Genomic DNA, 69,207 nt, shown 5'->3' on the forward strand with positions numbered 1-69,207 from the left:
CACTCAGGATGACATTTTTTAGATCCATCCATTTGCCTGCAAATTTCATGAAGTCATTGTTTTTAATAGCTGAGTAGTATTCCATTGGGTAAATGTACCACATTTTCTGTATCCATTCCTCTGTTGAGGGACATCTGGGTTCTTTCCAGCTTCTGGCTATTATAAATAAGGCTGCTATGAACATAGTGGAGCATGTGTCCTTATTACNAGTTGGANCATCTTCTGGGTATATGCCCAGGAGATGTATTTCTGGATCTTCCTGTAGTATTTACTATGTCCAATTTTCTGAGGAACTGTCAAACTGATCTCCAGAGTGGTTGTACCAGCTTGTGATTCCACCAGCAATGGAGAAGTGTTCCTCTTTCTCCACATCCATGCCAGCTCATGCTGTCACCTGAGATTTTGATCTTAACCATGCTAACTGGTATAAGGTGGAGTCTCAGGGTTGTTTTGATTTGCATTTCCCTGATGACTAAGGATGTTAAACATTTCTTTAGGTGCTTCTCAGCCATTCGAGTTTGCACAGTTGAGAGTTCTTTGTTTAGCTCTGTTCCCCATTTTTTTTTTTTGTTCTCTGGAGTCTAACTTCTTGAGTTTTGTATATATTGGATATTAGCCCTCTATTGGATGTAGGATTGGTAAAGATCTTTCCCCAATCTGTTGATTGCTGTTTTGTCCTATTGACAGTGTCTTTTGCCTTATAGAAGCTTTGCAATTTTGTGAGGTCCCATTGTGGGTGGGTGGGGGAACACCCTCATAGAAGCAGGGTAAGGGGGGTGGGATAGGGGATTTGCAGAGGGGAAACAAGAAAAGGGGATAACATTTGATATGCAAACAAATAAAATATCCAATTGAAAAATAAAATAAAATAAAATAAACATATTCAAGAAAGTGCACAACAACAACAACAAAAAGTTGGAAGGCTTCAATCATGAGGTGCAGGCTGAGAGTTAATGTGTCCACAAGGGACCTTTTCCTAGCAGGGAGGGAGGAGCCCTTTGACTTGCAAAACATCATACAAGGTCTTTTCTCTGGAGGAACCATTTGTTTACCTAGAGATCCTCCCCCAGCAGGGAAGGAGGAATCCTTTGACAGGAGATACTATTTGTTTTTGTGACTGAGGACTTCCCAGAGAAGGTGTAGTGTTTGGGTACCCAGGAGGTGGCTCAAGAATGAGAAGGTGTGATGTTAGGGTTACTAGAACTTTCCAAGCCAGTTCACATGTAGATGTGGTTTCCCTTTTCCCCCATTGCAGTGGGATATTTATATACATCAAAATGCATTCACCCACCCTCATTGATAATTTTGGCAGTTGTTTCTCGAATTAATTACAAGCCATGTTGCTAAGAAAACATGATTTGACATATACATAAATATTTTTCTAGAATATATAAACTGGCATTCTCCATAATACATTATAATCCTGTACTGTTTTATACACAGCAAATTAGTTAAGAAAATGGTTTAAACAAGATAATAATTATGATGAGTAATAAAATAATAATTTTTCATGGGGCAACATGTAGGGGAACTCTTATTATGGATGTAGTATATTTACAGTCTATAATCAAAGCAGTCAGAAGACAGAAGCAACTGCAGCATTGTGAATTTCAAGTCAGTTTGGGCTGTTTAATGACAAGATATATGGAATAATGGTGGATAGAACATAGGATTGGATCAGACTAAACTTATTCACATGAGCCCATTAAGCGCTGAATGTATATTTAGTGCTGCTGCTCAGGAGGACAGAGAAAATGCTATCAGTTTTCTTGGTTTTGTCTGAATCCCGAGTAGAAAAATAACTCAACACTAATTATACAAAAGCTATACACACACCTTGGAAAGGTCCAGAAGGCACACCCTTCTCTGTAGCCCAGACTTTAAGGTAGCAAACAGAATCACTTGATTGGTGCACTCAACCTACAACTATCTCCAATCATAACTACTGTAACAGATGTGATTTCACTGCTCAAGTAAATCAGCATACCTTCCGACACCTGTCTTAAACTATTTATCTTACAAATGTCACTTTTTCTATATATCTGCACATAAGGGCCTAGAGGCAGTTTGTTTATTCTAGCAAGCCCAACAGAACTTTCTCTGTTGGATACTGAACACCTTTACTTTCTACCAGCTCTGAAACTATGAAACTAGTTCATTATAATAATGGTGGTCCCTGTTGGATAGGGAGCATGACATAGCAACTAATCTGTAACTGTTAGTGAGACATCAGCTTGTCGGGGGTTGCAAAATTAATATAACTAAGTTTTAGAGCCTCCTACCTTATCTAAGGCTTTAGAGGCCCAGTAATGTGGATCATGTCAAGGTATCCCTTAATGTCTCTGGCCTCCTCTTACAGTCAATAAATGGGTACAATACATTTGGAAACTATTTAGATAGTGATGACAAAAATATTCCTCATTTGATGTCTTGCTTTGATTCGTTTACCATATGACCTCAACAGCTGTTAGTTTTGAGTAAGGTCCAGAGCAAGAGAAGTCTGTAGAACAGGTGCAGGTGGCTTCTCTTTCTACCTTTATCTATGACATTTATAAACTGTTTAATGCCCAGAAGGACAAAAGGCAGTTCAAACTGAATGGATCATTTTATTTTGTTTTATTTCTCTTAGTGATTTTTGATCTACTAAAGCCTGCTTCAGTTGATAGAGCCCTAATTTTTGCTTTCTTGGGTCTATTTAACTACTTATATCTGTTGTTTTTCTACCTCCTTAAGAATAATATTCCAAGTGGTATGTAATCACAATGTAGTTTTAATCAATATATATATATATATATAAATATATATATATATATATATATGCAGAGAAGCAGGCAGATTCAGATTCCATCTTAGAGGCTAACATGGGTTTCTTGGAACAGTGAGGGGGTCCAACCTCTCAGTGAGTTTCTTGGAACAGTGAGGGGGGTTAAGTTTGAAGGCATTTAGAGGGGTTGGGGGCATGCATACATACATAGGATGCTGCCAGAAATGTACAGGCGTTTTGTGGTTTGACTGGAAGCATGGTGGGCATTTGGGGGTACATAGTTTTCATACCTGGACATATTGTTTCTTCCAATGTAGCTGACTGTTTAGGTTGGGAGTCAAATAATACTTTATGGCTATGGGCTATTGCCCAATCCAGCCTTTCTCAATTACTCATGACCTGAGGCTAGTATGCAACAATAGAGAAGAGCAAACTGAAGTTATTTGTGGGAAAATAGATGGAAATAAAGATTACTGTTTTATGGGAAATATTTCTGACTCAGAAAGTCAAACACTAAGAATTCTCATAAGTAGAAATCTAGATTTAAACATGACTGTGAACATCTACACATCTTCAAAATATAATGCAGGCCATTTGGGAGAAGGAAAGCAGTACATGGGAGACAGAAAAAGAAAAGTAGGGGTGATGGGACTGAGTATGATATAGATGTGTGACAATGCCATAGATAAATCAAGTTTTAAAATATGTTGTATTATTGTTATTATTATTATTATTATTATTATTATTATTATTATTATTATTATTATTATATGTGTGTGTGGGTGTTTTGCTGGCATGTATGTCTGCATTATTTGTGTGCTGTGCCCAAAGAAGCCAGATCTTGGATTGGGTATTGGATCTTGTAGGACAGGAGTTATAAATTGTGAACCACCATGTGAATTCTGGGAATTCTGGGAATCAAATCTTGATCCGCTGAAACAGTTTTTGCTTTTAACCTCTGAGCCACATCTCCAGCTCCTAAACAATTTTGAAAGATATTTAGCTAAAAGTCAAAATAATGACTACTTCATTGCTCTTAAGAACACTTTCCACATTTCACCAGCAACTTTGCTCCCATCGCTTATAAGTTGACAACTGTGGAAAGGCACCAAGTGCCATAGGAGGCTGGACTGGCTTAAACTGTTTGTTTCTCTCTTTATGATCTTGGGCTTCACAGGTCTTAGCTTCTGCGGCAGTTCCACAGTACTTTCAAATACATTGCTTCTTAATATATCTTGCATTTCTGAATTTTCCATAGAAAATTTGGTGAGAGAAAAATGCCACTCAGATGTGACTAGAATTCAGCATACCTCGTGATATAAAATTTCTGTTATAACTAGTTTGCCACTAAGCTATATTTAAACTTTTAAATTAAAGCTTGGAGATCTAACTTTTGTCAATTTTATGCTTGTGTTTACTTGAAAGTTTTCTCTAGCAAAGTCCAAAATAAATATATTTAATTATTTTACAACCCCAAATTTGATCAAATTTCTTAAATTTTTATATGTGCTTATGAGGAATGTAAACTTACTTTGCCTTTCTGGTATTTAGTGCAACATTTCATTCATATCCATTAAGTCTAGTTTGTTAATTATTTAAGTAAAGCTTGTATTATTTACTTCTTTGGGTCCTTTTTGCATTCTTGATCTGTGAATTACAGAAAAAGGGATGTCAAAATGTCACAACATACATATATATTTCAAATTCTCACTGTAGTTCTACCAATTGTTTCTTTAGTTATTTATACATATTCTATTGAATGAAAATATCAAAGTTTTATTTTTCCAGTACATGAAATATTTTATTATAATACAACAACCTGCTTTTCCTTGAGAATACTTTATTCTCTCAAGGCTATTGTTGTCTAGCTAGAAACATGGTATGTTTTGTGAGTTGCCACGTATCAATTTCCACATATTTACTTTCAGTATTTTTATTTCTACATATCCCAGATGTATATTTTATACATAGAAATCTTTTTACAAACAATGTTAAAAAACCTAGGACTTTTAACAAGACATTTTAGTCCATACAATTTGTGATTGTTTACACTTGTCTTCAGTCCTGTTATTTTCTCTTTATAGTGTGACTAGTTCAATAATTTTTAAAAATTATACATATATTTATTCATAGGCTACAAATTAGTTTGATGCTTATTTACTCTTTCTACTTTAATGGTTATCTTGATTTGCTGACTTTCGTTGAATCTGTACTTTTTATTATATTTTTCTTTGCAAATTTGGGATATATATGTGTTATGCTAGTGAGTCCTGGAGAGGATTGGGCATTATCATCATCATTGTCATCATCATTAGCTTTAAATTCGTTTCATTGATCTATACTTTTTTCTTTTTCTTTTTTAGACTATAATACAATTACATCATTTTCCCTTCCCTTCCCTTCCCTTTGCCTTTCAAATCCACCCATCCTTATTCCTTTTCAAATTCATAGACTCTATTTTAAATAATTGTTATTATTGAATTTCTGTTTCTTTCCTGCAGCAACGTTGCATATTATTGTCCATAGGTCTTTCAATATATGTCCGTTCACACACACACATATTGTTTGTTCATTCAGATTTTTTTGTTTGATTTTTTTTGCAACAGGATGTTATTGTGTAAATATGGAAGTCTTAAGATTAAAGGTGTGTGCTACCATGCACAGTATATTTTCCAATAATTACCACATTTATTAAATACCAATGTCATTCAGTGATCATTAATCAGCAAAATCAAAACCACAGTCATAATAAGAAGCAGAAAAGAATGCACTGCACAAAGTCAATAAACATTTCAACAGAAACCATCTCTGAAAATGTCCTCATAGATAAATTGATTAGGCATAGATAAAGACATTTTTCTTTTTGAGTATATAATAGAATTATATCATTTCTGTTCTTTTTCTTTCCTTCTGCTAAACTCTTCCATATACTGCTCCTTTCTCCTCTTCAAATCTATGGCTTCTTATTTCATTAATCGTTATTACATGAATAATTGTGCATGTACACATACATTTCTACATATATCCTTCTAGGTCTGTATAATGTGAGTCATCTGTATATTTACAGGGCTGACTGTTTGCCACTAGATAACTAATTTGTATGCTTATTTGGGGAAAACCATCTCTCTCACTTCCAGCTTTTCTTAGTTTCTATAGGTCTTTGTGCAGGATTAAGGCCTCGAGGTTCCATCCATTGTGTCACTTCTGTTGGTGCAATCCTTGGTCATCTCATGTTGGCGAGTCATTATGGGTATAGCTTCTGACATTACTGGGAGACATAATCCCAGAACAAACTTCCCAATCCTCTGGTTCTTACATTCCTTCTGATATTATCTTTTCAGCAATGTTTTCTCAGCCTTAGCTGCCAGAGTCATTTTGTACATGTATCCATAGGGTCAGAGGATAAGGCTGCATTTTGATTGGTTGTGGTTTTCTATAATGGCCTCAGTCTGTTACAAACAGTATGTCCCTTGATAAGGAGTAAAGACTACATTTATCTGTGGGTATTAGGACAAATGTATATAGACCTGTTGTTTGGAATTCTGCTGGTTTAATACAGTGGTGGTTGTAGGTTCTCCTCCAAGATTCAAAAATTCAGTATCGCTGAGTGGTTGCCTGGGTTTTCAGTACCAGATATGGTTCCTCTCTTTTGAGTAGCTCTTAAGTCCATTTAGAACTATTGGTTACTGCCAAGGCATACATAGCACTGTTGGGGTCTCCCACCTCCACTAATCACTCTCCCTCAAAACACCAGCCCCTCACAGGCGCATAGAGTTGCTACCGAGAGGACCTCCACAGATCTCCCAGAATGCAGCGTCCTCGGACCGCCTACTATCTCTTGGACCCTCCTACGGACCCACCTATGACCGGACCGCCTCTGCCAACTTCAAAGAGACTCAAGGGAGGGCTGGGTATCTTTTCATGTACTTAAGCAGAGTCCGGTTATTAAAAATCGAGCCTTGATCAGTGTGAAATTGTCAGGGCATCCATTTTCCTTTCGCAGTCTATTCTCTTTTAGGATATTCCCGCACTTCAGTACGGACCCAGACAGGAGTGTTTCTGCGGGCGGGAACACTCATAGCACTACTGCACCCTTAGGGTTATTGTGCCATGTTGATCATTTTTGTGGTTCATAGACATTATAGCTGGGTAGGACAATTGGTTGATTCCCTCCTTTAGAGACTTGTATGGTGCTTTCTGGTACCATATAAGCTAGCCCCCAAAGAGGAACTTTAGGGTCAATTCCAGATCAGTGGCCTCTGGGCCCTGTGCCTAAAGTACATGGTGCCTTCAGCAATAGGCAATTTTTATCTTTTTTAAGCAGATAGTTTTCAGCTTTTGTGTAGTATGGTAATTCCCAAGTGGTTTGTTATTCTTATTTCAATAGGAACTTTTTCTGTCTGAGAGTAGAAAGAATTACAAAACCTGTAACTTCACATAAAAGACCATGATATTGGTTCATTCAAAAGAAAACACTAGACTATGGGTACTTGCTGTTCCATATTCCATTATATTTTTGAGTAAATGTTAACAGTCTACACAATTCAATGGCCACTTTCCGAGACAAATTATAAGGTTAGAACTTAAAAAAGATCTTTTGTAGATTGCCTCAAACAAACTCCCTCTTTTGGTGAGGGTGGATAAATTAATAACAGCCACGATGGGTATCTTAAAAGATGACTGAGTAGTTAAGAGTAGTGACTGCTCTTCCAGAGGACCCAGGTTCCCAGCACTTACATGGCATCCCACAACTGTCTATAACTCTGGTTTCAGGGCTTCTGACACCCTCACACGGATGTACGTGCAAGCAAAACACTAATGAACATAAAGTAAAATTAAATTATAAAAAATAACAGACACTATAATGATTGAATATGACCAAAATACAGGGAGGAACAAATATAAACCAGATGAGCAAAGAAGCTGAGGAAAACCCAGTATCGAGTCAGGTTAATCTTTCTTAAAACATATTAGAATATGGTGGGTGATAAATGATGGAATAATTCCTGTTAAGGCTAGACATAAGAGTCTAATCACTACTTCAAATAAATTTCTGAGACAGAGGAAATAACTATTCAGTTATTATGAGGTTTAATGAAGTATACATGTAAATGTTCAGCCAAAGTAGTTCTTTCTCAGCTTTGGAGAGGAAGCACAGCATACATAGTAACGATAACTGTCATAAGATATTAGAGCTTGTAGGAAATTTAGAAATTCATTTGTTTGCCTTCTAGTTTTCCAGAAAACATTGTAGATGCTCTCAGAATAGCAGAAATGCCCCAGCATCAAAATCTCATTTGGCACCAGAGTAGGGATTCCTAGTTTCTTATTCACTTTCTTATCATAGAGTCATCTTCAGAGGCAAGGACTTGAATGGACAATGTCAATTCTAACTCCTCTTTTCTCTCCCTTTATTTAGCAAATATCTGTTGTAGATTTAACATTGTCATATGGAAATAGAAGTGACTAAATGTCTTTCCACATAAGATGATTTTGGGGAGCCTTAACAAAAATGTCATATTTATTAGTCTTTAATAATAGTTTATTCTTACAAAAGAATATTTTAGAGACATGTTCAGAATAAACAAGCATCCTTTAAATATTCCAGTCTCAATAACCATTACTGAGAGAAATGAACAGAATTAAATGCCTTCAACCTCCAGAAAAGACATGCCCCAGTTCCAAATTTATGCAGGCATTGAATGGTGCTGTTAAGATGCAAATTTGTTATCTGAGAATAATAATGAAATAAATCACCACCAACTAACAGGAGCTTGGCAAAAAATTGCTAGAATCTTGGAAGATCAATATTCCAGCATGGTCAGGGGAGGGGTTCCTGAGACCCCACTTCTAGCTGAGGAGCTATCAATAAATAGTTAATGACTACTTCATGGAGGTGGTCAAGTTTCTTCAGATGCTGCCCTGAGAGGTCACTTGTGCTCCAGGCGATGGTTTTACACACATGCACATACAGGCATCACTAAATAGAGCCAGTAGATTTTTTAAAAAAAGAGCTTATAAAATTGGGAAGAAAAGGTAACATTTGAGGGCCTGATAGAGATGGAACTGAGGTGAAGTTGATTAAAATACATTACATGCACGTTTAAATTATTTTAGCAATAAAAGCAAATAATGCAAAAAACATCTTTCAACTTTAATTTATGAGAGCTAATTTTAGCTAAAACTTGAAAGCAGGAAAGGGGGTTGTTATGGAGCAGAAAGGGAGCTACAGGAGGAAATGGGGTTAAAGAAACTGATTGGAAGAGGATAAGAAAGAACAAAGTACGCATGAACATGCCACAATAAAACTCATTAGACTGAATGTTAATAAAAGAAACTAATTTTAAAAAGATAGACATTCCCTATAAACCTAATCAGCAACTGGATTATTGGTTGGTGCCACCATGGGTGGCACTCTAGGTCTAATGTACAAACTTACACATGTTTTAAAGAGTACTCTGTATCTATCTGAGTCAGCTGCTGGGTGGAGAATCCAAGTGGACAATTAGGCTAGACTCCCGTCTGCAAGCATGACTGAGCATCATTAATAGTGTCAGGGGTTGGTGAGTGGGCTTAGGATGGGTCTCAGGTTACTGGTTGGCCATTCCCTCAGACTCTGCTCCCTCCCCTATGCCTGCATTTCTTGTAGAGAGGATAAATTTGGGGTGGAAAGTTTTGTGGGTGGGATAGTGTCTCTATCACACAGGTTCTATTAGCTGGGCTGCCTTGTCTGGCCACAGTGGGAGAGAAAGCATCCATCCTCACAGATACTTGAAGTGCCATGGTCAGAGGGGGAAACCCAAGGGGCCCCCACCCGCTCAAAGGAGAAGGTAGTGGTAGGGGAATGATTGCCAAGTGTGGTAACTGGGAAGGGGGGCAATGAACCAGATGGAAGTGAATACTATGTCCAATTTTCTGAGGAACTGCCAGACTGATTTCCAGAGTGGTTGTACAAGCTTACAATCCCACCAGCAATGTAGGAGTGTTCCTTTTTCTCCACATCCTTGCCAGCATCTGCTGTCAGCTGAATGTTCAATCTTAGCCATTCTGACTGATGTGAGGTGGAGTCTCAGGGTCAGTTTGATTTGCATTTCCCTGATGACTAAAGATGTTCAGCATTTCTTTAGGTGCTTCTCATCCATTAAAGATTCCAGAGTTGAGAATTCTTTGTTTAGCTCTGTTCCCCATTTTTTGATAGGGTTATTTGATTGTCTGGAGTCTGATTTCTTAAGTTCTTTGTATATAGTGGATATTAGCACTCTATAGGATGTAGGATTGGTAAAGATCTTTTACCAATACATTGGTGGCCTTTTTGTCTTCTTGACAGTGTCCTTTGCCTTACAGAAGCTTTGCAATTTTATGAAGTCCCATTTGTCAATTCTTGATCTTAGAACATAAACCATTGGTGTTCTGTTCAGGAACTTTCTCCCTTTGCCCATGTATTCATGGCTCTTTCCCACTTTCTCTTCTATTAGTTTCAGTGTCTCTGTTTTTGTGTGAAGGTCCTTGATCCACTTGGACTTGAACTTTGTACAAGCAGATAAGAATGGATTAATTTGAATTCTTCTACATGCTGACCTCCAGTTGAACCAGCACCATTAGTTGAAAATGTTGTCTTTTTTCCACTGGATGGTTTTAGCTCCTTTTTCCAAAATCAAGTGACCATAGGTGTATGGGTTCTTAAAGTGCATTCCTATTTGTTTCTGTCTTCTATAGTTTAAAATAATACAGAAAAAGTCTGCACATTGGCCTCTATATGAAATAGGCTTTGTATCTTTATATCTCTAGCTGATTATTCTTTTCTCCTTAATATTTTATTTCTGAAATTTGAGTACTGTGTGTGCAAATTGATAGTCTATACATTATTCCAGTTAACTCCTTACGTTAATTTCTACATCTCATTTTCTGTGTGGCTGCCTTATTTTTTTAACATTCGGTCATCTCTAAATCTAGCTATTCTGGCTACTCAAGATTTCTGTGTCACTTTATTTAACTCAGGAAGTGCTCCAGGCTTTATTTGAATTTTTTTCTGTTAAGTGTAGCCCAGAAATTCCCTTCAAAGAGATCAGGGAAATTGCAAGAATTAGATAAATTGTTTTCCCTTTCTCAAACATCATAATTTTGTGTATTCTATTACTATATTTCTTAAAAGCAGATCTTCCTTATGCCCAGTCTAGATTTATATGAGAAAAAAATTATTCTAAACTGTGTCTGGTGGCACATACCTTTAATTCCAGCTTCTTGAGAGATAGAAGCAGGAGGAGGGGAAGTTTAAGTCCTGTCTGGGCTAAGAAGTAAGTTTAATGTTAACCTGGGATACTTAGCAGGATATGAAAAGAAATAAAAAATGAAAGTAAGTGGGTATATAATTGAGTGGTAGATCATCTGACTACCATGCTTGACACTCTAGCATAAATCTTCAGTACCCAAAATGACAATTCTATATATTTTACTCTGTAAGGCAGAAAACAGACACTGAAACCATTTTATTGTGGAAAAATAAGCATTCCAATATGGAATGTATAGATTTTTAAACAACTTTGTGGGTAATTTTGAAGTAGATTCTCCACTATTCTAAATCTTCATAAAAGTAAGCAATGGTTGCTGGAAACCTGCTAGAATAAAGTTTTTTTGTTGTTTAAAAAACAAACAAACAAACAAGCAAGCAAGCAAACAAAAAACTCTTGCATTTAGTTTTCTTCAGGGATACAACCCATGACCTAGTGGAAATATATGGACTCAGTGTTTTGTTTTGTTTTTGTTTTTGTTTTTAGTTTGTTTTAAGACTACCTTAACTTAGGAGGGGACAGTGATTGAAGGTTACATGGGGGAAATTGGAAGGGAAAAAAAAACACACTTAAAATGAGCGTTGATTGTTTCACTACAGAAGAAAAATATTTTTGAAATGAAATAAAATGATAAAATAAAATGAAAAGAGTAAGCAGTATATCCATAATTACAGGATAATTATAGAAGATGCAACATATGTAATATGGATAAAAGGATGAAAAGAACCTGCAAATATTTGAAACCACCATCATGGATAATTATGAATATCTGCAGATTCAAGGAAACTCAGATAACACCAAGCATGCAAAGCTATGCAGAAATAGACATGTATATCATATTCACATTTTAGAATAGTAAATGAGAAAATCTTGAGTAAAGAAAGTTAAATGAACATGTTATAGATAATTGACAATAATCACATCACATTTTTCTTCCTGCATTAAGAGTGCAAAAACATAGACATACCTAGTGTTGAACAACAATAATAATACTCATTACTCCTTTTAATATATGGGAGAAATAGTGTTTTTAGACAAACAAAAAGCAAAGACAGATTTTGCTAATAGACCTGCCTTGGAAGAGATGTTAAAAGAAATTGATCAGAGTACAGATAATTATATAGGTCAGAAACTTGACTCCATGTTCAAAAATGAACATCCTAACAGGGTAAATTAAGGCATTCAGGCATTCTAACACTCTTTATGTTCTTTATTCTGTAAAAAGTCTGGAGACAAGTCTCCCTTCACACATGTTAAACAAGTGGCCTAGTGTACACCTTTATCCTTAACCTTCAGATCACTCCCTATCTAGCTTAGATTGGCTTTGGACTTGGCCTTGAACCTGTAATACTTTGCCTCAGCCTCCCAATTTATTGATATTAACTACCTCTGCTGCCAGGCTTAGCTTGTTTTGGGTACTTCATCTAACAGAGGACAATATGTTTAAATGAATGTTGCTTATCCAATGTGTCTAAGTCCTCGGGTTTCTACTCTAGTACTCCTAGAAAATATAACTGAAGTCCCAGACATGGCAACAAATTTTGTAATCACAGACCTTGGATTGCTAGTCAGGAAAATTGAGAGTCTAAGACCATCCTGAGTTTCATAGTGAGACTTTATCCCCAGATATGTAAATAAAAATAAAATAATGATGACAGGAATAAGTCAAATGTTTATAGCCATAGCATAAATATGACAGCCATGTTTTAATGAATGGAAGAGAATAAATGAAGATACTATGTGCTTATTTCACTAGTAAAATAAAACAGGTAATTTAAAAGGAGATGGTGATAGCCTGGTCTACAAAGTGGGTGCTAAGAGAGTCAGGGCTCCACAGAGAAATCATGACTTAAAAAACAAGCAAAAAAAAGGAGATTTGGCTTAGCTATAAATATGTATTGAAGATTCAAGTACAAATAAAATCACAACTCTACACACACACACACACACACGGAGGTTACTAAAGAGAGAAAATAGAAAAAATGTTGAAGAAACAAAGAGAAACTGGACATAAATCTAGTTAATCCAATAACCATTTAAAATGTCAAATATATATATATATATATATATATATATATATATATATATATATCAGTTAAAGAAATTTACTCAACTGTAAGTTTCCTGTTAGATGGCTACTCTAAATATAAAATTGAAATCATAGAGAAAAGTATATACTATCATTAACAAAATTTTCCAACAAAGCTGATATTCAACGAAGGAAATTATATAAGATAAAGAGTAGCATTATATAAGAACAGAGGTTAATACATTAAGGACATAAAACAAGTTAATATCTATGTGCAAAAGTAGCTGATAGGGTGACAAGAAAAAATAGATTTTTCTATTATTACAGTTGGAGACCTTTACAAATTTCTAGCAATAATTGGCCAATTTATAAGAAGAAAATCATAACCAAATCAATTGAATCTAACCTTTATAAAAACTGTTTTTATTATACATCTACAGAAGTTTAGTGAAGTTCAAAATGATCTTTTTGCAGTAGATGGTAACTGACACAGAGCATTCTAAACAGTACAAAAGAAGGGAATAATAGAAAGTGGAGTCTTGAGCTCCAAATAGGAAATCTATATCACACCTTTATACCCAAAGGCTCCTGAATCACTGCACAAGGAGTAGAATGATTGCTAAAGCCAGAGATAGTGGATATCTACAAGAAAGCATTGTCTGTACAGCCAGCCTTTACACACTTGAACTCACAGAAACTATGACTGCACTCAAAAGACCTGCCCACAATCAAGGCAGCCAAAATTCCAGTATGGATGGTGGGTAGGCTTACAACCTCTCACCCCTAGTTGAAGAGCTATTGACAATTGATGTCTGCTTGAAGGACCTATACTCCAGTAAATGGTTCTATACCAATGTACATACAGGAAGCACTAAATGGTAAAGAAAATATATGAAGTACTTGTCTTTCAGCATTAATTTGAAAGGAGGAACTTCTCAGAGGTCCCACGCTTTGACAAAGAACTACAGACAACTAATGAATTCTAGGCGAAGGAGTGTACACACACACACACACACACACACACACACACACATACACACACACAAACACACACACACACTATATATATATATATATTCTTGATAGTAGGTAAAGTCATAGGAGATGTGTATATGGGGGGATGGGATGGGGGAAACCAGGAAAGGGTGTAACATTTGAAATGTAAATAAAGAAAATATCCAATAAAAATAAAGAGCATGAGGGAGGATAGCTGGGAGGATAAAGTAATGTGATTCTACTTCAGTTTAAATTAATAATATTTTTTAAAGAGCATAAAAATTAGGAGGAAAATGTGGTAGCAGGGGATAGAGAATTGGAGGGAAGATAGCTAGTTTGTGTGTGTGTGTGTGTGTGATATAATTAAAACACACTATACACACATGTGGAGCTATCAATTTTTTTTTAAGTTCAAAAAATAGTTCACCTATCAACTTCAGTATCTATATTTTAATAATACATGCATGCAATAGTCTCTAAGACAAAACATTCTCCAGCTCATAAAACATACCTTGAATCTTTCAGAAAATATGAAACACAGAAAATATGACCTTAAACCATGATGCGGTTACAACCAATAGTGCAACAATAACCACAACTGCAGTTATCTGTAGAATAAATACTACATGTCTAAACATTACATGGGACAAAGAACTATGAAGAAAAAAATTCTAAAATGTTTAAATTAAGTGCAAAGGAAAAATAAAACATCTCCAAATTTGTGAAGTAGAGTATATGTAGTGTTTAGAATGAAATTTTTAACACTGTGCTCATACATTAATATAAAATGTAGGCATAAAATAATAATCAGCCTAAACTAAACTTCCACCTTTAAAAAGCCAAAAGGGACCACATTAAGTCTCAAGTAAATGGAGGATGGAAAAATAAAAAATGAAGAAGAAATCAATGAAATTTAGCATGAGAAATCAATTTTTTTAAAAAAAAAATAGCTGGCTCTTTGAAAATATCAATGTAAATGACTAATGTCTGACTAGACTAAAAAAAGACAGAACACTGAAAATCTAGGTATGGATGGATTTAAGTGACATTCCTGTATGTATCCAATTGTTATTTTGAACTTCATTAACATGTACAGTATTAATAAAAATAAAGTTTAAAGCTTAAAGGGGTTATTTCTGCTGATTCCATGAACATTCAAAAGACGTTGAAGGAATATTATAAACTATTTTGTCCAGTCTTAAAAATCAACATCAAATGGACCAATTTTTTAAAATGAAGAATCAATAAAAACTCGTACAAGGATCAATAATAGGTAATCTGAACAAGCATGTATACATATGTTTGTGAATCAATAATTAATCTTTTCCCATGTAGAATCTGTCAGGTAGAAAATTTTCTCTGTTAAATTACACCAATTTTCTACTCTGCGCTGGAAACAAGTAAAATCTCACACTATATACAAAGAATTCTAATGGTTGATCAGGTAGAACATGTTTGATTCATGTGTGGCTGCTCCAACATTTCAAAATAACTAATGTGATTCACATTAAAAATCATATAATCATAATAATAAATGCAGAGAAAATATTTGACAAGATGATATAAGTTCCTCTCTAGGTTAAACATAGAAGTACCATGTTAGACATCCAATTTACTTCTTTCTATATAACCAAAAGGATGCAAAATAGGTATTTACAGAAATGCTTCTGCATAAATGTTCAAATCAGCATTATTTAAAATGACCAAACACTGGAAACAGTTTAGCATCCACCAAGAAATGGATGAATGCTTAAACAAAATGTACAATACTTGTAAAATGAAATATTATTCAGCTCTAAACTTTGATGAATTAGTGATGCACGTTACAAAGTGAATAAGCCTTCCATCATGGAATTTAAAGAGGTTGAACACAAAATATCATCAAGTATCTTGGTCATTTTGTGAAGTAACTTTGTTTGGAAAACAGAAATTGAATTAGTAGTGGTCAGGAGCAGAGAGGAGAAGTAGGGAGTCACTTTTTGATAACTATAGGATTTCCTTTTATGGTCATAAATTTAGTTATGTATATGACAATATTTATACAATATTACTGATATAATAAGTGAACCCATTTTGTACTTCAACTACATAGACAAAGCATGATGTAAAAGCAAAAAGAATCCATGTAATATTTTTAAGTAGTACAGTATACTTCCTAACATATTAATTAATGAGATATGTCACAAATCAACCTTCAATATCTGACAATCAACTGAGAGAACTAAGACAAACACCAAGCACCCATGAACCATACATTTTTTTCATTAAATATAGAGAGAGATTCTAGGGCTTGTAGAGTGAGAGAAGAAATATTTATACATACTTTAAAATGCTGACCAAGACATTGCTTAGTGCTGCTTACTGAAACAAATTTAAATATTTATTAAACTCCTAACATAGGTAATGTATGTATCTACATACATATATGTGGGTGTATACACACAGAGGATAACTCTTCCCTTACACAGAACTTTTTCTGTGTTTTCTATTTCTGTTACATGATATCAACAGAGTCCAAAAATATTAGTCAGAAAATTCCAGAAATAATTTCTAAGTTTCAAATTTCATTTCATCCTGAGTACCATGGTAAAATTCTCTGTCATGGTACACTATGTGGTCTGGAACATGAATTCTCCGTGTACTAATGTATTCAGACTGCATGTACTCCAACTTGTGAGTTACCTAGTTTAATTTTCTATTGCTGTGAAGAAACATTATGACAAAAACATCATATAGAACAGTTTATTAAGTTTATTATATTAACACTTTCAGAGTGTTCGTTTAGTCCACAACCGTCATGGTGAGAGTCAAGCAAGCACGGCTCTGGAGCAGTAGCTGAGAAAAAAATCATGAGTTAGAGAGAGATGAACTGTTGATGGCAAGAGTTTTTTACCTCCTCCCACAAGGCCACACCTCTTAATCCTTTCCAAACATTTCCAACAATGGGGCGCTGGATCTTTCAAGTATATGAACCTATAGGGGTCATTCTCATTCAAACCATCACACCTAGTAGCTGCCTTCCCTATGAGAACTATTATGGTATTGTAGTACTTATGGTCAAGTAATCCTTATTATATTTAACAAAAGTTCCGAAGCAGGAGTTGTGATGGTGACATTTTTATTGCTTACTCTTATTTTTATATTTATTAGTCATTGTTGATACATTTCTATGTTTAATTTAGAAATTCAACTCTGCTATAATATGTGTGTAGGCATACAGATAATTATGTATGTTTAATCTTGGCTGCTCAGTATAGTTTCAAGCATTTTTATAGATAAAGGGGCATTACTTTTTGTACATTAATGTGTTTGTTATTCATATGTGAATGTCTCACTTAAGTTCAATATCTCACTTATATTCAACAAAGTTTTCTCTCAACTATAAAATGTGAGAGTCCAGTGTGGTGGCTGACTTAGGATAATCTTAGCACTCAGGAGGCTGAGTAAAACGAATTGTGTCAAGTTTGAGGTCAGCCTGGATAACTAATGAATACTAGATAACCCAGGGCTACATAGCAAGACCCTGGGTCAAAAGCAAAATGAAAATCCAAAAGAATAAAGCACAGGATTTGGAAAGCTGAGTTACTCATCTTCGGTCTTAATGTTTCATAGATATTGAAAATAAGGAGCTGAAGGGGTTTGCAGCCACATAGGAGGAATAACAGTATGAACCAACCAGTACCCCTCTGTTATAGAAAATCTCCTCCCAAATTTGCCCCGGCCATGAAAACACAACACAGTTAATATGATTACTGTGTGCCTAGATTGGGCAGATCTACTGCTTTACTACCATCTTCCACAGCTTAAGAGACCCCTTAGAACCTGTGGTTTCTCCAGGCCATGTGCTTCTTCTTCCTCTGCATCCTATCCCTCTTCCATTTTCTCCTTCTTCTCCCGCTCACCTTCTGCTCCACTTTACCTTTTATCTGCCCAATCATCAGCTCTCCTTTATTTTACATATTAAAGTGGGAAGCATATTTACAGGAAATCACCTGAGTGCTGACTCATTCCATGTTTGCAGCCACTCACAGGTGAATGGAATTATCATCAAATATAATTAGCCCCAGGGCTATCCACCCCCCCAAACCCCACCCCACCCGCCTCAGAGCTCCCAGGGACTAAACCACCACCCAAAGAAAACACCTGGTGGGACTCATGGCTCCAGCCACATATGTAGTAGAGGATGGCCTAGTTGGTCATCAATGGGAGGAGAGGCCCTTCCTTCTGTGAAGACATGATGCCCCAGTGTAGGGGAATGCCAGGATGGGTAGGTAGGAGTGGGTGGGTGGGGAAGCACCCTCAGAAGCAGGGGGAGGAAGGTTGGGATAGGGGGCTTCCAGAAGGGAAGCTGGGAAAGGGGATAACATTTGAAATGTAATTACAGAAAATATCTAATAAAAAAAAAGAAAGAAAAAGAGTAGTAAAAAGAACTCCAATGCCTCTAAAGTTTGATATATTTCAATATAATATATTCATACAAATATATATGTATTATAAGATAGTAAGCATATATATTACTCTACACCTGGAAAAGTACTGTACTTTGGAAACAAATTTGTTTTGCCTTTATATACCTGGTGGCTTACTTTTTCATCAGCAATGTCTACAAATTAAAAGGCTTCTTTTGTTATGATAAATGATTTTTAGTGTTGTGGGAAATAATTAAAAAAAAAAAAAAACCTGCACATTCCAGGGCTTGAACCTCTGTCCCAGCTGTCTGGCTGGCCATGCACTGGCGGGCAATGGCCAACCTGTTTTGGTCTCGTAGAGACTCTGACTCAGAAATCCACAATCTCTTCACCCAGCTCCCTAGGTTCCCACTGGCAGGTCATTTTCACAAGAGCCCCGTGCTTCAAATCCCCCATGGCCTTTGTGGTGCACCTCTGGCAAACCCATGCTTTGCCATACCTTTCTCTGTTGAACCCAGACGAGCCACTCCGTGAAGGAAAACACAACACAAACTTAGTTCAGACACAATGGTAACTCAATCTCTGGGCACAGTAACTGAAAACTAATCTTGTAAACCTTATTAAAATCTGATTCCTCTGGTGGCGAATCCTGGCGAATCCTTGCGAATCTGCCATGAAACTCTAGCAGCTACATCTTACCACTCTGCTGTCCTGTTCCAAAGAGGACCTAACCTCTCTCCTGTCTCCTGCCTCCTGCCTCCTCTTTCCAATCTCCAACATGGAAGTCCTGCCTACTTGCCCAGTGATTGGCTCCTTTATTCATTGGGGGAATCTGTTCACAAGAACAGCACCAAGCCCCATCCACAATATTTTAGTACTAGGCAGAACTCATATTGGGGCAATGTTTTTAATGTACTAAATGTAACTGTATTATACTTTATTCTTTTTGCTTTGTCTAATGATAACATTGTGTTACTCTTTATTGTTGATTTTTAATATCTATAATTATCCTACATAGATATTACAAAGCAAGCAGCTTAACACTGAAATAATCATTTTATGGAATTTTACAGTTTAAAGTGGCTACAGAAATTCTAAGCTATCCCCATGGAAAAGAATAGAGCATGATCTTTATAACTAGAATAATAATCTGATTCAAGTCCTGGCATATGTGTGAGTTAAAATTTGTGCTAATAACCTTCATATTTTTACTTAACCATGAGGCCTTGCTGCATTCCAGTGGGGTACTTTGATGAAGGATGCTGACAAGGAGATTAAGCTCCAGTGTTGTTTCATGACCTGTGATCTGTGTTGAACCTATTGAAGTCCTTGACCTCCATTTGGAACAAATATGATAGGAAAACTGTCAAAGCCAAAGCCTACTTTCAAGCTTACAAACTGGTCCACCAGTAAATTATGATCACCTACATCTTTCAAAAAAGACAATTTTATCACTTTAAAATTATAAGACTGTCACTTGTGAGTTTTAGCTAAATATGAAATAAGACTGACATTCTTGGTTTAAATTCTTCATATAGTTTTACAGCAATCAGTTTTCCAAGGGATTTTTACTGAGTATGTCAGATATATTTCATAATTCCTGACTTCTCAGTGTTCCATGTAATTTTTAAAAATTTTTTTAGTGTTCCATGTAATTGATGTGCAAAGTCTAATGCACAAAATCTACTGAGTAGAAATGTAAAACACCAAAACCAATGAGAGATATGCAATGCAAGAGAAATTAAATACCATAACATATAACTTGGCATCTCCTCAGTAAAGTTACTCACATGAAACTCCTCACAAATATTTTATAAATGGGAAAATTTTTATTCCACAACTCCATCAAAACCAAATGAGCCAGTATCTTCAGAGTTTGTATGTTTCTTTGAAAGCTTGCAGAGAGATTTTTGGTATAAAACAAATTTTTAAAAAAGCAAGACATAAAACAAAATGTAAAAAATGGGGATGTAGGATACTTGTAGCCTGCTTATTCAGCACTCAGTGGTTCCTAGCTTTCATCCCTAGCATTAGAAGATAAGACCAAAGAGCATCAAGGGCAGTAACATTGATGTAAAGGCATAAAAGAAGAAGCCAGATAAAACATGATGAAAGGAGAATATGAGTCAGTGATCCAAACACATCAATTTCAACTAGACAAGGAGAAGATATGAAAACACATTTCTTGAATAAAATGTTAAGCTCCTGCCCTCGGTCTTAGTACCTTGTCAATACATCTGTAGTAATCTGCATATAGTACTCAGTTCACAAATATCCTTTTACTTTACTCTGTGTAAATGCCCATTCGTTTAGTAAACTGATCATACTAATCCTGTTCACTATCTGGTGGGAACACTTGATGCTAGGGACCAATAAGCAAAAGCAAATCAAAAGCTTACACTTTTATCTTCCAGAGTCTGAAAAGGAAACTGAAGAAAATGTATATGAAGACAGATATTATTAACCACCATTTTAACCATCAATTCTCAAGCTAGTCATGGCAGGTGTAGAAATACAAATTCATAAAGTGTTAATGGATACATGCGGTGTTTGGGGTAAATGAGACTCCAGTGATATGAATGTAGCTTGATGAAAAAAAAAATCTTTAATGAGGAAATGCAGCACAGTTAAAACTGTTTCATATGCATATCATTTGATATACTCATATTGATAAGATTTGTATCTTAGGCAATCTGGAAAGGACATGATAGTAAATTTTAATTTTAATCATCTTGAGCAATGATATTTTAAACCTTATTATTTGATTATTGCTCACATCTGTATTCTCTGGGGTAAGTTGTTAGACTCTCTTGGCCATGCATTTTATTTTTAGATCATTTTCTTTCCTGTTGTTTGTCACTTGTCCTTTGTTTAATGTGTTAATGCTAAAATATAATTTCTCACACTATTCTTACTTAACTCACTATTTTCCTTTAAAGAACAGAATCTCTTAATGATTCTCTCTCTCTCTCTCTCTCTCTCTCTCTCTCTCTCTCTCTCTCTCTCTGTGTGTGTGTGTGTGTGTGTGTGTGTGTATTTTTTCACCAAGTTTAAAAGTTTCAGTTCAATTTTCATTATTAAAATTATGCAGTAGTGCAAACACTACAACTATCCAGGGGGCTGGATAGTTGGCTCAGTGGTTAAGAGCACTGACTGCTCTCCCGAAGGTCATTAGTTCAAATCCCAGCAACCACATGGTGGCTCACAACCATCCATAACAAGATCTGGCACCTTCTTCTGGAGTGTCTGAAGAGAGCTACAGTGTACTTACATATAATAAGTAAATAAATCTTAAAAAAAAAACACTACAACTATCGAAATATGACAATCCAAATTGCTGTAAATTACTAGTTATCTCTCATTTTTAATGTAAATATTGCATGTGTTACATTTGTGAGGATATATGATTCTATTTTTAAGATTTTTTTATTCTATGTATTTGACTACACTGTCACAAATACATAGAATAAAAAACACAGACACACCAGAAGAGACTATCAAATCCCATTACAGATGATTGTGAGCCACCATGTGGGTGCTGGGAATTGAACTTAGGACCTCTGGAAGAGCAGTCAGTGCTCGTAACAGCTGAGCCATCTCTCCAGCCCTTATATGATTCTTTTAAAGAAACTTTTAGTGACAGAATCATGTACTGTCTAATTTTTTGTCTCAATTATCATGTTTCCAAGGTTTTTCCATATTGTTGCATTTATCAATATTTGGATCTTTATTTTTAGCAGGTGACAGTTTAATTTGTTCACCATCCATCAGGTGATGAATAATTGGGTTGTTTCTTCTTTGGGGATATTATTGTTTTCATAGATATCTTTTTTCTGTGTATATAGATAATTGATCTTCATGCATGTCTGTCCATTATGCATGCACAGTACCCAAGAAGACCAGAAGATGGCATCATATCCTGTGGAACTAGGGTTAACTGCAATATATAGGTGCTGTGAACTGAACTTAGGAACTCTGAAAGGAGGGGAAGTGGAATTTTTAACTACTGAGTCATCCCTGTAACCTCAGTTTTAAGAGACACTACTAATAATGCCATAGTTATAGTTTGAATCTGAAATATACCTCACAGAGCCACATCTTTTGAGTCCTCTGAAACCACAGACTGTGTTCTGTCAGGACCACAGACTATGTTCTGTTTGTCATGATGTGAAGTAAGTCTTCAGTCACACATGCCTATCAATGCAATGCTTTACTTTAAGTGCATAGGGCAAATTGACAGTGGAATGAAGCCTGTGAAACTATGGGCCAAAACTAATTCTTCTTCTCATCAGTTGCTTCTGGCAGATAGTTGGTGAAACTAATGACAAAAGTTACTAAGATGGTTAGCAATATTTATGCAAATGTTTTCATAAACTTCTGTCATAGGAATCAAGTAGTGAAATCTCCCAAATATAATGGAATGAATTCATGATGTCCATTAATTAGTAAATACTTATATTAATTAATTACTATTTTAGTTAAATATAGTATAGCAAATATACTATATTAATATATATTATAGTATACAATATACTATATTCTATAAAATAACTATGCAATTAATTAATATAGTTATCCACTAATATAGCAGTTAGTGACTATCAATGTAGTAATTAAATGCTTAATGTAATAATTAATAATAATTCATATAATAGTAATAAATATAATTAATTATAGTTAATGTCATAACAGCAATTAGTAGTTAATTAGCAATTATAGTAATTAATGCTGTAATTAGTTAATATTATAATGATATGCTGAACAACTCCATAATTACGTTTTAGTTACATATATAGCATATATAGTAGAGTGATGTCATAAGGCTATATGGCTGAATGAAATTGTAACTTTCATAGTTTTACAAATGAACTGTGATACTTCCACAAACACAAAATTTATTGAACTATTCATGCCTATATTTTACTTTTCTAAGAAATTGTTGAACTATTTCCCTCAGAGGCTACACCATTTACATTCCCTCTAGGGATACGTGAAGGTACTCTTTTAATGCTTCTTTCCAACGCTTGGTGTTCAGCAAGTTGTATCTTACATGTTTTATTTCTTAATAATGTTATTAAGAACCTCTCCACACACCAGTTACCCATTCATATATTTTGATTTGAAATGTATAATCCAGCTTCTTACCTACTTGCAACTGCATTTGATTTCTTCTTATTTTTAACTTATAATTTTTTTATCATGATACATGATCTGTAATCAAATTTTTGTCAGTCTGGGCTCTCTCTCTCTCTCTCTCTCTCTCTCTCTCTCTCTCTCTCTCTCTCTCTCTCAATAAGGGAATTGTCATGTGCATGTGACTGCTAAAGCTAGAAAAAGGCATAGGGTCACCTGCAACTGCAGTTAAAGGAGGTTGTGAGCCACCTAACATGGTTGCTGAGTACTGAACTTGAGTCTTTTGTAAGAGTAATAAGTACTATAAACCTATAAACCAACGAGTCATCTCTCCAGTCCCAAGAAGTAATATGTTTTTAAAATTTCTTCTTTTAAATTCTAAATATATTTATCTTTCTCAAAGCAAACACAGGGGCTGGAGAGAAGGTTCAGTGGTAAAGTGGACAGGGGTCAGGTAGTGGGAGGGAGAGGGGAACCTGATCTTGTACTGGGTGAGGGAAAACGATTGAAGCCCCGAGGGCCAGCAGAAAGAATGGAAACAGGCAACCTCAGGAGATAGGTTCGAGGGACCCTCCAGAATGCATCAGAGACCTGAAAGGTGAGAGACTCAGGACTCAAAGGAAGGGACCTTAGATGAAATATTGGATAGTAGGGAGAAGGAAGTTATAGAGACCACCTCCAGCAGGAAGAAAGGGCATCAAATGAGGGAGAAGGGGACCATCCCCCAGTCACAGCTGTAACCCATAATTGCTCCTGTCTGAAAGAATTGCAGGGACGGAAATGGAGAGGAACCTGAGGAAAAGAGGGTCCAGTGACAGGCCCAAAGTGGGAACCAGCTCAAGGGGAGGTTCCAAGGCCTGACACTATTACTGAGGCCATGGAGCACTCACAAAAAGGGACCAAGCATGAATGACTGCCCCCAGGGAGACCCAACAAGTAGCTGAAAGATTTCGATGCAGATATTTGCACCCAAACAATGGACAGAAGCAGCTGACCCCTATTGTTAAATTAGGGAAGGCTGAAAGAAGCTGAGGAGAAGGGCCATCCTGTAGGAGGACCAGCAGTCTTAATTAATCTGGACCCTGAGATTTCTCAAACACTGGACCACCAAACAGACAGCATACACCAGCTGATATGAGGCCCCCAACACACTTACAGCAGGGAATTTCCAGGTCTGTGTTCACTCAGAGATAATGCACCTAACCCTCAAAATACTAGAGGCCCCAGGGAATTTAGAGGTCAGGTGGGGTGGGATGAGGACATCCATGTGGAGACAGAGGGATGGGCAGGAGATATGGGATGTGGAATAGTGGGAGGGTGGACGGAGAGGGGAATCAAATATGGAGTGTAAAAACATTAATTAATTAAAAAGTAGTGCTCCTTTCCTAAGACCATCCAGAGACTGCCCCACCTGGTGGTCCATTCCATCTGCAGACACCAAACCCAGATACTATTGCTGAACCTCTCAGGAGCCTGTGATATAGCTTTCCCCTGAGAGGTTCTGTCAGATCCTGACCAATACAGATGCAGATGCTCACAGCCAATCATTGGACTGAGCATGGGGTCCACAATGGAGGAGTTAGAAAAAGGACTGAAGGAGCTGAAAGGGTTTGTAACTCCGGAGGAAGAACGAAAAAAATCAACCAATCAGACTGCTCAGAGCTCCCAGGGACTAAACCACAAATGAAACAGTACACATTAAGGGAGCCATGGATCCAGCTGCATATGTAGCAGAGGATTGCCTTGTCTGGCATGAATGGGAGGGGAGCCCCTTGGCTCTGTGGAGACTCAATGCCCCAACATAGGGTGATGCTAGTCTATGAGGATAGAGTTGGGTGGTAGGTGGGGGAGCACCCTCATAGACGGGGGGGGGCAGGGGGATGGGGTAGGGGGTTTGCTGATGGGAAACCGGGAAGAAAGATAACATTTGAAATATAAATACATAAAATAACCAATAAAAAAGTAGTACTCCTTTGACAATTTTAGAGCATAGCAGAGTAAATTATTGTAGAAAATTGTATCTATACCACCTGGCAAGAAAAGGGCTTACATTAGATAAAGGTCAGTAATTCTGTTCTGTGCTTTTAAGAGAATTTACATTAATGAAAGTAAAAGTCTTAAACTTTTTGATAAGGTTGACAGATACATACTGTCTGATGATCCATAATGGCACACATTTATAGGGTGCACTTAAAATGCCCTAAAAATTATTCGTTCAGCTTCCCTGCTAATCTTCACACCCTCATTCCCATATAGAGACTCATTACTCATGTTTTCATCTTCTGTTTTGTTTTCCACCCTTCCTTAAATTCCTATGAATGAGATCATATAGCACACACTCCTCTTGGTCCTGTATCTTTAGCTCAGTGTTTTCCAAACTTTCCTAATCTGTTGTTGAATACCAGTTCATTGTGGAAGAAAGTTGTATCCCCAGCAGTAGGAGGTTACAAGCTTGTGCCCCATGGTTTACTAAGGTGGAGGATGGCACTGCCCACAACAGGTGGAGTTCTCTCACATCAATTGTTAAAAGTGCTCTGTGTTTTGATTCACATTTAAATTAATTTTAACAGGATAGTTTATGGTGTTGCCTATTGGTTGTATGTATCCTAGTTTATAGGTTTTTTTTTTTATTTGTCAATAATCTCTTGGTTTCTCTGAATTTTGCAGAAATACTTTAGATATGTTTAAAAGTTTTCCTGATGTTTATTCTCCATAGGTATTTCTTTGCTAATCACTATGAAACATAAAACATCATATCCCTTGAATTTTGTGATTTAAAGTGAAAATAACTTAACTAATCATAGGTTACTTAAAACTTTTAAAACTATCCCTTTTCCAGAAATTATAATACAATTACATAATTTCCCCATTCCCTTTTCTCCATCACCCCCTCCCATGTACCCACCATCTTGGTGCTTTCTCAAATCCATGGCCTCTTTTACTTTGTTGTGTCTATATATTCCTAAATATATAAATACAACATGCTCAATCTATATAATATTATCTACATGCATATGTCTTCAAAGCTGTTTGGTATTGGATAGCAAAGTGAGGTCTATTCCTTGCAAACCTATCTTTCTCCTGCTCTAAGCATTACTTCTGTTCTGTAGTTCCTTCTCCTGGGTTGAGGCCTTATGAGCTTTCCCTGTCCACATTAGTGTATCTACTAGTGTTGCATTTATTTACTGTATGTATGTATGTATGCACAGGCTCATGCTCCACAACCTGCATTAGAAGGTCAGATAACAACTGAAGGGCATCTGTTCTCTTCTTCTGCCATGTGAGTTGCAGAGCTCAGGTCTTCAAGCTTGATGACAACTGTCTTCACCCACTGAGTCATCTCAAATGGCCTTAATCAGAAGTGATCATTTTGCTTCTCCCCCGCCCACACACACACTTTTTACATTATTAATGCCAAATTCTACTTCTTTGTTATGCATTCTGTTTGTTTTCTTATTTGGTTGTTGGGGGAGGACATGTGTGTGTCTTAGCACTCAGGTAGTGGTCATACTGTCAGTGGATCTTGGCCATGTCAATTTGTCAGTCTTAGAGGCAAGTGCTTTTACCTGCTGAGCCATCTTGCTAGATCAACATTCACATATTTTTAAATGCTGTGCCTGCTTTGACACATTTTTACATTTGTAGACAATTAGAAACTATTCTCTGCTAACTTTTGAATTAAAATGGAGAGATTTACATAATTGAATTTTCACAGTATTCTGCATTTGTCTATATATTTATCTTTATGTAGAGTTTTTGTATCGATGCTTAAGATGCTTTTCTTTTCACTCAAGACATGATTTGGCATTTAGTGCACAGTAAGGGTGAAAATTCTTTCAGCTTTTTTGCTGGGAATAACTTATTTCTACCTTTATTTCTATTATAATTTTAGTGTGTGTGTGTGCGTGTGTGTGTGTGTGCACATGCGCTCATGCACACACATTAAAATGAACATACATGTACAGGCCAGAGGACAAAGATGTGTCTTCCTCAAACCTCCCTCCACTGTATTGTTTTATTTATTTGTTTGTTATTAGTTTATCTGTCTATGTGGGGCTGTAGAAGCATATGTGCATGTGTTTATGTGTGATAGTTGCACAAGTCCATGCATGAATTATAGAGAGGCCAGAGTTTGACACCATAATTGTCTCCCATAGTCACTCAATGCCTTTTGTATTTTGGGGGGACAGCATCTATCACTGAATATAGAGATTACTGTTTGGATGGAAGTGGCTAACCACTGGGCTCCAAGGACCCTATTACCTCCCTTAGCACTGGGTGTATAGGCATGTACTACTGTGTCCGCTGGTTCCTTTATGTGGTGCTAAACATCTGAATTCAGTTTCTTATGCTGTCATGTCAGGCTTTTCACTGACTGAAGACATCTTTCTAGCCCCTATCCTTTTAATTTTTAAAGAATGATTTGCCAGATATATTATTCGTATTTAGCTTCTTTTCCTTTTAGAATACTTTGACCATTTCATTCCATTTCCTTTTTGCTGACGGTAGGCTCATGGAGGTGCTATCATACACCCCAAGGAACCTTTGCTATTCTCAATGTTCTCTCTACCTTTGGCATCTGAGAATTTGGTTGTCTGTGTGTCATACCCAGATGGCTATATATTATGCAATACAGAGCTCTTACCATGAAGAGTGTAACATCCTGTCTTCTTAGCCACTCACCAATCTCACGTCTCTTCTCTTCCATAGTGAATGTGGTATGGTGCTTATCCCAATGATCAATTCCAATCTCTTCCTGGTGACCTTTGACTCTGAAAGCAGTTGAATAGGATTTTATGTCTAGTCCTGTATTAAGCAGTGGCCACTGGGTGTACAAGCTGTGCCTGTGAAGAGTTCCTCCATAACTAGTTCATCTACCTACCCTGACTCAGTATGTGATGGTTTTGCTAACTACAACATTGGCGGTGATGAGTGTCAATTCGGTGCCAAGTTCTTGGGGTGAAGTCTTACTTTCACCGGTGGGTGCTCTCTACTTCCTGCTGCGACAGCAATTCCATAACCACTTTGCACCTGGCATATCCAAGTGCTTGCCAAATATGATCTAGAAATATTGTCCCACAGTTCTGTCCTAAAAGCTAAGGATAAATGCAAAATGGATCAAGGCTCAGAGCATCTCAGCCTCTTGAGCAGGTTCTGTGTTGCGGAGCCTACTGATTATGGTATTGAACCATAAAGTGGCTGTGCCCTTTAATCAAGGCATGACTACACACTGAGACTTCAATTCCAGAGATTTCTGGTGACTCCAGCAATTTTCTCTAATATGGAGATTATAAGACTCTTGGCTATGAGACAAATGGACTGTTGGCAGCAATAACAAGTTTGTCAGCCATTCATTACCACTCTGAGAGTTGTAGCAAGGCATTGACTAGGTATAGATATTTACCAATTCGAGATATAGCATCACAGCCTTTCCAAGAATCCAAGTTGACATTGTCACCCAAGAGGAGGTGTGGTTATTTTCAAGTTACAAGAGTTACCAGTCTGTTCTGTTATCAAAATTCTTAGAAGCTCATTTGCAAGCTGCTTCTTTCCACTGCCACCCGCACACCCCCTCCCGCCAAATATGCTGCTTGGTCTTTCAGAAGATAGTGTCAATGCCACTATAGCCTAGGTCTTCAATTGTAGTATACCCGAGATAACTAGCATGGAAGCATGTGCCCAGACAGACTCTAAAATCGGCCTCTGCTTATGCATCTTTCTTTGCTTATTAGGGCAGTCAGGTAGTGGAAAACATTTGCCTGTCTTCTTAAGCTTAATCTCAGGTTAAGGAGATCATCTTAGTGTTTATTATTCCCTTATTTATCCTGACTACCCTGGCTCAGTGCTATGTGACTGACCAATCTAGAGTATTCCTTATCCAAATTTATAACCAAATTTCCCTACTGTATGCCCTCTTTATTCTTTATTTAGGCAATAAAAATGTATAGTGTCTACTGATGTGTCAATCCCTGTTTAGAATCCTGGTGATGAGCCAGTTTTCTGCCTCAACAACTGTCCACCCTGTTTTCTACTAGTCTATTTCTCTTCAAACTAAAATATTGTCTTTGATCTCTGTTGATACAGCACTATTCTTTCTTTCCTATCCTAGCAGGCACCCTGAGAGTCTGTCTCTTATGATTCAGTCTGTGTTTGACATAATCCTTTTCCTTTATTCCCTTTATCCCCAGTTTGGCCAGTTAACAGGAAACATTGACCTGTACTTTCCTGACATGAAAATTTTTGTCCTTGAACAGATCATTTCTTCTTGGAGTCTAGTTATGGACTAGAATCACCAGAGGTTAGATGAGGGGGGGGCACTTTTGTCTTAGTTTAGCTATCATTTGTTTTATCTCTTTAGGGACAGTTTTGGCTTCCTAAACCTAGGTACCCATTTCCTGTCAGGATTTAGAAATTTCTAAGCCAATATTTGCTTTCATCTTATTAACTTAAATGTAAAATTGTTGTCCCAATTTAGAAAGTTTGAAGTCATCCGATCTTTGAATCGGTTCTCAGTGATCTTTTTCTCTTTTCTGTTTGGACTCCCATAACGTTGATAATGACTCTCAATGGTATTGTATGTATCTCACGGCATTTTTGTTGACAATATTGCATTCTTTTGGCTTTGTAATCCTCTATTTTCAAATTACCTGTTGATTAACAGTGCTGACTCCCATGAATTTGTTTCTGCTTGAGTCTTCTACTGAAATTTCACTAGTGCTGCTGTTCTGGGGCAAGCAGTTGCTTTTCTGGCTCTGGAACTCTCCATCAGGTGACTCCTCAGAGTTTACTCATGGATTCTTTTCCTCACTTTGGGAAATTTATTATTTGTATTTTATTGAAGCTTCCTAAATTTCATTAAAGGGATTATTTTAAATCAGTTGTCAGACAACTAAGAAAACTCTTCATATTTTCTGTGTGAGAATATTATTTCTGTGAGGATATTAGTCTTATCAATAACTTCTTGATTGTGATTTCAAACCACAGGAAATAAAAGCAAAAACAGACAAGCATGGCTATATCAAACTTAAAAGCACCTGTCCAACAAAAGGAACAATTAACAAAATAAAAATAACCTATAGAATGGGAGAAATTTTTGTGAACCATTTATCTAATAAGGGATTAATATATTATAATATATATACATGTGTATAATTTAAACATGTTAAATTCATCAAATACATAAAGAGCAAATAAAATAAAGGAATAGCCTGATTTTAAATGGACAAAATATGTGAATACATATTTTTCAAAGATAACATTAATGTCCAGTAGGTTTAAAAATGTGCATGAAATCATTATTTTTGGGAAAATGCAAATAAGTGCCTCAATGAAATATCACCTTACCCAAATTATAGTGGTGATAATTTCTGGAAAAGGTTAGTGTTATTGAAGGTAGAGAAGTGTGGGAACTGTTCTATACTGTTGGTAGAAATGTAACTAGAAAAGAAGTTCCTCCAAACTTTAAAAGAAATGTTTCTATGTGAGCTAATAATCTAATAGTCTAACCGTGGCATAATATATTCACACAATACATACAACACATACACAAACACAAACAAACACACACACACACACACACACAGAGAGAGAGAGAGAGAGAGAGAGAGAGAGAGAGAGAGAGAGAGAGAGAGAGAGAGAGAGAGAGAGAGAGAAATAAAAAACAAAGTAGTGGCCATGAATTTGAAATAGATTATGGTGAGGAGGCATGGGAGGGGCTGGAGGTTGTGGACCCCGGAAGCACTGGAAGCAGGAAAGGGAAGGGGACAAAAAACACAATGTTTACCTCAAAAGAAATAGAGTTTATTTTGGAGGCACATATGAGTGACAACAGCTTGGCAACAAAGATATAAGTTACTTCAAACCCCATATTACAATTCTAATTTTGTAATGAATTGTTAAAGAGTTTATAGTAATAGGAAAAAGAAAGTAATAAATTAGAGCTCCCATATTTCAAATACATTTGTGGAAACCTTAAGTAGTTGGGATGAAGCAAAGTGGGAAAATTTCCGCTATAGGTATCAGATGCTATATGATGCTACTCTTAGCCTTTTTGTTAGTAGAAATGGGGTTTGTTAAGTTAATACAATCCCCAGGTTTCTTTTTTATATGCTAGACACAGGCTGTCAGATTTGATACAGAGGTAAGCAAGAAATAGCTATTTAGGAGGATAATGATAGCCCAAGATAAATTTTAATTAGTCTGTGTACCTGCAATGTTTTAAATATTTCACAATCATTAAAATTATACCAGTTCACTTGAAGGTGCAATTTCTTTCTGGAACCTTTCCTTCACAATTGCTATAATAATTCAAACACTGTGCTATTTTTGGATCAATTTTGGAAAAAGTGATATATAAACAATGTTCTTATAATCATTCTAAAAGGTGTATTGGTTAAGGTTTTCTTACATTCCAGTCAATGCCTGCCTTTGTCCCCACTCCCACAATTCTTCATCCCATTCCTACTCCCCCTTGCCTCCAAGAGGGTATCCCTACCCCTACCAGGGACCTCCCTCTTCCCTGGGGGCCTCAAGTTTCCCAAGGATTAAGCACATCTCCCACTGAGGCCTGACCAGGCAGTCTACTGCTTTATTTGTTCCTGGCTGTTAGCTCAGTCTCTGGGAGCTCCTTGGGCTCTGGGTTAGTTGAGACTGCTGTTCTTTCTATGGGATCACTCTCCCCTTCAGCTTCTTCAATCCTTCTCCCAATTCAATCATAAGGATCTACAACTTCAGTCCAATGGCTGCCTGTAAATATTTGCATCTGTCTCAGTCAGCTGCTGGTAGGACCTCTCAGAGGACAACCATGCCAGGCTCCCATCTGTAAGCATACTATAGCATCAGTAATAGTGTTAGGCCTTGGTGCCCTCTCCATGAGATGCCAAGTTGGGTCAGTCATTGGACCTCACCTCCTGGGGTCTCTGTAGAAGGTCCCTCTACCTCCCACCCCCTGACGCTGCATATTTTCATTTATTCTCTTGACCCTCTGTGCTTATCTGTGTCCCCCCACTCATATCTGATCCTGTTCCCCTTTTTCACCCCCCTCCCCTCTCCCACTCATGTTCATCCCTCCCTCTAACTCCCCTGATTGTTTGCTTCTCCCTACCGTCCTCACTTGGGCCCTTCTGATTGTTAATCTTCTTGAGTTCTGTGGATTGTATCTTGGGTGTTCTGTACTCTTTTTTTTTTCCTAATATCATGCATGTCCTTTTGGGTCTGAGTTACCTCATTCAGGATGATATTTTCTAGTTCTATCCATTTTCCTGAAAAATTCATGAAGTCATTGTTTTTAATAACTAATAGTACTCACTGTGTAAATGTACCACATTTTCTGATTCCATTCCTCTGTTGAGGAACACCTGGGTTCTTTCCAGCTTCTGGTTATTATAAATAAGGCTGCTATGAACATATTAGTGTATGTGTCCTTAATACATGTTGGAGCATCTTCTGGGAATATGCCCAAGAGTGGTATAGCAGCAGTCTCTTCAGGTAGAACTAGTTCCAATTTTCTGAGGAACTTCCATATTGATTTCCAGAGGGGTTGTATCAGTTTAAAATCCCACCAACATTGAAAGAGTGTTCCTCCTTCTCCACATTTTCACCAGCATCTACTGTCACTTGAGTTTTTGGTTAGTTTTTTTTTTTTTTATTGTTGTTTGTTTGTTTTACTGTCATCTTGACACTGGGGAAGAGGAGAGCTCAAGTGAGAAAATGCACTATCACACTGGCTTGTCTGTAATCAGCACTCTGCTGTGGACTATGTACCAGTTCTTGCTTTGAGGTACCTCAGTTCCTGTCCTGGGATTATCAATAGACTGTGATTGGCATGTATAAACTATATAAATATTTTCATCTCCATGTTGGTTTAGGTTGTGATGTTATATCACAGCCATAGAAAAGAAACTAGGGAAAATGATAAAATATATTGACTTGCTAGAATGGATGGCAGACATTTAAAATGTATTGTTATAATTTTCCAAAATATTGCAAGTATTTAAATAATTTAAGATAGCATCTCTTCCTGTGGATTCATTGAGAAACTGAATGCTGCAAACTTTAAATTCACTGTTATGTTACATACTTCAGTATAATTATTGATGTCAAATTTTATACATTGCATACACACACATCCATGAAGTGTTTGTGAGTGGATCAAGCTGCCACTGCCTGCGAACCTGTGATCTGAATTGCCAATTTCCAGATAACACAGATGGGAGTTGTTCCAAAGAACATTTCTAAACAGGCCCACTTCCCCTGTATCTTTTATTTTCCACTACTTCTGGTGGGTCTTGGGTTACAAGAGAGTTTAAAATGTTTAAGAAACATCATTAAAAATAAGGTTAGAAACAATTAAAGCTACAAAGAAACTTTGTAATTTTGTTTGGGATCACTGAATGTTGGGACAGTCTATCTGAAAAAGAGGTTTAAAAAATGTATGCCAATGAGCACACAGTATACAAAGACACAACATACTGACTACTGACATAACGATTAAATGTGTATAGAATGGAAAAATTGCTCAACAGTTTAGAGAATTTGTTGTTCTTCCATAGGATCATATATAAAAAATAAAATAAGTAAGTTATATCGATTTAATGTATAGATAACAGGCACAACCATGAGAGTGTCTAACATTCATCATCAGCTCAAGAGGATGTCAGCCACCCTATTTCTACCAAGGAGGGTTCAAAACATGCTCTTCCTGTCAGAGAGAGAGAGAGAGAGAGAGAGAGAGAGAGAGAGAGAGAGAGAGAGAGAAAGAGAGAGAGAGAGATTCTATTAGTGTCATAAGGGGACCAGAGCTTTAATTGCTGTCCTATGGGGACTCATATCTGTACCAATTCCAAAAGGGAGTGCCACACCATTCCCTTTTATCCAAGGAAATTTCAGACATACCATATCCCAACTAGGGGACCTGGGATCTTCCTTTTTTACCAAGGGAGAGACATAGCCTTCTAATATGAGCACATTGTAACCCTTCTGTCATAGGACACAAATATTCACATTTCATCCCATGCAGTCTCTAAAGGACCCCACTGCAAAAAGGGAGCTGTAGATCTATCCTCTCCCCTAAAGGAGGTATCAGACCTTCTCAGACTGATCAAGGTGGCCTCAGACTCTCCTATTTATGCTTTTTCACTTAAGACCTATAACCCCAACAACCAGTGCAAAATGAATTTTTATGGCACATGTCTTTTAGTTAGGGATTTATTTTTTAATTATTTTATTAGATATTTTCTTCATTTACACGTCAAATGCTATCCCAAATGTCCCTGTACCTTCCCCCTGCCCTGCTCCCCTACCCAATCACTTCTACTTCTTGGCCCTTGCGTTCCCCTGTATGGGGCATATAAAGTTTGCAAGACCAAGGAGCATCTCTTGCCAATGATGGCCAACTAGACCGTTTTCTGCTTTATTTGCAGCTAGAGACATGAGCTCTGGGGGTACTGATTAGTTCATATTATTGTTCCACCTATAGGGTTGCAGACCCCTTCAGCTCCTTGTGTAATTTCTCTAGCTCCTCCATTGGAGGCCCTGTGTTCTATTCTATAGATGACTGTGGGCATCCACTTCTGTGTTTGCCAGGCACTGGCATAGCCTCACAAGAGATAGTTATATCAGGGTCCTTTCACCAAAATTTTGCTGGCATATGCAATACTGTTTGTGTTTGGTGGCTGATTATGGGATGGATCCCCATGTGGGGCAGTCTCTAAATGGTCCATCCTTTCATCTTACCTCCAAACTTTGTCTCTGCCACTTCTTCCATGGATATTTTATTCCCTATTTTAGGGAGAAATGAAGTATCCACGTGTTAGTCTTCTTTCTTCTTGATTTTCTTGTGTTTTGGAGATTGTATCTTGGGTATTCTAGGTTTCTGGGCTAACATCCACTTATCCGTGAGTACATATCAAGTGAGTTCTTTTGTGATTGGGTTACCTCACTCAGGATGATATCCTCCAGATACATCCATTTGCCTAAGAATTTCATAAATTCGTTGTTTTTAATAGCTGAGTAGTACTCTATTGTGTGAATGTACCACATTTTCTGCATCTATTCCTTCGTTGAGGGACATCTAGGTTCTTTCCAGCTTCTGCATGGACAAGACAACTCTTATAATGGACAGCATTTAATTGGGTTTGGCTTATAGGTTCAGATGTCCATTTCATTAACATCAAGGTAGGAGCATGGCAGCATCCAGGCAGGCATGGTGCAGGAGGAGATGAGAATCCTACACCTTCTTCTGAAGGCAAACATGGGAAAACTGACTTCTAGACAGCTAGGACAAGGGTATTAAAGGAAAAGCCTATAGTGACATACCTACTTCAACAGGGCTACACTCCTACTGCAACAAGGCTACACCACCAAATAGTGCCACTCCCTGGGCCAAGCATATTCAAACCACCACTGCACACAGATACATTCAAAATAATCAAATTGTGCCAATGAATTTATATGATGAACAACCAAGTGCCCAAACTCACCAGCATTGCACCCTTTGCCCAATTGAATCTAGTGATGGTCGATTGAATTTAGAATTATTTAATGAGATGAAATTAAATGAAAGCAAGTCCCTAAAAATGTCTCTGGGCATTTCTTATTATTTTTGTTGCTTACTCCAGCCTTCTCTGTGACCCTAAGTTCTTGAAAATGATTGATATTGGCAAAAATAATAGGATGCTATAAGTGATAGGATGTGTTTCCCTCATCCTTGCATTTTAAAATACTTTTGATAGAAATCAAGTGATGATTAATAAGAAAATAAATGCCTCTACTTCTGTCTGACAGAATGGTACTGTTTTTTGAAAAACAAAGATTGTATTAATTTGTATACAATCTCTATGTAACTCTAAATGTGAAAAGTGACTCTATAGTGTGCAGAAAGATGAGAATTGGTGTTCAAAAACTATTCACTGGTAACACACTAGAATAGCAAAGATTTTTGAAATTTGATACAAGGGATGGGTTTCAAGTACACAGAATAGGATATTTGTTAAAAGTCTAACTCTGGTGTCTCTAGTACAAAGTGCAAGAAATAATTGACTCAAAGGAGACTTCATTCTTAAGCATACTAAATCACAATTCTCATTTTCTGCTGCTGTAGCTGACAGATTTCACATTTCCATTCAAGCAGTATATTAATAAACAATGCATTTTGTAGTCTCACTTTCATTCATTTCACTCTGACATGTTGACATGAATTTTCATTATTCTTTTTATTATGCAACCGGAGCGTACCTTTGGTCCTTTTCCTTTGACTTCAAGATGATGGGAAAGAATTAAACCCTCTGAATGTAGATTTCTATTAAAAACTTCATCAACGGAAGAAGTGGGGTTCAATTTGACACCATATACAGTTTAAAGAAAAAGAAAATGAAGTAACATTACATATTGAAAAATGGGATATTCTGAGGAATATGGGTGAAAGGAAGCAGGATTGGAAAGATGGAAATACAGAAGACAAAGAAGGAAGAAGAAGAGGAAGAAAAAAGAGAAAAGAAATGAAGAGAAATGTACAATCATAACTAACATTTTAAGAGTGGATCAGGAACAGGATATGACTAAGCAGGTAAGAGCACTGGCTGCTTTTCCAGGTATCCTAACACCGACCGATATGTCACCTTGCAACAATCTATGAATCCAGTTCTAGGGAATCAATCACCCTCTTCAGGTCTCTGCAGGTAGTGTATACTTGATGCATAGATGTACATATATGAAAAAACTCACAATTAAAAACAAATAAATATTTTTAAAAGAAAAAGCCTCAATGGAAAGAAGTACTGACAGTCACACTTAACTTTGACTTCCTTTGTGTATACAGTAGTCAATAAGAAGGACTTCACTATAGGAGGCAAATTGTAGATTCTGAAAATTACATAGCAGTTACAGAGCACTGAACATATCTCTAGTTGTAAATATTTTAGTATGCAGTTTGATACATCTCAGAGAAGGTTTTGCGTTACTTTTTTTTTTTTTTTTTTTTTTTTTGGTTTTTGGTTTTTCGAGACAGGGTTTCTCTGTGTAGCCCTGGCTGTCCTGGAACTTACTTTGTAGACCAGGCTGGCCTCGAACTCAGAAATCTGCCTGCCTCTGCCTTCCAAGTGCTGGAATTAAAGGCATGAGCGACCATGCCCAGCTCATTAATTTATTTTTTTAGATAGTTCTTCCATCCTGAGTTCAAGTTGAATAGCCAAAGGGGAGGTGAGATAATGTTTATGGTAATTGTTTCACTAATCTGCCTTTAACCTTGCCTCAGAGGATTTAAATATTCTTATGTCTATACATTATTACACTTGGAGAGGTAACATTTTGCCTAAATATTTGCTCTTTTCAAATCAACCTGAATTCTTTATTAATACTTTATATTGAAGCCAAAGGAGACAAAACACAAGACTAGTGGTTGCAAGGGCCAATTTTCTGTACATTTCTATTACTACCAGAGCTAAAAGAAAGCCTAGTTATAAATAAATTACAGGAGTTTTTTTTTTTGGGGGGGCAACTTTTATAAAAGTCCATGTTAAATTAGTATGAAATTGACCTAGATTCTGGGTCATTTCTTCTAGGTCACTGTATTATAAAAATGTGGACTCTGTAAAGTTTAAGGAGAGGAATTATTTTACTGTTTTCAAAAAGCACATCTTACCTTCCTCATACCTCCTATGCTTCCCTTCATTGTTATGTTAGCATCATCGCCTGTCCTAAGTCCCATAAAGACCCAAGCAAAAAAAAAGAATAATGTTTTGTGATTCCCCACTGACTTTACTATCTAGCATGTGCAGCTCACACATTAAAATCTCTGATTCTGGATGGGTTTTGCTGTGATATATGTTTATGCCCTCAATCACAGTGTACTTTGGAATTATTCTTGATAATTTTGTGGGATTGTCTTGTCCCTTAATGGCAATGTTTTTAAGAACATGGGCTATATTCCCTGCTTGCTTAATAACAACTCCCAAGCTGTTGCCAGCTGCCCACACACACTTTGTAGAAAACAGACAATTGGAGAGCTGGTTGTTATGGTGAGCGTTTTAAGAAAATCAGAGGCATTTGAAGCAAGATTTCAGATGACATAACTTTGTTGATCATGTATTTCTACAGTTTTCTAAAGTCTGTGTGATGACTCTGAGCTATGTTTTTTGTTGTTGTTGTTGTTGTTGTTGTTTTTGTTTTGTTTTGTTTTATTTTTTTAGTTTTTTTCAAGACAGAGTTTCTCTGTGTAGCCCTGGCTCTCCTGGAACTCACTTTGTAGACCAGGCTGGCTTTGAACTCAGAAATCCACCTGCCTCTGCCTGGGATTAAAGGTGTGCGCCACCATGCCTGGCTCTTTTTTTTTTTAACTTTAAATATTTTATCTTTAGTTTTTAATATGTCTTTATATACATATCTTTATTTTTTCACTACCGATGGGATTTATTAAGACTATACCAATGATGACACAATGTGATACAATGGCAGAAACTAGGGGACACAGCAGCATTAAATGCCAATGGCAACTGAACTGGACATAAATATTAAATAATACAAGTACAATGTGACATACTGTGATATCAAATGATACAGTGATGAATCTGAGTGACACAGTCACACTGATGTTGATATACCCCTAAATGAAACCATGATGCACAGGCTAAATGACAGATGCTAGATGATACCATGATTAATACTCAACTCAAGATATATGAAATATCTTGACCCTAAACCTGCCTGGATTCAGCCAGCCACATAGGGATGGTTGATTATAGGATCCACCCTCAGCTCACAAAGAGGCTTACAAGTTGAGGATTGCAACTGTGCACAGAGCATGCTCTTGATGCTGCAGTTGATGCAAGCAAGAACGTGCAGAGCCAATTTCTCCTGCATAGTGGAGATGGTTTTGCAGGGTGGCTGGATATGCAGGTGCTCTATTACAAGAAGAGTGGGATATGGGGTTTTCAGGCTAGTGGGGGTCGGGAGGGCAAACAGAACTCTTGTCCTTGGACCCTGCAGTAGCACAAACGAATTGCAAGCAGTGCTGGTGGCTGGTGGAGACACAGACTGCAAGCATTCTGACCTATGTTTTAAGTAGAAAATTGTTTATCGGGTTCCAGCGGACACTTCCCCGGATCTCAGCTCTACCACCATCCACTGCTGTCTTACCGCCCACCATGACCCTCCTGCACTCCAGCTGCATCCTCTCCAGGATGACTGCTGCTTTTCACCCAGGCCTAACTGCTGCAGCCTCTGCCAGATCCAGCTCCTGGTGGACCCATGTCGAAATGGGACCTCCAGATCCCATCCTGGGAATTACTGAAGCTTTCAAGAGAGATACCAACAGCAAGAAGATGAACCTGGGAGTTGGTGCCTACCGGGATGATAACGGAAAGCCTTACGTGCTTCCCACTGTCCGGAAGGCAGAGGCCCAGATTTCTGCAAAAATTTTGGACAAAGAATACCTGCCTATTGGGGGACTGGCTGAATTTTGAAAGGCTTCTATAGAACTGTCCCTGGGAGAGAACAATGAAGTCTTGAAAAGCTGCTGGTAGGTCACTGTGCAGACCATTTCTGGGACTGGAGACTTAAGGGTCAGAGCCAGTTTTCTGCAAAGGTCTTTTAAGTTCAGCCGAGATGTCTTTCTGCCCAAACCATCTTGGTGAAATCACACGCCCATCTTCAGGGATGCCGGCATGCAGCTCCAAGGTTATCGCTACTATAACCCCAAGACTTGAGGCTTTGACTTCTCTGGAGCCCTAGAAGACATATCAAAAATCCCAGAGCATAGTGTTCTCCTGCATGCCTGCGCTCACAACCCCACCGGCGTGGACCTACGTCCAGAGTAATGGAAGGAGATAGCGTCCGTGGTGAAGAAAAAGAATCTCTTCGCATTCTTTGACATGGCCTACCAAGTCTTTGCCAGCAGTGATGGTGATAAGGATGCCTGGGCCGTGCGGCACTTCATCGAGCATCAATGTCTGCTTCTGCCAATCGTATGCCAAGAACATGGGCCTGTATGGTGAGCGCATGGGAGCCTTCACGGTGGTCTGCAAAGATGCAGAAGAAGCCAAAAGGGTGGAGTCACAGCTGAAGATCCTGATCCGTCTCCTGTATTCCAACCCACCTCTCAATGGGGCCCAGATCACAGCAACCATCCTGACTTCTCCAGACTTGCAGAAGGAATGGTTGCAAGAGGTGAAAGGNATGGCTGACCGCATCATCAGCATGAGGACCCAGCTAGTCTCCAACCTGAAGAAAGAGGGCTCTTCCCACAACTGGCAGCACATCACCGACCAGATCGGCATGTTCTGTTTCACTGGCCTAACACCAGAGCAGGTGGAGCGACTGACCAAGGAGTTCTCGGTCTACATGACAAAGGATGGCCGAATCTCCATGGCAGGAGTCACCTCTGGCCCACGCCATTCACCAGGTCACCAAGTAATTCCCAGGTTCGAAGGAACAGAGACCACTTTCCCGACAGCCTTTGTGCTCGTGAGCATCACGTGCAGGCTGAGGGAGGGTGGGTGGTGGTGGTGAGTAGATTTGGTTTCCAACCACAGTGCATAACTAAGCGACTGAACTTGGTCCTTGGAAAAGAGGTGGGCTGAGGCGTCCATGGCTGGAATCTGGAACTTCGTTGGCTCTAAACCAAACTCCCTCATCCTTTTGTCTCCAGCTTTTCTGAAAGTTTACACACACAAGAAAAAAATCACAGCACCAAACACCTGTTAGCCATGGCACTGGAATAATAGGTCAGAAGTTTTACCTGAAGTCTCATGAGGTGTGAGGGGGTCCCTCGTGGACCCCGATAGAGCCTCTCATGTTAGAGGCTTGTAAGAGAAAAATAACTAATTCTGTCATTAACAGTTGTCCTCAAGTTCGTCCTCCCGGTGTGGAGCAACTGTGTCAGCAGACCACATTACAGAAATTATGCTTTACAAAAAAGAACAGGTCTGTTGCCACTTCAACATGGACAGTAGAAGATGTAGTGTCTTGTCCACCTGCCTCTTCTTGTCAATGCTGTTCTAGAGCCTAGAGTTTCATCCTATTCTACCGCAAATGTCAGCCTCATCCTTTTGGGAGTTATGTAAGAATGGAGAGCATAGTTTTTCTGCTCATGCCATAGCCTCCTCTCTCATCAAAGAGCCGTGGAGAGAGGGACCCCGCCCTTGATTTCAGTGTCTTCTTCAGTGATCGATTGATTGGCTCCTACTGGGATGGGGCCTCTGCCCAGCTGAACCTCTTCATCCATCCTGGCTGCACAGCCTGTCTCTTCACACGAGTCAGACGTGCAGGGTAGGATCAGAAGGAGATACTCTGGGGTTTGTGTGCTGCCAACCCGGCTCAGACTCCGCCCTTGGGAAAGATAACCACCACCTGCTCTAATCATGTAGACATACTGCCGCCTGGTTTCTCTGTTACAATAAAATTACTCTAGACCCGGAAAAAAAAAAAAAGAAAATTGCTTATCATTAAAAGAATGAAAAGTTCTACACCTTTTTTTGTTTTTTAAAATATTTATCATATGCACACATACGAATAATGAAAGTGAGCCTTAATACATACATGTATAATAAGTACTTTGTTAACATTCAGTTCCCATTTCCAGCTTTTATGCAAGAGTGTATATATCTGAACCTTGTGTGTGCAGGAGCCAGTGAAGGCCCAAAATCAATGGAACAAGATTTACAAGTGCTTGTGAGCCACCGCATGTATTCTAGGACCAGAACGCTGGTCTCCTGCAAGAAGAGGAAGAGCTCTTAACAGCAGAGCCATCTCTCCAGCCCTGACACTTTGCTTTCTTTTTTTTTTAATAACCAGATCTCAAATAATCATTTTTTAATCAATAAAAGAATTTTAATGTATTAAGTACAAATTCCTTACCCAACAGACTAGAAAACACTAAAAATAAGAATTAATTTTAATATTTACGTGTTCAATGAGCAAAATCGTATAGTAGTAAAAGAGAAAATTCCCATATGACTTCCAACCACCTTAGCTGACAAAGTTGCCCTTTAGACACCTAAGGGTACATGACCCCTCAGCATTAGACACTTTGCTTTCTTATCACCATTTCAGCCAGTACTTCCACTGCCATTCTTTCTAAAAGTCTGGAATTTTCGCCAAAATTCATGTGCGTGTGTGTATGTGTGTGCGTGCGCACTTGTATGTCCATGGGCACGTATGTATGTGTGTATTCCCTTTTCAGTTCTTACTTTGGCTCCTTTGTACTTCTTTTCCTCCATTTATTTGTTGATTGATTAATTTTACATTCCAATCGCTGCCCCCTCCTGGTCTCTGCTAACAGAGTCCCTTCTCCCTATCCCCTGTCCTCTTCTCTGAAAGGGTGATGTCCCCTTAGGTATCCCACGACCTTAGAACATCAACTCTCTGTACAGTTAAGTTAATCCTCTCCCACTGAGGCCAGACAAGATAGCCCAGTTGGGAAATAGATTCCAAAGACAGGCAACACCTTTAAGGACAGCCCTAGCTCCAGCTGTTGGGGGACCCACATGGAGATTGAGTTGCACATCTGCTACATATGTGCTAGGGGCCTCCATCCAACCTGCATATGCTCTTTGGTTGGTGATTCAGTCTGAGAGCCCCCAAGGGTCCATGTTAGTTGACTCTTTTGATCTTCCAGTGGAGTTCCTACCCATGTCAGGGCCTTTAATCCTTCCCTCCCAACTCTTCTCATAAGAGTTCTCCAACTCTGCCCAATGGTTAGGTGTGGATATCTTTATCTGTTTCAATCAGCTGCTTGATGGGGCCTCTCAGATGACAATTATGCAATAACTCCTGTATGCAAGCATAACATAGTATCAATAAGGATGTCGGGGAATGGTGCTTCCTCATTGGATAGGTCTCAAATTGGGCAGGTTATGGGTTAGCTTTTTCCTCAATCTCTGCTCCATTTTTGTCCCTGCATTTCTTGTAGACAGGCCAAATTTGGGGTCAGAATATCCCTGTACTGTGGTTCCTGACTAGCTACAGGAAGTGGCCTTTTCAGGTTCTATATCCTCATTGCTAATTTTCTCAGCTAAAGTCACCTGTATTCACTCCTAGGAGCCTCCCCCATTGCTACACTATTTTGTTCTTTAAATTAGAGTTTTCTAGAAGTTATTGTTTTCTAAAACTATAGAGGTTGGGTGTGCTATTTTTGTTGATATCTAATTTTATGTGATCATGAACAAAATTATGCGATGTGTCTTATTTTCTGACATACTTTTTGATCTATATAAAGTCAACACTTGATATATGGATGTGTATTCTAATGATAGGTACAAATGCATGCTGTCCAGATTCAACTTGTTAGCTGTTTTCATATCCTTGTCGTGGTTTGTTTGTGTCATATCATCTCTCTGTTTCAGAATGATCTCTCCAAAAATCTTGGCAAGAAGTTTGGATTTGTATTCTTCTGTGTGCAATTCCCTATGCTTTCTCTGATATATTTCAACACTAAGTTACTATAACATTCCCCTTTTTACCTTCCTGTGGTTTTGCTCGCATAACCTTTTAATTTGCTAAAGTGCAAATTCTAGCATATTAATGTGCATGGAATTCAATAATGGTATATTATTTTCAGTCTTGAGTAAATTTATTTATTATTTTCAGTCTTTAGTACAGCCCTATCTCTATTTGACTTCATATGCAAATTCCTATTTTATCTAATTCTTCCTGATAAAATCCATGCCAGATTTGTTCACTCCTTACACCAGTGCCTCTTTGTTGTCCTACAGTTCTTATTCGAGAAAAGTACTTCTCTTCTCTTTCGTGATCTAATTTCCATTCGTTCACTAAGGATATTTTCCCCATAAACTCACTAGTACTTACCACTCCATTTGAAGACTTAGAAAGCCAAGGATAAAAGAAGAGTTTCCTATGTTGTTGTTGTTTCTGTACTTAAGCAGATGAGAATCTTTGAGATACCAACTGCAATTTACTTATTGCAAATGTAACACACAGTAGGAGTGACATCAACTGACATGAAGACAGACTTATAGGCAATGTGCTTTAGTAGAGAAATTGATTTTGATCTGAAAAGCAGAATCCAGCCTCAATATTTCTAAAGACCTGTAATGGTAGCTTAGTTGTAAGTATGAAAACAAGGTTGATCTTATTTTTAGTGAATAATAACTTTTCTTACCACTGGCCTATTAATTCTGTAACAATAATATGAAAGATTTTGCCATTCATACCCAACTGAAGAAATATCAAGACAATTCTAGGCACTAAGCCATTAATGCAATATATTTATGGACTTCAGAAATTACAATTTTATTTGAAAATCTGCTTATACATGAATTGAGATTAACACAAGAACAAAATGGTATGAAATGGCGTTTATTTTAAATGAAAACAATTAAATAAATTTCCATTGAATTTTGTAAAGGTTACTTGCTAACTCAGTTTGTTTCTTGACACTTCATTATATGCCTCAGTACACAAGATGTTTCCTGAGAAACCAAGTGCCAATCAAAAATCTTAGTAAAAAATACTATTTGTGATTTAGTTAAAATTCTCTCTCTCTCTCTCTCTCTCTCTCTCTCTCTCTCTCTCTCTCTCTCTCTCTCTGTCTTTGTGGTGTATGTGTGTGTGTGTGTGTGTGTGTGTGTGTGTGTGTGTGTAGCATGGGGCACATGTGACAAGGTATGCATGTGGAGGTTAGAACCATTCCTATCTGTGTTAATTCCAGAATTGATCAGTTTAGAAAGATTACTTATACTCAACTCCGTGTGTTTCCATGTAGAATCCTTTTCTACAATTTCTTCCCATCAAGGAGAAGAAAGTAGGTATATATGGCTAAATCCTCTCTATCCACATTGAGATCTAGCATGCAGCTAATGACACACATTCACATGTTATTATAAGGTGCATAGTATACCCTTATACTGTGGTGTTTAAGGTTATCCAGATATGCTGGGCAAGCCACAGTTCATGCTTTTAAATTTTGGTTAAACTATCAAAACTTCATAAATATTTTCTTTTTTTCCAATTTTTATTAGATATTTTCTTCATTTACATTTCACATGCTATCCCAAAAGTCCCCCCTCCCCCTGCCCTGCTCCCTTACCCACCTACCCCCACTTCTAGGCCTGTATTGGAGCATATAAAGTTTGCAATACCAAGGTCCTCACTTCTCAATGATGGCCAACCAGGCCATCTTCTGCTACATATGCAGTTAGAGATACGAGCTCTGGGGGTACTGGCTAGTTCATATTGTTGTTCCACCTATAGGGTTGGAGACCACTTCAGCTCCTTGGGTACTTTACCTAGCTCCTCTATTGGGGGCCCTGTGTTCCATCCAATAGATGACTGTGAGCACACAATTCTGTATTTGTCAGACACTGGCATAGCCTCACAAGAGACAGCTAGATCAGGGTCCTTTCAGCAAAATCTTGCTGGCATATGCAATAGTGTCTGCGTTTGGTGGCTGATTATAGGATGGATCCCCAGGTGGGGCAGCCTCTGGATGGTCTATCCTTTCATCTCAACTCCATTTTTTTTCTCTGTAACTCCTTCCCTGGGTATTCTGCTCCCTATTCTAAGAAGGAATGAAGTATCCATGCGTTGGTCTTCCTTCTTCTTGATTTTCTTATGTTTTGCAAATTGTATCTTGGGTATTTATGGGGGAGAAAGTAGGGAAAAGCCTCAGAGATATGGGCATAGGGGAAAAATTCCTGAACAGAACAGCAATGGCTTATGCTATAAGATCAAGAATCAACAAATGGAACCTCATAAAATTGCAAAGCTTCTGTAAGGCAAAAGATACTGTCAATAAGTCAAAAAGGCCACCAAAGGAGTGGGAAAGGATTTTTACCAACCCGAAATCTTATAGGGGACTAATATCCAATATATACAAAGAGCTCAAGGAGCTGGACTCTAGAAATTCAAATAACCCCATTTAAAAGGGGGCACAAAGCTAAACAAAGAATTCTCAACTGAGGAATACGGAAGGGCTGAGAAGCACCTGAAAAAATGTTCAACATCCTTAATCATCAGGGAAATGCAAATCAAAACAACATTGAGATTCCACCTCACACCATTCAGAATGGCTAAGATCAAAAATTCAGGTGACAGCAGATGATGGCAAGGATATGGTGAAAGAGGAACATTCCTCCATTGCTGGTGGGATTGCAAGCTTGTAAAACCACTCTGGAAATCAGTCTGGCGGTTCCTCAGAAAACTGGACATAGTACTACCAGAAGATCCAGCAATACCTCTCCTGGGCATATACCCAGAAGATGTTCCAACTGGTAATAAGGACACATGCTCCACTATGNTCATAGCAGCCNTATTTATAATNGCNAGAAGCTNGAAAGANCCCAGATGTNCCNCAANAGANGAATGGATACANAAANTGTGGTACATTTACACAATGGAGTACTACTCAGCTATTAAAAACAATGAATTTATGAAATTCTTGGGCAAATGGATGTATCTGGAGGATATCATCCTGAGTGAGATAACCCAATCACAAAAGAACTCACTTGATATGCACTCACTGATAAGTGGATATTAGCCTGGAAATTTAGAATACCCATAAATATTTTCTATGCTACAATAATATTTAGTACTGTTGTTGGAATTCTCTCATATTTTCTGATGGCTTTAAGGTTAAAATTTTAAATTGTTATGTTTTTAATTTTATCGATAATTTTTTAAAAATTTTAAATAATGAAGAATTCTGCTCTGAATATTATGGGATGAGAGAGGTTGTATTCACTTCCTAAATTAACAACAAAAAAGCTCAATAAAAAAAAGCTCATAAAAAAACTATAAAAGAATGATTTCAAACCACCCTCTGTCAAGTAAGGGAAGATAGTGATCCCAGACAGAAAGGGAACTAATATATTACTTGCTGTGATCATCTTGCTACCTTCAGAGTTTCTATTCTTCATTATAAAGGTAGAATGCTCTCAGGATTTCCAAGGAAGCTAAAAATCCAGAGACAAGAAATTAAGCAGAATGCAGAGTTGACAGTAACCCTATATGAGAACGTCAGTGATCTATAATACTTAGCTGAGAGCTAATTAGCATGTACATGTCCAAAAGGACCAGAAAACGTTGGTCTCTGTGCATACTAAACTCACAACAGTGCTTAATTTCTTCAGTTAGACTGAAAATTTCTTCAGTTAGACTGAAAAAACACGATACAAGTGGCAATGTTTAAAGTCTTCCAGAAGATATTGAAAACTACAGGCAAACAATAATGCCCAGCATGAGCAATGCTCTGGTCCTGTTCAACAAATCAAAATTGAATTCACATATTTCAATTGTATCCGAGAAAAATCAAAAATATTTACCCAGGCTGAAAAAAAAAGGACACTCAGACACTCAACAGGGAAAAAATCCCCATGTCTGATTGCAAAGATAACAAACTATGCAAATAAATTAGACATGTTTATAAAGAGACTGACCTAGGCTGACACAATGTTTAAAACATTAGTCATTGGAATTGAAACTGTATAACATATGCTAAATTTGAGACTCATACAAATGGTAATAAAAACTAAAAAATATCACATGTGAAAAAGTACTTAAAAGGTTTGATAATAAATAATAAATTTAACCACACAGTATAAAAGATTATATAACATAAATACAATTAAAACATACAATTTTTAATGCTGAGAGAAAATAACAATATATTAATTTTTAAGGCAGCATAAAATATAGGGCTATTTCAAGTTACTTAGCATCTGTATCATTAAGCTCACTAAAAGCAGTAGTGATAAAAGCATGTTTGAAGAAAACGTGTGTAGAGTTAGGTGAGTAGAAGGGGGCTCAGGGATGTGCTGGAGGAGGACAAACTATAATCTGGATACATTGTATGAAAAAAATCTATTTTCAATCTCTGAAACTTGGAAAAATATGTCTGAAGATAAAAATGGTCAACAATTTCCTCAGGTTTTGTGAAAGTGATAGACTGAAGAAGTTCAGGAAAACTGATACCTAAGACCTATGAAGAAATTTATACATTATCAGGTTATAATCAAATTTCTCTATAGTGATGATAGAACTTAAATAACATAGAAACTTTGTGGAAATTCACTAAGTCAGTAATACCAAGAGGTGCACAGCAAGCCATGCCTCCACTAGGAAATAAGAAACCAAGCCAAAATATCTCAGTTGGGAAAGCAGTAGACCGAAAAAATAAGAAACTACTGTACCAATTTTTCACACTAAAATAATAAGTAAAGGGGAGAGAAAATTATGAACAAAGCAAAAAGCCAGTAGAGTTCAAAGGAGGGTTCAGTAAAACAATGTCAGAAAAATAGTGGAAACTAAACCCTTTGAGATGATTAATCATAGTTATCAGTTTCTACCAGGAAAGAAATGAAAAGCATAATTTTGCAATATCAATGAGTAAATATTATGAACAAATTAATTCATAAGAATTCAATTACTTAGTTGAAATGGGCGCTCCTTATAGCCATGAGTTACTTAAGCTCAGTGGAGAAAAAAAAAAAAAAGATATCCTATGAACATCCGTATTTGTATAAAGTTATTGAACTTAAACTTGAACTTTGTTTCCACAAAGAAATTTCAACACTGAGAAGGGTTCAGTATTTACAAAAGAAATAAAATGAGTTATGCACATGGATAGTCTCCCAGAACATTGAAAAAGAATACTTTCTTTTTATTTAGCTTCATACCAAGAATTAGACAAAACCAACACAGCATACAGCATAATAAATTCTGATAGCGATGAAGGAGGGGACAAATAAGAACAAAGTATAATGACATATATGTATATGTATGAAAATGCTATAATGAAATCAATTACTTTGGATACTGACTTCAAAAGAATAATAAAAATATACTGAAGGACAGCATACATAATCAATGGGAATGCATCCCATCATCAGCCACCAAACCCAGACACTATTTCATATGCCAGCAAGAATTCACTGAAGTGACCCTGATATAGCTGTCTCATATGAGGCTATGCCAGTGCCTGGCAAATACAGAAGTGGATGCTCACAGTCATCTATACAATGGAACACAGGGCCCCCAGTGAAGGAGCTAGAGACAGTACCCAAGGAGCTGAAGGGGTCTGCAACCCTATAGGTGGAACAACAATATGAACTAACCAGTACCCCCAGAGCTTGTGTCTCTAGCTGCATATGTAGCAGAAGATATCCTAGTTGGCCATCATTGGGAAGAGAGACCCCTTGGTCTTGCAAACTTTATATGCCCCAGTACAGGGGAATGCCAGTGCCAAGAAGTGAGAGTCGGTGGGTAGGGCAGCAGGGCAGGGGGAGGGTATAGGGAACTTTTGGGATAGTATGTGAAATGTAAATAAAGAAAATATCTAATAAAATAAGTTGGAAAAAATTAAATGATGTAAACAAATTTTGTTAAACTGGATTCAGCCACATACAAAAAAAGATAATAGATGATGATAACACAGAATCTGTTTCAGGAATGTATAGTTAAGAGAGTAGGTAAGAAATAAATTGAATATAACACATGCATAAACTAAAAATGACAAACCTTTAGGTCATTTCAATGTACATATGTGAATAGCTTAACAAAACATATCACTTATTCATTGCAATTTTTTTAAAAAAAATCTATAAGGGAACAGACTTAGGAATAGAACAAAGCTTTATTAAACTGAGAAATGGCAATATAATACATTTCAGTTGCCAGGCAGTGGTAGTGGCACACACCTTTAATTCCAACACTCTGGAGGCAGAGCAGAGGCAGAGATGGAGAGGCAGAGAGAGGCAGGCAGGTGGATCTCTGTGAGTTCAAAGCCAGCCTGGTCTACAGAGTGAGTTCTAGGGTCCTATCTTAAAAAACCCAAACCAAAGCAAACCAAAACAAAACAAAAATTCAGCTCTTACCACACCTAACAAAAACCTGATAATGAGAGATGACACAAGGATAACCCAAAACCTTCCACCAATGGACCCAAGAGAAGGAGAACTAATTGTCCATCTGGTAACAAACATGTAAAACTCTGTCTCAGCTGTGGACTCTGAAATGGCCTGTAACTCAAATTTATGATGGATTTCCAGAAGTGATTTTGTCAAGTCACAGATACTGAAGTAGCTTTCTAACTTGGAATTGTTCATGTCCACAACTCAACAGGCTGAACATCTGACCATAGTTTCATAGCAAACCTTGAAATACCTCTGCAACTGAGATCTGGTTGGTCACTGGCAAGATGAGACTAGTTAAGTTTGTTAAGAGATGGATAGGATGCCCTTTGCTCCTGAAGGCAGCTCAGTAGATTTGAGGCAAGCAGCAAGTCGAACCCTTGCAAGCACTTTTGAGCTGCAGGCTAGTACAGGGCTGTCTGTCCAGGGAACTGAGAGAAGCAGCCTAGATTCCAATTCCAAGTTCCTCTGCTGCCCCTCAACCCCATAATGGACCACCATGCTCAAATTCACTTTTAACTTCTATTTAACATTGTGCCAGCAGTCCTTGGCAGTTTAGCTATGAAAGACAAAAAAGAATCCAATTTTTAAAAAAAAGTTTGTTCACAGATGTCATGGAGAAAAATTCAGTGAAATTTTCAAAAGAAAATATATGGTGAGAATAATTTAGTTCATTTATAATGTTTGCAGGCTCTGTTGCAAACATGTATGTCAAAGCTAAGTATTTGGAAATGTGGTAGTACTTTAATAAATTGTTAATTAATTTTACATATCTTTATTATTGTATAATAAAATGTCTCAAAATGGACCATAGTTCTATTTAAAATTCAAACCTATACAACTTCCAGAAGACAATACCAAAGGGAGAATTTTTGAGGCTTTGGATTAAGGTAAAAAATTTTAGGAATATATCCAATGGCATAATCCATAAAGAAATAAACTGACGTGTTGTGCTTTGAAAAAATTCTCAGTTCTCCAAAACTTCCAAGAAAATGAAAACACTGGCTACAGCTTAGGGGAAAAAACATATATCTTATAGGAGACCTTCATTCAGAATATGTAATGCTAAATAAAATTCAGGAAGGAGGAAACAAGAAACCCACTTTAAAAATCCAAAGAATATAACAAGAAAGATGATGTGTTTATTAACATCAAAAGATTCTATGTAAATAAATCATTACAGATAACACTGTCATGGGAAATTAAGTGCATAGCTACAAAATATAATGACCAAATTCTGGAAAATTGAGTTTTTAATCCACTTAGGAATATTTGCCATCATAGGCTCTGGGCTTGACTTTATAATAATGTATTTGCTTTTCATTTTATAAAAGTTACAAAATCCTAAAAATACACCAAATTGATTTAGTGTGTACAAGCAACATCAATACTGGTTTTATTTAAAAAAAAAAAAAAAGATAGGTCACCAAAGAATTTGTACCAATCACCTAATGGCAGACAATATCAGTCACTAGGAAATTGCAATTTGAAACTACAATGAGATGGCACATGACATCTGTTAGAATAGTTAAAATGTAAAATTCTGTCCATCCTGAGTTTTTCAAAGGATGTGAAGAATTTCCATACACTAATTGCTGGAATGTGAAAATATACAACTTTAAAAAACAGTTTGGCAGGTTTTGGAAGTGAAACGCATCTACCTTGTAATTCAATTATTCCATTCCCAAGTATTTATCCAAGAGAAAGAAATGCCTATTTCTTCACAATATAGCTTCCATGACTGTTCAAAGGGGTTTCATTCAAAATCTTCATAAGCTATAAATTACTAATATGCCTGTCAATAGAAAAATGACAATCCATAATATGTTAATATAATAAAATACACATGTAGCAAAAAGGCCATAAATGATCCATGGATAATAGTAATATGGATAAATTTCTTTTTTTAAATTTTCTATTTTTAATTAAATATTTTCTTCATTTACATTTCAAATGCTATCCTGAAAGTCCCCTATTCCCTCCCCCCACCCTGCTCCCTAAATTTCAAGACAAATATGCTGAAAGAAAAAAGTCAGCCACAAGACTGCACTGTTCTATTTCATTTACACAAAACCCATACAACAGGAAATAATTTGACAAGCAGAAAAAGATTGGCATAATGGGGACTGATGTTTAAGAATGGGAAAAGAGTTTCCAGCATTTGGGAGGCAGAGGCAGGAAGATTTCTGAGTTCGAGGCCAGCCAGGTCTACAAAGTGATTTCCAGGACAGCCAGGGCTACACATAGAAACCGTGTCTCGGAAAATAAATGGGAAAAAGGAAAATAAAAGAGAATATAGCAAGTGATTATGGGGTTTTCTTGGTTGTAGTGATGTGTATGCTGGCATTTTAATTGGTAAGATAAAAATATGTAACTGCATTATCTACAGTATGTACTATGTTCCTTATACCTCAGTAAATCCACTGAAATTCAAATAATAGAGATGAGGATGTGGTTCTGTGGTAGAGTGCTTGGCTAACTTGAAAGAGGCATTGAGTACTCTCTCCGATACTGTAAAAAAAAAAAAATCAATGAAACCTAATGATCATTACAAGCATAGAACATGAATGAAGGGTATTGAAACTGTATTTTGTAAAATTTTAACAGTCTTGCCAATCTAAGGAAGGAGTTATGTTTTAGACACTGGTCATTTAGAATGGCAAACAGACATGAGCAGAAACAAAACGTCCCATATGATAACAGTTGAGACAAATGTGTTTCAAAACTAAAGAATATCAAAGACTGTAAGAAAAAAAATCAAATCACATATGAAAATAAAGCAACCATAACATCAGAGCCAACAAAAACTACATCTAGGAAGGCATCAAATTATATATTTCATACTCTAATCTACACAAGTAGATATACTACATACACATACACACACATACATATGTTTGTGTGTTCTACACATATATGAATGTATATATTATATAATGTTCTACATATTTGTACATATATAGGTCTTATATATATGTAAAACCAGAGAATATGAAAAACATGAACAAATGTTTGACAGTAATGCTGAAGTGATAATAAAGGCTTTTGACCAAACTAATACATACATAGATGGAGTTACTTAATTCTACCAGACTTTTTAAGAAGAAATGGGATTTTTCTTAAAACAATTCCATAAAATAGAAAGGGAAATAAAGCCACCCAATTTGTGCTATAGAACCAGAATCACCCTCATACCAAAAGTAAACAAAGACATACTAAAAAAGAAAATGATAACCCAATTTCTTTGGTGAACAAGGACAAAAGTATTTAAAAACAAATGGAACTCAATAAGACATGAATATAGGTTTCTATAATAAGGCTATTTAAAGACCATAGCATGGAATTCATGGAACTGAAGAGCATATTAAGCAAATATCAGAAAAAGCAAACATATGAAAATCTGCACATGTCTTACATACGGATAATGAGCACATTGAAAAATAAATCAGGAAAACAAGACCAGAGGGCAACTTTGCAGGTGTCAGGCAGGAAGGTGAGCTACAAAGGGTTTGGCAATGTAACCTTGGTTCAGATTGATCTTTTCAACCTGGATCAAGACTTCTAACGAGTCTGATGTCAGGCGCTTGGTTCCCAACACATTTAAAAACACTATATTTTTTTAAAAAAAGTATTTCTGGAGCAAAAAAATCCCCCGAGCACAAGGAAGCACAATCACATAGAAAGTCAACTCATAGTACATGTCATTTCTTCTATCCACACTGCTGATTTCTGTACAGTTCTTCCCTCCACTTCCCTTCTCCCTCACCCTACCCATACCTCTTCCATTTCTAGAAGAATGGGTTGTTGACGTTGTTAGAGTACTTTTATTTTATATATATTCCCATTGGAAAGACAATTCTTGCTTAACATTCCTGACTTTGGAGATTTGTGAGCACAAAGGCCTTTCTGCTGTACTTCCAACAAATATTAAATACAAATATTTAAAAACATCTAGGGGACTGGAGAGATGGCTCAGTAGTTAAGATCACTGACTGTTCCTCTAGAGGACCAGAGTTTGGTTCCAAGCACACTGTTCTGGCTCTCAAATGTCTGTAATTCCAATGGAAATATCATCAACTTCTGGCATTCGCAGGTACCAGGCATGCACATGGTACAAACAAAACACCCATACACATAAAATAAATAAACCTTAAAACTACCTAGGAATAAGGCGAACCGATAATGTAAAAGACCTTTACTGTGACTGTTAAAATTCGCCCCCCCAATACAGAAAAGATAAAGAAAAAGAAATTGAAGGCACTAGAATAAAAAAAAAGACTTGTATGTCTGTGATTAACAGAATTAGTATCATGAAAATGGATACATCACCAGATACAATCTACAGAATCCATGCAATACTATTCAAAATTTCAATTATATTCTTTACAGGATTAAAAAGTATATTTCCAAAGTTCATATGAAAATATGGAAGATTCAAAATAGCCAAAGCAATGCTGACCAAAATGAACAATGCTGCAAAAATAATCATAACTGATCTAATGCTAAAAAGTACAGTATAGTACTCACATGGAAACAGACAGGTAGACACATGAAATAGAAGACATAGTTATAAACTCAGGCAATTAGTAACACTTTCTTTTTTCTTGGATATTTTCTTTATTTACATTTCAAATATTTTCCCCTTTCCAGGTCTTCCCTTTGGAAACTCCCTATTCTATCTCCCCTCCCCCTGCCTCTATGAAGGTGCTCCCTCACCTACTCACTCCCATTCTACGCCCCCCTGCTCTGGCAGTCCTCTACTCAGGGGCATTGAACACGCTCAAGCCAGAGGGCCTCTCCTTCTACTGATGTCCAACAAAGCCATCCTCTCCCACATAAGTGGCCAGCACCCTGGGTTGTACCATGTGTATAATTTGATTAGTGGTCCTGTCCCTGAGAGCTCCCAGGGTGGGGGCAGGTCTATCTATTGACACTGTTGCTTCCTCCATGAGGCTACAAACCCACTTATTTGTTTAATATACTAAAACATTGTGGGTCAAAGGTTTTGTATGTGGGTTGGTGTCCTCTTCCTCCCACTGGGGGTCCTGTCTGGTGATGGTCTGTTCAGGTTCCATATCCCCACTGTTAGGCATTTTGGCTAAGGTCATCTGCATTGATTCCTAGGAGTCTCCCTCATCCTAGGCTTCAGGGACTTCCTAAAGATTCCCCCAACTCCCAACCCCAGGCAGCTGCCTATTTCCATTTATTCTCCTGTCCCTCTGGGTCTCTCTCCTGTCTCTCCTCATGCCTGATCCTGCCCCTCTATTTCCCTTGCCCTCCCATCTCTGACTCAGGTCCCTCCCTCCCTCTACCTCCCACAACTACTTAGGAGTCCCTCCCCTTCTAAGTGGGATTCAAATATCTTTACTTGGCCTTTTATTCTTGTTTAACTTCTTTGGGTCTGTGGGGTATATCATGCATATTCTGAATTTTTGGCTAATATCCACTTATCAGTGAGTACATACCATGCATGTCTTTTTCACTCTGGGTTACCTCACTCAGTATATTCTCTAGTTCCATCCATTTGCTGTGAAATTCATGATGTCCTTGTTTTTAATATCTGAATAGTATTCCATTGTTTAGATGTACTACATTTTCTGTATCCATTCTTCAGCTGAAGGACATCTGGATTTCTTCCGTTTTCTGGCTATAATGAATAAAGCTACTGTGAATGTATTGGAGCACATGTCTTAAACTCTTTTGTGCAAATACAAAATATTTTGATAGTATATTATACATGCTTGTGTACATATCTTCTCTTTGTAACTAATTTGCAGATATTTAGATTGTAAACCATAAGCCTTGAACAACTATTTAAAACCTTAATTAAAATATAATTAGGAGCTAGAGAGGTTGCATAATGGTTAAGAATGCCTGCTACACTTTCAGAAGTCCTATTATCAATTTCTAGAGCCCATGCTGTGCAGTTCACAACTGCCTAGAATTCTGCTTCCAAGGATCCAATGGCTTATTCTGGCCTTGATATCTTCCAGGCATTCATATAATGCACAAATTTTCACAGGTACAACATACATACACATAACATAAAAGTCATACGTGGAAATATATACATGTATTCTATATAATTGCATAATTATATTTCCCTACTTCCTGCTCCTCCTCAAACCTATCCCATGTTTCCCAGCCTGGCTCCCCTCAAATTCAAGGTGTCTTTTTTTGTTTTAATTATTACATATATAAGCAAATAAACATATACATGTGACCTACTGAGTCTGTTAAGTGTTGCTTGTGTGTGTGTGTGTTTGTGTGTTTGTGTGTGTGTCTTTAGGGTTGACTACTTGGTATTACAAAATTGGAAAACAGAGAAACAAATGCCAATCATAATTTTAGTGAGGCCCTGTATATACACTCATATGACTCATATTCAGAACCTGAACCTCACTATTCTGTCTTACTGAAGAGTCAAAGGACTTCCTACAATGGTCTGGAGAGAACTAAAAGAAAAGTGACAATGCCATATGTCTCAATCATTCTCCTTCAGAAAGCCCATTCTTCAAAGAAAAAGGTATTAGGATAAATCCAGAAGAATGACATTTCTCTCACCCCAGTCCCTCACTTAGGCTTTAGTCACACTAAAGAGGAATGGGAACTTGGAAAAAAGGAAACACTAATGTAGATCAGAGGCCAGAGGCATTACTGCACTGAAGAATTGCTATTTACATGGAATATTCTGAAGGCTATGTCTTCCTGCAATTTAGAATTCTAATAAGCTTGCTGATTATGAGTCTAGGTTACAGCTTAAGGAGTTATGTTACAGAGGATTACTAAGAAGTACACAGAGATCACAAACTCAAGCAAACTAAATAACAAAGACAATTGATGAACTAATCATTTATAAACAAAACATTAAGCCCAACCCAATTCTGGACACATTAGCATAAATTATCACAATAAAGGCTCAGTGCATCATGTTTAATGTTCATACACAGTAGCAACAGTAAAAAGAAAAGGAGATACATATTCTGAACAAATTAAACAAGAGGAAAGAACCAGGTACAGCATAGAGCTTGGACTAATTAGAGAATTTAAAATAACAGTGATTAAAAAGTTATGAGGTTTTAATGGAAAACATAAAAGCAGTAAAGAGATGGGTGCTATACGGAGACAGAGAGAGAGAGAGAGAGAGAGAGAGAGAGAGAGAGAGAGAGAGAGAGAGAGANAGAGAGAGAGAGAGAGAGAGAGACTTTCTCAGAAACAATGAAGGTGAAAGGCAGAGTTCAAATTACAATTACAGAAACTTTTCTCTCCCTCACAGTATTCAGGGATCTTCTAGAAGAAGGGGAAGAAAGTCTGTAAATGTTGAGGTGTTTGATGACCTTGAAGAAACAGTGTTTTCTAAACATAACAGGGAAGTTGCATATATGAACTCAAAGTAATTGTGCTTGCATGTGTAGCATGTACAAAAGCTCCAGGACAGAGGGAGAGAAAGTGGGTGCAAAATCTCACCATTAATTGATGGGATATTGGCATCTGGTAGCTTAAGTAAAATAAAGAGTCAAGAATTTCCAGACCCTATTCACAAGACAAGCTGAGAAACAAAAACTGGAATTAATAAGGAAAAAAGAAAAGAAGAAATGTCAAAGTTGAGTGTACAGGATGGTGAGGATGGAGATGGTGGATATTGGAGAACTGGAGGATAAATATGTTAAAATTATAATTAGAAAATGCTCAAATGTTTAATAAAATATTTTTCCAACAAAATAGATTACCTTTTCTATATTAATGGTCAAAGAAGGAATTATTGAATTTGACAATAAGTTGATACAAATACTAAGGAAATCTACAGAAAATACAAGAATTTTGAAAATCCGGTATAACCATGCTACAGACTACAGGTGCAAAGAAGCTAAGTAACAATGAATGACCGATGGGGTGAACTTGAATCTCACAGAGAAGGTAAAATACATTAGAAGTCACATGAGAATGGAGTGACAGGACTTGTTAGGGAATGGAGTTGAGATGGGAACAGATGGGATGAGATAGGAGGATAGAGGAGGTGAATATTAGAAGAGATAAATGGGTGAGGAGAGCGTCTCTGAGGTGAGCTAGAAACCCAGGACAATGAAAACTCCCAGGAATCTCTGAAGGTGACCCTATCTAAGACTCCTAGAAATGAGGATATATGGAGCCTGAACCAGGCAATCACATGTAACTAGACAAGACTTCAATGGAGGGAAGTAAGCAAATAACTTAATAGAAGAGAGAGGGGAGAGAGAGATTAAAATTATAGATAATTATGAAACAAACCTTTAAATAAACTGTTCAATAGATAATATTATTTCAAAAACAATGACTTTAAATGTTTTAATATTTTCAGTAAATAATAAGATTTTTTTTGAGCTTAAGATGTGCAATATTTTCTACAACATGATCACTATTGAGAACATACAAAGGGGGCTAGAGAGTTGTTTCAGTAGTCAAAGTGCTGACTGCTCTTCCAGAATGTATAATTCTAAGTCCTGGGGACCTGGCATCCTCTTCTGTTGTCCAAAACCACTAGGCACGTGTGGTAAATATGCATGCATGCAGGCAAAACACCCATATACATAAAAAATAAGGAACACACAAAGACACAAAATGAAATAGAGAAAGCTATACCATGATAACAGTAACGAAGAGGACACTTTAGAAAATATGCTAATATCAGAAAAAGTAGAACAGACAAAAGTGCCAATAACAAAGAAGGTTGCTACACAATGATAAAGGGTGAATTCATTAAAAATATCCCCAGGATCTTTAATGTTTCTATACAAGAAACAATAAGGAAAAACTGATATAACTAACAAATGAAATAAAAAAAATTCAGTATTCACTTGGAGACTACTACTTTCAGCAACTGATGGATTAAATCAGGAAACACTTAATACTTAATTTTTAAAGAAGAAAAAGATTTTGAGCAGAAAAGAAATATAGGAAAAGAAAAAATAAATGCAAATAAATACAATGAAACACAAAAATTTTAATTTAAGGAAGCTCAAAATACAAAGCATTTTATTAAAACTATAAATACAATCAATAAATTTCTAGCCAGGCTAACTGGTGGAAGAAGAAGATGTAAATTTCTGATACATGTAATGAAAGAAGGGCTGGGCTTTGTGGTTCATGCTTGTGCTTTTAGTACCTGGAAGGATGAAGCAGGAGAATCACAAACACAGATAATATTAGTTCTGATATTGCCATTTAATGATAATATATTTAAAGCCTGCATTATAAAAGAAAAAAATTGTTAGTTGGACCTCATCAAAATGATAACTAGTTGCTTTCCCAAAGAAGGAAATTAAATGCACGTCCTAGAACAAATATTTATAAACCAAATCTCACAATGTACTTCTATCTTTTATTATCTATCTATCTGTCTATCTATCTATCTATCTATCTATCTATCTATCTATCTATCTATCTATCTATCTATCTATCTATCTATCTATCTATCCTCCAAACCCTGCAAAGTGGGGAGGGTTTGGAGAGTAGCTGCTATTTGTATGGAAGTGGGTGAATAATCCTCCTCCCCAATGAGAGTTAATAAAGTAAAATGTTAAATTGCTTTTCATTCATGTTCCTAAACATTGATTATTTATTGGGGTGGCTTGGGTTTTTTGTGGGTTTAATTAGAGTTCTTGGTATGCAAGCAATATTCAGGGAAATGTTTTATGTTAATAAATAATCTTAAAATGAAAACTACAGAGATCAAGGTTAAGTTGAGTAAGAAAGCTGGCAGCAGACTGGACAAAGAACTATTGCCATCATTAAAGAAGCCAGCGTTATTGAGTGATTAATTAAAATGAGTCTCGTGGGAACTGAAATTGATTCACTAGCCTCCAGTGTACCAACCCTGGTTTCTGTGCCAGGGAACTCTTGGCTCTTTCCACTCCAATACCTGCAGTTTTATGGGAATCATCCATCCTGCAAGATCGTTGAAGTTTCATGAAGATTTTCGTAGCATTGACCTATCTATATGGAAATTCCATCTTCTCTATCACAGGAGAAACAGTTTACCAAATCTAACTAAAATATCTTGCAGACACTGGACTGCATTCAGCTCCACCCAGTTGTGTTCACATTGCTATACCTGTTGGAAAAGATCTGGAATCTATGGGGAAATTTGTGGATTACCTTGTCTTTTGCCTAAAGGGCTGAATTCAGTTTTTCTTTTTCAATTTAGATAACTGTTTTTAATCTTATTTGTTTATTTTTATATATTTATTTTGAGGCATGTTCTCACTGTGTAGACCAGGCTGACCTTGAACTCACAGAAATCTCTGCCTCTCTATTTATTAATTTTTAAAAGATAAGACAAACTTTATTGATTTTCACAAATACAATATTGATCATATCAGACTGCCCAAACCAATGAATTATTAAGTTGTATTCCTCTCTAAAGGTCTTTAATCCATCAGGCTTATTTCAAGACATTTAGACAAAAATTAGCATGTCGCATATTACAAACTTAACTACAATTGAAATTTTATATTTTAAACATCTCCCATAAACACCATCACTATGCCATGCTTTATTTTTCCAAAAACAATTTTTATTAGATATTTTCTTTTTATATCTTTTTTATTAGATATTTTCTTCATTTACATTTCAAATGCTATCCTGAAAGTCCCCTATAACTCCCCCTGCCCTGCTCCCCAAATCACCCAGTCCCACTTGCTGGCACCAGCATTCCCCTGTACTGGGGCGTATAATCTGTGCAAGAATAAGGGTCTCTCCTCCCAATGATGGTCAACTAGGCCATCTTCGGCTACATATGCAGCTAGAGACANGAGCTCTGGGGGTACTGGTTAGTTCTTGTTGTTCCACCTATTTGGTTGAAGACCCCTTCAGCTCCTTGGGTACTTTCTCTAGCTCCTCCATTGGGGGCCCTGTGTTGCATCCAATAGATAACTGTGAGCATTCACTTCTGTATTTGACAGGCACTGGCATAGCCTTACAAGAGAAAGCTATGTCAGGGTCCTGTCAACAAAATCTTGCCGGCATATGCAATAGTGTCTGCGTTTGGTGGCTGTTTGTGGGATGGATTCCGGGTTGGGGCAGTCTCTGGATGGTCCTTCCTTCCATCTCAGCTCCAATCACTATCTCTGTAACTCCTTCCATGGGTATTTTTTCTACATTCTAAGGAGGAACTTCTTCTTGAGTTTTATGTGTTTTTCAAATTGTATCTTGGGTATTCTAAGTTTCTGAATCTTACAGCACAAGGCATTGCTGTTCTGTTCAGGAATTTTTCCCCTGTGCCCATATCTTCGAGGTTTTCCCCACTTTCTCCTCTATAAGTTTCAGTGTATTTGGTTTTATGTGGAGTTCCTTGATCCATTTAGACTTGAGCTTTGTACAAGGAGATAAAAATTGATCAATTCATTCTTCTACATGATCACAGCCAGTTGAGCCAGCACCATTTGTTCAAAATGCTGTCTTTTTTCCATTGGATGGATTTAGCTCCTTTGTCAAAGATTAAGTGACCATAGCGGGGTGAGTTCATTTCTAGGTCTTCAATTCTATTCCATTGATCTACCTGTCTGTTGCTCTACCGGTACCATGCAGTTTTTGTCACAATTGCTCTGTAGTACAGCTTGAGGTCAGGCATGGTGATTCCACCAGAAGTTCTTTTATTGTTGAGAATAGTTTTTGCTATCCCAGGATTTTTGTTATTCCAGATGAATTTGCAAATTGCCCTTTCTATCTTGGTGAAAAATTGAGTTGGAGTTTTGATGGGGATTGTACTGAATGTTTAAATTGCTTTCAGCAAGATAGCCATTTTGACTATATTAATCCTGCCAATTCATGAGCATGGAAGATCTTTCCATCTTCTGAGATCTTCTTTGATTCCTTTCTTCAGAGACTTGAAGTTCTTATCATACAGGACTTTCACTTCCTTAGTTAGAGTCACACCTAGGTATTTTATATTATTTGTGACTATTGTGAATGGTGTTGTTCCCTAATTTCTTTCTCAGCCTGTTTATCCTTTCTATAGTGGCCATTGATTTGTTTGAGTTAATTTTGTATTCAGCTACTTCACTGAAGCTGTTAATCAGATTTAGGAATTCTCTGGTGGAATTATTAGAATCAGTTATATATACTATCATATCATCTGCAAAATACCACAACCACTTAGAAGCATCTAGGAAATTCTGGATGTTATATAATCAAACCCTCTCCACTTAGAACTTAGAAATATAGTTCTTTAACTAAATAACCAGATGGAGAAGAGAAGAAACAGTGACTCCTAAAAATCACTATATCATTTTTAAATTTCCCTTTTTAAAAATTAATTTTCTATCTGGATTGTTGCTCCACATCACTACCTTCTATAATCCTCTCACCCACTACCATCTACTGTGACAGGGTGGAGTACACCCTGAATATCTCCTAACCCTGGCATATCAAGTCTCTGCAAGGCTAGGTGCATCTTCTCCCACCGAGGCCTGTATGACAGTTGAGTTACTGGAATGAATTCTACAGACAGGCAACAGTTTTAGGAATAGCCACTACCCCAGTTGTTCAGGATCCAAGTGAAGAACAAGCTACATGTCTGTTACATACATGCCTGGGGCCTAGGTTCAGTCTGTTTATGCTCCTTGGTTGGTTGTTAAATCTGATAGCCCACAAAGATCCAGGGTAGTGGAATGTGTTGATCTTCCTGTGGATTTCCCATCCCCTCCCAAGCCCTCAATCCTTCCTCCTATTCTTCCATAAAAGTTCCCATGCTCCATCCACTCTTTGGCTGTGGGACTCTGCATCCATCTGAACTGGCTGCTAGGTGGAGCTTCTCAGAGTTTAGACATGCTTTCTAGACTCATGTCTGTAAACATAACAGAGTATTATTAATAGTGTCAGGGATGGGTGTTTGCCCTCAGGGTGGATCTCTAGTTGGGTTGGTTATTTCTTGCGCATTTCCTCAGTCTCTACTTGATCCCCTATCTCTGCATTTCTTCTAGAAAGGATAAATTTTTAGTTGAAAGCTTGGTGGATAGGTTGGTGTCCCTATTGCTCCATTGGGGTTCCTGCCTGAGTACAGGAAATGGCCATTTCAGGTTCTGTATTCCCAATGATGTGAGTCACAGATGCGATCACCACCATTGATTCTTGGACACCTCCCTTATCCTTAGTCTCTGGCACATCCTTGAGATGACCTCCACCTCCTCGCTCTTGCTAGCTGCAGATTTCTATTCATTTCTCATGGCTATCTGGTCATCTTTCCTATCCCTCCCCATTCTATTTTCCACTGAAGTCCCTACCTCCATCTGTCTCCTACTTTATTCCTCCTTCTGAGTGAGATTCAAGCATCCTCACTTGGGTCTCTCAACTTGTTTAGTTTCTTTGAGTCTGTGGAGTGTTGCATGTGTATCTTGTATTTTATGCCTAATATCTACTTTTAAGTGAGTTAATACCGTGCATGTCCTTTTGGGTCTGGGCTACTTTACTAAAGATGATACTCTTAAGTTCCATCCATTTGCCTGCAAAATTCATGATGTCTTTGTTTTTAATAACTTAATAGTATTCTATTGTGCAGCTTTACCACATCTTCTTCAATCAAGGGACATCTAGATTATGTATAGTTCCTAGGTATTACAAATAAAGCTGTTATGAACGCAGTAGAGCAAGTGTCCATGTGGCATATTGAAACATGCCCAAGAGTGGTTAAGCTGGGTCTTGAGGTAGATTTATTCCAGTTTCTGAGAAACTATCAAATTGATTTCCAAAGTGGTTGTACAAGTTTGCACTCCCACCAGCAGTGGAAAAGTGTTCCCCTTAATCTACATCCTTGCCAGCATATGCTATCACTTGAGTTTTTTATCTTAGCCATTCTGACCAGGGTAAGATAGGATTTCAGAGTTATTTTGATTTGCATTTCCCTGATGTCTAAGGTCTTTGAACATTTCTTTATGTGCTTCTTGTCCATTCAATATTTCTCTGTTGAGAATTCTCTGTTGAGCACTGGTCCCCATTTTTAATTAGGTTATTTGGTTTGTTGATACATAACTTGTTGAGTTCTTTATAAATTTGGGATATTAGCCCTCTGTCAGATGTAGGGATGTTGAAGATCCTTTCCAAATCTGTAGGCTGCTATTTTTTTTGCTATGGATAGTATCCTTTACCTTACAGAAACTTTTCAGTTTCATGAGGTCCTATTCGTCAATTGTTGATCTTAGAGCTTGAGCCATTGTTGTTCTGTTCAGGAAGTTATCTCCTGTACCAATGAGTTCAAGTCTATTTGCCACTATATTGCCACTTTATGTTTTATTAGATTTAGTGTATTTTGTGTTATATTTATGCCTTTGATCTATTTGGCTCTGAGTTATGTGCAGGGTGATACACATGGATCTATTTGCATTCTTTTATATACATTCAGTTAGACCAGCACCATTTGTTGACAATGCTTTCTTTTTTTCCATGTTATAGCTTTGGGTGTTTTTTTTTTAATCAAAAATCAAGTGTTCATGTGTGTGTGTATTTATTTCAGGGTCCTAGATTTGATTCCATTGATCAATATGTCTGTTCTTACACCGATACTGTGTAGGAAAACTATCCTTTTGTTCATACATATACAAGAATAGAGTATATATATATATATATATATATATATATATATATATATATATATAAAGTAATCTCTAGGAGATATGGGAATGGTGTTGGTGGGAACCTATAAAGTTAGGTTGTTTGATATATGAACCACTTACTTCCATGAACAAGCTGAAAGTCTGGTCTTATTTCTAGATTAAGAGAAAAGAAAGGCATTTGACGTCCCCCATTCCTATTTCAGATCCTGGATATTTTATTAATTCTCTTCCCTATCAGCTCTCAGCCACAAGCTTCTTGTAAGTCTGTACCTTTTTACAATAGCAAACCATTTCCAGAGAGAAACTGGCGGATGGGTGCTGCTGCCTTTTTGCTATGAAGTGACGCTGGAAAGAGGTTTTGTAAACAACCACTTTCTTTCTGTTGGTCCTGGAGAAACACAAACTCAATACTTCCCATTTTAAGTACTAGGAGATTTAGGAATCAGTTCTTTGGGTGGGTGCTACAAGTAGTCAGAGTGGTGCTTCTTTGGTCTAAAGTTTTCAATGTATTCTTTTAAATTATAATATAATTAAGTAACCAAGTTCTCCCATTTTCTACCTTAGATATGAAGGGATTTTGGTAAATGCCTACCTGTTCAAACTGGAGTATTTGTGGGTGGGTATGTGATTACTAGATGTACCTTCTTTATTCAATATCTTGATTTGCCCTGAATCCATTGTTATTCTTAATTAAAATATTTGAATTGCATAATTAAATAATGACCAATATATTACAAATCCTGTTTCAAAAAAATTATTGGCATGGCCAATCTTAATTATTACTTTATGATTAATTTTTAACAGAATTATATTTTACATGCTTATTAGTATATCACAAAGTAATGTAATAAATATGGTTATTAGTATGTTACTGCAAACACAATTTGATATGATTTAGGCATATAGATCTAAAATTAATTCCAATAATTCTAACAACAACTTGATTTTAGTAACATATACAGGCTAATGTAAAATTTCTTCAAAAGTCTTATCTGGGCCTGGCATTACAGGACTACAGTCCTAGGTAGTTTAGTGACTGATAGAGAAGGATCACAAGTTCAAGGTCTGCATAGACACCTCAATGACCCTTGTTTGAATATAAAAAAAAAGTTAAAAAAAAAAGTAAAGAGAAGGCTGGGGTTATAGCTCAGTAGTAGAGCACTGGCCTAGCATTTGCAAGGTCCCATGTTGAATCTCTTCTAGTGAGAGACAGAGTATCTCTCATAACATTTTGTTTTCTGTGGAATATCATTGGAACACTATTAGTAACTTGGAAGGGAAGTAGAAATGAATGCAAAGAGAAAACATTCAGAAGTCTGTTCATTAGTAGTTGGATTAAAATGGCTTTAGACATTGGGATTGATAAAGCTTTTTTAAAGATCCGTTATCTAAACTCTGCACATGGTTTTGTGAAGTCACAAATTGTAATACTTGGCTCAGTAAATGAGTAAGTATGAAGTATTACACACAAAAAATGTTCTAGTCCTCTATTGTGATTGATGGTGCAATGAATAAAAGGAAATAGAGAATCACAACTTTCAAAATGCAGTGGCAGTCGTTTTCATTCATGCTTACTAAATCCTTAGAAGATTGCTTTGCTTATGAGCATGCTTTGCAATATAGTGATAACCACTTTAAAATCATGGTAGAAACAATTTAGTATTGTTTTATAAATATTCTGGGGTTATTTGCATTCATATTTTGTTAAAGCTCAAGAAACATCCCTGCCCACAATTTCTAGGAAAAACATAATGATGCTGTGATGACAGTGGCAATGAGATAATTACATATACTGTTCATTGCCTAAGTACTCAGTCATCAAGAACATGTTAAATATCTCATAAAGCAAAAACTAGGGAGGTGACTACAGTAAATCACTATAATTTCAAGTTGCCTTGGCATCCATTTTGGATACACTTATAACTTTCTCATACCACAGGAATGGCCAGATTACCATTGATACACTTCTTCCAGTCTACATTACCCTTCAATGGGTCAAGTTTGTAGGTAAGCTAAAAATCAGTAATTGTTCCCCATGCAGCAGACAGGGTAATTATTGCTTTTATAATACTACCTTTAAGTTGGTTGTTTTCTTATTTGTTGGCTTACTTACCTGAGAACTTAAAATTACCCATATCATTATTTACACTGATATATTTAACGCATACATGCCTCTGAGTCTTTATTTATGCCAGCCCAAATTGAAAGACTGTCACCTGAACTCACAAAGTCCCCCTTACCGAAAATCATTACATCAAAATCTTTTAATTTATTTCTCACTATAATGATCTATTGAAATTTTGCCCTCTATTTGATCAATGGAAGCTGTCATATGCTAGGTTTTTCTAGAGACACCAAGGGAAACATCAAAGTCCGAATCCCATTAATAGTACAGAGGTCAAACAAGAGCCTTAAAGGTGTCAATCAGTATATACAAGTTTTACCTTCTAGAGACTCTGGTCATTGATCAGCCAAATAGACATTAGGACATCCACTGGGTGTATGATGCACATTCCAATAGGTACACCATGAATATGCTCATCTAGTTTTCCCTTCTTCTTCATTTTTTTTATTAGGAAACTCTGCTAACCTCACCAGGTCTAAATATCTCATTTTCACCGTACACTTTTAAAAAAAGTTGTATATGTATTTCCGACTCCCTTTGTGACATATTTTCCAAGGATTATAAAACATTCACCAGTTACTCGTTTCATTAATTTAATGAAGAATTGCTGAAAATTTGCTGAATGCAGAGTATATATTGCTGAAGGTTAAATAAAGTTAAATACAAAAAGCTTACCTTTCAAGTGTTTACAATTTTAGCTTACATAACAACAAATTATTGTTTCAGTCCCGTCAAAGTAGGCCACTAACTTTATTATTATGCATATAAACTGTATTTTAAATAGCAATGATTATATATAATATGAAAACAAAAGTACATAGTCAAGGGCCAGAGGCCCTTGAATAGAGCATAAAGAAGTTACCTGAATTTTAGCTACTGGAGAGTAATTCACATTGAATACATGTCACATAAGTTAAAATAAAGGAAAGAAAATGGAGACATGACATATGATTTACTCATTGAAGAAGGCAATTTTTCTCATGAAGTATGTTTAAATACATATGCAGTGTGCTAAATGAAGAGATAGCATAACAGAATATATGTACACTTCTTTGAAACCTTTTTGATTTTAGTATATTTACAAGAGTAAATGATATGTAAATGAACAGTGAAGAAACAGGTACACTTACTACCTCTTCCTGACTGACAACTTTGTTGTATGAAAACTGGAGAATATTCCTGTTTGGAAGAATTAACCACAGTTCCCAAAAGCTCTGTGGAGTTATTTGAGGTACAATAAGAGATTTAAATTAGATGTGTGTGTGTGTGTGTGTGTGTGTGTGTGTTGAAATCAAAGATATTTTGAATTACTGATGCAAACATGTTTGTGAGAAACAAAAAGCAATTAGATGACCTATTTGTGAGAACACCCAGAAGAAGCTTTCCCTCTTTACTAACAAGAAATGTGGAAAATAAATGTACTTTGTTTCTCATTCTTTATCTTCTGTGAAACCATCTCTTCTTTTCTTGATGTTTTTACATGACAGTTTTCATCTATCTAGACAATCTAGAGAACACATATTCTTCTGTTTCAGGTAAGTCACTTTTGCTGATTTGAATGAGAATGGTCACCATAGGCTCCTATATTTAAATGCTTGGATTCAATTGGTGAAACTGAATAAAAAGGATTTGGAGGTGTTGCCTTGTTGGAGATTTGTAATTGGGGGTCAACTTTAATGTTTCAAAAGTCCATGTCAGATACAGTCTCATTCTCTCTGCCTTTAACTTACAGATCAGGATGGAAGCTTCCAGCACCTGCTTCAGCACCCTGCCTGGCTGGTTGACTGCCTAACTCCTTGCTCCCTGCCATTATGTCAAAAATCAAGTGACCATATGTAGTGGCTATTCCTGGTTGTCAACTTGACTATATTTGAAATGAACTACAATCCAGAATTGGAGGGCTCACCAGTGAACCTAATCTGGAGGCTGGGAGATAGAAGTTTCTGATCTGGATCTTGGTATGGAGATCTTGAGACACAGTGGTGATTGAATCCAGAAGATTAAGACAGGGAGATCTCCA

General features: G+C 37.0%; 1 pseudogene; it reads left to right on the plus strand.

Annotated features, from left to right (window-relative positions):
* Positions 1-39,758: 39,758 nt before the first annotated feature.
* LOC110314001 lies at positions 39,759-41,111 on the plus strand (annotated as a pseudogene).
* Positions 41,112-69,207: the final 28,096 nt, after the last annotated feature.

Source organism: Mus pahari, chromosome X, assembly GCF_900095145.1.
Source record: "Mus pahari chromosome X, PAHARI_EIJ_v1.1, whole genome shotgun sequence".
Lineage (NCBI taxonomy): Eukaryota > Metazoa > Chordata > Mammalia > Rodentia > Muridae > Mus > Mus pahari.